At 41.2% G+C, this 72,089-nt stretch overlaps 1 protein-coding gene across 2 annotated transcripts; it reads right to left on the reverse strand.

Moving 5' to 3' along the window:
* Nucleotides 1-2,178: 2,178 nt before the first annotated feature.
* Nucleotides 2,179-46,831, reverse strand: CASTOR1 (cytosolic arginine sensor for mTORC1 subunit 1). 2 transcript variants are annotated; one of them, XM_063454760.1, is made up of 10 exons: nt 46,595-46,831; nt 40,485-40,555; nt 26,909-27,102; nt 24,773-24,902; nt 19,731-19,854; nt 19,457-19,570; nt 14,995-15,077; nt 8,930-9,024; nt 6,211-6,285; nt 2,179-2,277 (listed from the first exon to the last, which is right to left on the reverse strand). In XM_063454760.1, exons 1-9 carry the CDS (start codon nt 46,774-46,776, stop codon nt 6,220-6,222), a joined length of 1,059 nt encoding a protein of 352 aa, XP_063310830.1. In that variant the 5' UTR covers nt 46,777-46,831; the 3' UTR covers nt 2,179-2,277; nt 6,211-6,219. The 2 variants fall into 2 exon arrangements, with proteins under 2 accessions (XP_063310830.1, XP_063310829.1); XM_063454759.1 differs by lacking the exon at nt 2,179-2,277 and having other exon boundaries at nt 6,015-6,285.
* Nucleotides 46,832-72,089: the final 25,258 nt, after the last annotated feature.

Below are 72,089 nucleotides of genomic sequence, written 5' to 3' on the forward strand. Positions count from 1 at the left end.
GCTGGAACAACTAGTCCGATTCCTGGCCATACCTCGCAACTTGCAGGAATTAAAGTATCTGCTGCCAATGTCTTGAGTCCATGCCTCAACGCATCAGAGCAGTTCTGGCAGCACAAGTGGGACCCACATGATGTTTGCCAGGTGGTTTTAAAGGGACACTCCAGGCACCCAGACCACTTCTGCCTATTGGAGTGGTCTGGGTGCCAACACCCACTACCCTTAACCCTGCAAGTGTAATTATTGCAGTTTTTTTTTATAAACTGCAATAATTACCTTGCAGGGGTTAACTCCACCTCTAGTGGCTGAGGGCACTTTCATGTCTCTAGCACAGATTTTTTGTGCTAGAGTGTCGCTGGACGTCCTCATGCTGTGTGAGGACCTCCAGCATTGCTCAATTCCCCATAGGAAAGCATTGACAATGCTTTCCCATTGGGAACTCTACGCGGCATTGCCACGCATGTGCATTAGGTCTCCCCGACTGCTGGGCGGGATCAGTCTCGCCCACCGGCCGACGTAATGCAGAGGAGGAGCGGCGGCCCGAAACCACCGCTGAGGGACAGCGGGGGTTTCAGGTAAGTGACAGAAGGGGTTTTCACCCCTTCAGCAACCAGGGATTGGGAGGTGGGAGGGTGAGGGGACCTGCAGTGCCAGGAAAACAGATTGTTTTCCTGGCACCGGAGAGTCCCTTTAAGGTTGTGTCTGATCAGTTCTCAGTAAAGTGTATGATTTAATAAAAACAATTTAAAAAAAAAATTCTATTTTTTTTTACTATTGCTGTGCAAAAGTTTAACAAACATGCTCGTTTTACCACGACAGCAGATAGAGATTTCAAAAGGCACAATACTGTGGCGTATAAGAACTGCACTTTTTTAAAATTTATTTTTAAGTAAGAAACAGGTTAATAAAAGTTGTTGGATAATGGTAAGGCAATAAATGTGACTGAGACATCATGTATATGCTGACATTAACACTGTCAAAGAAGAGAGTTTATATATCATGCTAAACTATGATTAATTCTGGAGCTTGGTAGCCGCTGGGTACTTGGGTTGAAAATATAGGGAAATAGCATATTTTAAGATGGTGGTTACACTAGCATGCCCATCATGAGCCAGATATTGACAGCAGCGGGAGGAATGCCCGCTAGATTGGTTGATATGGTCTGGGACCTATGCTTCCAAGGGTCTCACGTGGGCCAATCTGGCTGTTTTGCAGCACTCCAGATATAACATTAGCTGTTGTCTTGGAATTACCGGGTCTCTGAAGTTTTACAGAGTGATGCATAGGGACACAGTTCTATAGGTATTGTAATAGGCACATTTAAGCTATCCTCTCATGCTAACTGAAAAGGGCAAAATCTCACAAGAGAAAACTAGAAATGGTATCTAATGCTAATAACATATTAGATTAGCTTGACTGGCATATAAACTTATTGACAATTAAAAAGAAACATTGCAAAACCAGAAAATAAAAAGTAAAATGAAGCCAGATGCAGCTGCATCGCCTTAGAGATACTGCAAAGGTATAAATAAGAAGAATGATCCTGAACTGGTTACATAGCAGGTGCCACTGGTGAGTGATGAAAGTAAAACAAATAAACCTCTGGCCTGTACCTCCACCTCTGATCATACAAAGAGAGAATGGGCCAGTGGGATTATTGCCTGTCACCAAGCAGCAAATCAGTCCCATTAAGCAATGGGGAGAGGCTATTCATTGGGGGAGGGGTTGTTGCCTTTTCCTGGGGCTGCTTAACCAATGCCTATTGATGGCAGACTGTTAACCCTGGGGAATACAAGTCCACCTTTCTGCAGTCCCAAGTGCCCGTGGACTCTTGTTCAGCGCAGACAAGGGCCTCCCAGTCCAGTTACTGGATCATGGTCTCCAGACTGTCTGTACTCTTGATCTGTTGCCAGATCATAAATAACCATCTATACGGATCTCTATCCCATGTGTGAATCATTGTAAGTCAAGACTGCCAATAAATCACATTGTTTTGTTGCCATCTAGTTTGAGTTCCTGTAAGGTAAGCTAGAAATAGGTTATCATTTCTTCTTATGGGCAAAACATAGGATTTGACAAATGCAATAAAATAAGACAAAATACAGATCATTTTATACTTTATTAGTATAATCCAAATGTATATGCAAAATAGGTTTTATTTCTCATAACTATATAAAAAATATACACGTAGTGTGTAGATCAGTGCATCTCAGTCCATAAAGAGCACCAAAAGATTCAGAGTTTCAAGTTATCACCACTGGAACAAGACTTTATCAATCCCTAAACGAAGAACCATCAGTCTAAGAAACTGTCATAGATGCCTCTCCAGTTTTAATAAACACTGTTTGGAGTACACCTTTAACCCCTTAAAGACCAAACTTCTGGAATAAAAGGGAATCATGACATGTCATGTGTCCTTAAGGGGTTAAAGTGGCTGATCCTTTTCAGCTCCATAAAACCCAATGAAAGGATGTAGCTTCTGCTATCATGATTTGTCAATTACAGCTGCTATGGTCAATGCTAGCATATCATTCAGGTACTTCGACAGAGGATTCCACTGTCACACAGGAACCCAATGAAAAAACAAACAAAAAAACAAAAACACATGAATGTCGTCATTTGCGGTATATCTACTCTTGCAAAACCTGAATTTTTCTGGTCTGCAGCTTTTGCAAGCCTTCCCCTTCTAATCCCAACCAGACTTTCTGTGGCTGTCCAGACTACCCAATACAGCTCAATTAGAAGTTTTTGCAAGACAGGTAATTGCTGCTTCTTGAGTTTAGCTCCACTGAACTAACCCAACCAGGAAGTAACTGGATCTGTTGTCTGACAGCCAGGGGAGTGCAACACTTTTTTTTTTTTTTAATAAGTGGAGAAAACAAAAAACTAAAAAAAAAACCACAAACAAAGCTTTTCAGCAGACTAAAGTGCACATTTAAGCTCAAGACCTGGGCCTGAAATCTCCTAACCGATTCTCACAGAAAGATTAAGAATTCCAAATGTATTTAATAAAACACGAGTTAAGCCTCAGATCCCAAATTTACATAAGAGGTAAATGTGTATTCAATGTACATTGGACTCTGCCCTTATATGCAAGTTTAAAACTTAGTAGAAATTCAATGAAAAACATTAAAAAGTTGAACATTTAACACAAGTACTTCTATTGGCCAGCACCCCACACAGAATATAAGTCAAGTAAATCCCCGAACAAGAGCGATCCACATAATTGGGAAGGGGTGTATACACATTGAAAAAAAAAAGAAACTAGTATACAAACAAACAAAAAAAAAAACAAAAAACAAAAAAACGTCCTTATGAAAGTTACTTTACCAGGGAAATGGTCTTTAAAAATGACGGATTAGGTATAGTGAAAATAGAATTGTCAAGCTGATTAGATGTAGATCTGGGCAAATCTTACTCAAAAGACCAGTAGTTTGGATACAAGATTGTTACATTCTGTCCTAGGAATAGATACTAATTACAATGATAATTTTATGGTTTGGCTCTTTAAAAAGCCAAACTAAAGCAGACCTGCCCTTATGAAATATGGCTTTAAATCTCTTGAAATTCCATCTCTATTCTAGACATCTATCTACCCAGACAAAGATGGGGTAACCTTGTACCAGATTTTCTCTTCTGCTTGGTACTGGGAAGAGCCAACGTCATCAAAAAGTGTCAATAGCCCTCTGCCTCACGGGATCCTCCATAGACCTCAATGCTGTACTTTTGCACATATGTAAATACAACAGTGATATCAGCTCCTGGTGCTTAAGCACTAGAAGAGTATCGGCTGGATGATGGCTATTTAAGGGACAGGTTCAGATAAGTTAAACTACCTTTCCGTGCCCCCCACCGGCAAGATCACCATTGGGGGTCGTTGCAAATTATGCCAAGTCCACAGACTATCATCTCGTTAATTCCTGGAAACATGTTTGCAGAGTGTCCCACACCAGGCATTCCTGAAGTTTGTTTTTGATAAAATCTAGGTTTTAACTTTTACATTATGAGCAGAGTACATTGTACCTCTAACATTGTGCTCTTAAATCTGTACACTTACCTTTTGATATGTGGTGTCATTCAGATGCCATACTATTAACATATACATTTGTTTATAAGCAAGCAGCGTGTATACAAATGTGACAAACGCCAACCTTAAAGATTACATTTGTATAGCACAGATTTACAGACATCCTGCAAGATTTTGATAGTAGCAAATTCAGGAAAAAACAAACACACAAACAAAAGCCATGTTTCCCATTTCCCAACCACCCACACCTTAGTGGTCACTAATGTTACCACAGAGTGACCTCAAATAACACTGCAAAATACAAAGAACATCTTTACAAAAATGGACAGCAATGCTCTAACAGATGAATAAGCTTTATAATATAACAACTGCATTAACTGAGCAGACCTCTGATTTGTTCTGTCAGACAATTCTGGAAGAAGTTCCAGCTTAAATGATTGTAACCCAAATAACGTGAACGGCTTAGAGTATTAAGTGGATGAGAGTTGCAAGTAACAGCAGTTTAAAAGAGTAGCCAATGTGAATTTATAAGCCATGCCATTAGCATGCCTCACTGTAAATAGCTTTGTATAGTTTATCACATTTAACTTTACACTACAGGCTATGCAGATGCTGTCAGACAAATAGTGTGCCACTGGCTCAGACCAGTAAAGGGTATTAAAACCCATCAACCGCCTACAAGTAGTTAAAGTACAAGTAGGAAAAAAAAAAAAAAGTTACTTCTTTGGAAGGAGAACAGAACCACGAGTTGCCAGGAAAGCAATAATTTACGATGGAAACAATTGTTTAGAATGTTATAAAAGTAAAATTATTGTAATAAATTGCGAGTTACATTGAATAATCGGAATTAATGATTGCTTCCCCAAAGGCAGGCACTGCAAACAGGAGCTGCGGTATGTGCGATTGCCCCATCCCCAATGACACTAGATTGCATGCTTACATTTGTGGGATAAGTGGAAGATCATTTGTGAGGGGTCTGATGACCGATGTTTGTAGTTTAGCAGGAAAGGCTAAACACACACATTTAATGTATGCAATATACTAGAAATCCATCTATAGAAAAATACATTTATCCTAAACTGGCACAAATAATTTTTATATTACAAACTTACCAAGCACTAATAGCCGATACCACCAAAAGATCTGGTAACATTTGTATTACAAAGTGGAGTAGTTTATTCCTGTGAAATGTCCATATTTGCACTAGGAGTTTGAATCCTGAAAAAGGTGCTCACCCATCAGTATAGTTTAGTTTACTGTAGTATGCAAGTTCTTTTCTACAAAAAGAGTCTCGAGTATTTGGGAGGGGCACACAACCACTGTGCAGCAGGGCCAAGTAATGCTGGGTAAGCCGATGGCTCGTTATTCAGGTCTTCAATTCTAGGTCAGCTTTCAGACTAGGATGGTACAGAAGAAGAAGTGCAGTATTTGCTTAGTTGTGCTCAAAAAGAACATTCAAGGCCAGGGGTAGGCAAAACCTTGGCATGCCAGATGTTGCACTACATCACCCTTAATGCTCTTACTGCCATAATGATGGTAAAGAATCAGAGGAGATTTAGTTCTAAACAACTAAATTGCCAAGGTTGCACTACTTAAGTTTGACAGGTATTGGCATCTTCGTCCTCATATTCATGCTGTATTTTTCCTTTTCCTTTTTCAAACTAAAGTTATACAGCCTTTTGCAACAAAGCCCCATCCCCTCAGCAACAACTAGTCACAAAGCAACTTGGCTCACGCTAGTAAGAGTGTTTATAAGAACAGGGTATTAACTCACTCATTGGTCCAGCCAACATTATTTCAAGGCACAGCCAATCACTGGCCTCTTATTATATGCCCCCCTTTTTCTCTGCAGAGTTTTAAAATACTGCAGAGAGAAAAAAAAAAGGAGGGTAGTGACTGGCTGTGAGGTGGGGGTCAAGAGAGTGGCTCACACCAATTTATGTATCTTACCATTAGACATTTTATAGAAAGGGGAGATGTGGCCAAGAGGGAAGGTTTATGCTGCAAAACGCAAGGGGATTTATTTTTCTTCTTCAAACATTCATGAAATTTGAAAAGGGGAAAAAAATAAAAATATATGTGCATTAATAGGAGGCCAAAATCTGAATTGCACTTGTTATTTTTGTGCTCAGGCTTTCTTTAAACAGCTGCCACGGAACAGTTCACTGGTTGCCACAGGCACAGACATTTTCATCTCATCTATGGCTTTCCTGACGCTTTCTTAATAACTGGATTACATTGTCGATGTCTTCTTCTGGCACCTGTTCACAAAAAGCAAATTATAGGTTTAATACCCACACTTAAAATACAAGCAAAAAAAAAAAAAGTCAAAATAAGCAGTGTTTTCTGTAGTCATATACAACTTTACAGCCTACCAACCCACAAAATAAATTATGGGGACAGGGGTGTTAACTGAAAGCAAGTTGCAGAAGCCAACCAGAAATAACCTTTGTTTGACTCCGTGAACATCGCAGCCATTAAGAAAATACTGTATATATTGCCTGGTGATTGTGCAAGGTTTCGTTTTGCCGACTCTTTTTGTGAACATGAACAGCCATAAACAGTGCCTTGCAAAACTGTATATAAAAATATTTGTACACAGATTGTTCCTGACAAGTCCAATATGGTCATCGTTTGCAATCAGACAGGGATTGGATGGAAAAAATTATAAAAAAAATAAAAAACAGGTTTTTAAAAGGGGCACTCATTTCCCAGTATTTTTTTAATAGGTTGTTTTTTTTGTTTGTTTTTTTTTTATTTTTGCTGTGCATGAAGTTAATACATACAGACCTGAGGTACCCCAACGGCAATCCACAGGCTCGACATTTTGCAGTACAATTGGAGTAGTAGATTATATAAGCACAATTTTATAATAGTATGAACAAGAGTTAACATTTATGAAGGTTCCAGTCTGTTCCATATAGCATATATACAGGCTTTGTGAATTATATGTGGGATGGTTAGATGGCAGGCTAGATGTGATATTAGGAGTTAAACAGTTTGGTCTACAACCAGGCTATGCTACCGATTAGGTTATGGTTGTAAATAAACATGCATTCGATAAGTCAGTAGCTGACTGATAGCTGTATAAACAGGTTGACTAGACTGACAAGATGGTTACCAAGCGTAAAACATGTATAAAGAGCATAAATCATATCTCCGTGGACACAGTATAGAAACGCACACTCTATATGCCTGAAGGGATAGGGGTGGTTGATCAAGCAGTGGTTAAGATGGCGTCGGTTGTTATCGCTAATATGGTATGTTGGGGTTCAAGATTAGGTGATTTGCATAAAGATTATAAAAAATAAAGATAAAAAAAAAAATAGATTAGGTGATTTGCCCAGAATTTCAGCCGTTAACCGGGCCCAAGCTCAGGAGCCCACAAATAGTGTGTCTGCTCAGCTCCACAGCCAGGCTCCGCCCCCAGGTTATATGTTTTACTTGCTTATACCTTATATTAAGATCTGTATTTGTAAGGTGTGAGAAGGTAAATTGAAAAATCCACATATCAATTAAGCTACACAACGCCACTATTATTTTGGCTTCATATAAAAAAATGCTTTAGTTTGCACATGGCAGAGCGCTTAGAATTAGCATTCAGAGGAGAACCCCTTTCTCCCCCAATTAAATTATTTATCAATGTGTCCTGCACTAAAAGTTCCATGAAAGTTGGATGGAAAAGGGTCACTATAATAAATCCAGACCAGTCTTTTTGCATCTAGCGGTCATTTATGAATATACACTAGTATTTGGCCAATGCATAACAGATTTACGAAAATTTGGCATAGTTATTATAGTGGCAGAAGTCAACAAAATTGTCAGTCTTGTGAAATGGAAAAATCGCCAAGAACTGGAGGAATTTAAGGAAGAAAACCGATACTTTTGAACATTTCTATTAAAGTGATCTAAAGAATGATGGAATTTAACGGCTACTTTTCAGAACACTGATAATATCCCCCCCATTATTTATAGTTCTCATTTGAAGAGTGCGCCTTGGCTGTGCCTGGACTGAACCGAGGTTTACCAAATCTAATAAAAAGGTAAAAAAAATTATATGAAGTAGATTTAAAAATAAATGATGGAGTCAAAATCCCATCACATATATTAAATGGCTTATTCGGCATTAAAATTATTGGCGTGCCTATTTTTGTTTTATAAGCTAAAAGGTTCTAACCTCTTATTTATCAATTCAAAAAGGAACTTCAGAACTCATTCGAGTAAGATATACATTTCGCATTAAACTGAGAATTTTGTGTTTTACTTTGATTCATGCTGCAGTTATGGTTATTTGGTGAGAATATAAATGCGTATATCTAATGTAATGCAATTTCCATAAAGTGAATCTAGTATTTGTGTCCTCATTATGCAATGCCATTGCAAAGCAGAGGTTTCATTTCAGGCTATTCAATACTCTCCCAGGATACATACAAATAAAAGTTGTGTTACTAGTAGATGCTAGATAGCATGTGTATTTTATTTGTTATGCATTATCTGCATAATGTACTAAAAAGAATGAAATCAGTTTCTCATTTATGCTCACTGGAAGGTTGGCAATAAAGCAAAGCATTGCTATTGGTGTCTAAAAGGTTTACCTGTAATTTTCTATTTAAAATCAGTTTCAGTTGGATTAATTTAAACCATATTTTGCAAAGCCCATGCAAGTGGTCCTTTAAGGCTCTATACTGTATGAGGCACACAATTCATAATGACCAAGTTAAGTTTACTTTCAGTAGAGGTTAACCAGTAGGAAGTACCTGTAAAAACTCCAGCACCAGAATTTCAACTATGAGAATCTTTTTGACATGCTTATCAAACAGAAATCCCAAACATGAGTTCACTTATGAGACTCTTATTAAGAGTTTCAACAAGAAGCACTATGGTAAGTTTTAAAGTTTTACATACCAAAGCATGATCAAAATTGAAGGTGCTAATGTAATAGGCAGAAATGTCAGAATCGGCAAGAGGTCCAGCTATTTGGGCTACAATTCCACATTCATCTGTGTGAAAGAAATGTGCATCAGTACAGTTAAATACATGGCATAGGTATAAAAAAACAAAACAAAAAACAACAGACCCAACAATATCAGACATACTGTAACAAGTTCTGTAACTGGAAATATTTGTTTCGGTTAGAGGAAACCATGCATTCCAAAAAGAAAGCATTACAATCGCTCTTACTGCCAACCGGGTACAACAATGCTCATCTGTATGTCATTTTTAGCAGTGTGAATGCAGTCTAGTTCAGTGGTCCTCATGGACCACCAACAGTCCAGGATTTATGCATTTCCCGGTTTTATTCCTTGCTCAGTGTTCTTAGTATGCATGGCATAGAATTTCAAGTCTTAAGCCACTGTCAAAAGTTACAGCTCAAATCAGGAGCATACTTTGCAGTCTTTGGAGTGTTATCCCATATAGCTTTGTGCAAACAAATTCTAGGGACTACATAAAGCAGTTCCATTAACCATGAATTAGCAATAGACCTGCTCCATTTATACATAGTTTCATTTAGTGTGGATTAATTAAACAGTGAAGTGGGCTATCAGAACCATGCTCCATGTCTTTTATCCTTGGGAGAAGAGCGTGCACTTAGACCAAATTTAGTACAAAACGAACAGGCATCATGGAACTCTTGTTCTGGGCTGCTTGACTGACAGCTCTGAGGGGCAGGTTTACAGACTAGAGCGGTCTCAGTTTCTGAACAACATTAACTTTGTGCACACAAGCTTTGCATATTTGCAAAGTGACCATTTTATGTGGCAGTGTATTTCGGATTAGTCTTCATGAATGTAGTGATGCATGTTTGGAGTGTATATGTAGGAATGTATTTTTGTGGCGTGAGAGTGCAGGAATATATTTGCATGGAGAGACAGCCTGTTTGAATGTAGTGAGTTTATTGTGATAGCAAACCCCTTTCCTCCAATTTGTAGCCCACCTTGTTTCAACCACACTGCTTTTACACACCCATATTCCTTCAGTCTTAAAGTCACACATACAAATTAAAATAAATAAATAAATAAATAATAATAATAAAAAAGTTCTGAACACAATCCAAATTCATTAACACTGCTAAAAATTAGAGATTTGTGGGCCCTTGAGTAAAATAAGTTTCATTTAAACATTGCAGAAGTGGGAAAATTAAAACTATGTGGAAAACCCCTAATAGTGCCAACAATTTCTTTTTAAAGTGATGAGTAAAACATCCGTGCCACATAGAGGGACACCCATGGATGGAATTGACTCATTTTTAAGCTTTGATGCTTTTTTTTCACCATATATTCGTCATACTTGGCAAGGCCAATTTATGAGGTCATTCACCCAGGTAAAGAAAGATGAAACATTTGCTTTAAGTTTGTTTGCCAAGAAGGAAATGTTCCATAAAGCTTCTCCCCATCAACCAGCTAAACCTTCATTAAAAAAAAAAAGTTTTCCTGGCTGGGATATCCCAAGCTCTTTGAAACGCTCCCACTTAAACAGCCTTTTCAGACTGATGTTCCATAATCTATAAAAGTTGGAGATATGAGTTTAATGTACTGTTTTGAGATTGCTTAACCTGGTGTATTTTAGTGGTAAACCTAAAACAGAACAGATTGTTAGACAGGAACATTCACTTCTTAGGATTTGTATTATATTATATTTACTTTTCAGTATAATTAACAAATATGCATGTTTGGTATGGGGAAAGGTAGTATGAGAAACTCACATCTAGTTCTCTCTGGCTCACCTCCCAGCCAGACATGGTTATAAGCTCTGTCCTATGCAACTTGCCCATGAGCATACCGTAAATTATTTTTCTTAATAAGGTGGCAGTACATATGGGTTGTGCTTCCTAATTGGGACAAGCATCTGCAAGATAGGAATTAAGAAAAGTCCTTCCCCCCCTTTACCCTATAAAAGGGCTTCCCCCGGCAAACACACCTCAGTTGTAGCAAGAATAAACACCCATGCCCTTTACCGCAAGCAAAATTTGTAATTCAGAGGGAGTGAGATTTGTACTGCCACAATATTAAGAAAAAAATAAATAATTTACGGTGAGTAAAAATTTCATTTTTTCTGACATATGGTGGCAGTACCTACGGGATATAGTGAGATCCCAATCGGGTGTGCCTTATGTCTCAACTGCTTGCAGTACTTTATGCCCCAACGCAATTTTAGAGGAAGAAAGTAACTCTAGCCCGAAATGCCTGACAAAAGTGCTAAAAGATGACCAAAAAGCAGCCTTGTCGATTACTTCGGGTGAAGCAAGAGCTTTCTCTGCCCATGACGTGGCCATTGCCTTTGTGTAATGTGCTGTGAGAAGCTGGCGTAGCAAAACTACCGAAGAGCAAGCCATTTTGACAGACCAAACAATGAGAAATAGAATTTCGAAAGGCTTCATTCTCATTAAACTTTCCTTAGAAGATGACAAATGTGTGATCTGGTTTACTGTATTCAGCTGATCTTGATAGATAGACCTGTAATGCCCTTTTAAACCTCTAGAATATGCCATCTTAGTTCCAGCGGGAAGGTGGCATAGTTGTAGAAGGATGTTTGAAAAATAAGCTGATAAGCGGCTCTAAATGATAACTCTGTAAGAATTGAATGTGTATGATGAAACACTACTTTACCCTGACTGAATATTCTAAATTCTACTGAAGATAAAGCCCAAAGCTTGCCTACTCTCTTGGCAGAGGTAATGGCCACTAAGAATGCTTTTGCAGCTTTAGAATCTGAAAAAGGAACCACCTCCAAAGTGCAAGGGATCCTGAAAGATTGAAGAAAGATCCCAGGATGAAAGAAACTTCCTGCGTGGCCTAAGAAGCCTATTGTGTTAAAGAAACCTCCAACTAGCATATACAAAGACCAATCCTTTCCCAGAAAGAACTTCGGGAATACAATTTGGTCTTAGCGTGGAAACGCCCAACTTGTGGAAATCACATGAAGGAAGTGTAAATCTGAACCAACAGACAGATTAACTAGAAGACAGTGATGTCCCTTACAGTAATGTAGAAACTCTACATTACTCTTTATGTAAAAAGTTAGAGGCGGGACGACTAGTAGAGTCCCACCTTCTGTGGGTCCTACACGCAAGGTGTAGACTCACTACTCTTTAAGAGACGTTTTATATACTATAAACTATTTGATTCTCCATAAGAATCCCAAGATCTTGACACCAGGCTAGGAATGATAGCATAATCTTTGCTTAAATTTTCAAATTATATCTCTTCTCCTTGTTTGATCATTTGCTAAATCTTTAAAACAAGTTTAAAAGAAAATTAAGCATGGAGTGATTTAAAAAAAAAATAAAAAATTAACTCAAGTTACGGGTATTTTAAATGTTTTATTCAGGAGAGTAAAGTGAGCCATCACTTCTCTGACGTTTAATAATTACTCCAAAGCAGCCAACATTATATTAATGCCTGTATTGTAAATATAGGCAGATTAAATGTACAGTCTAGATTCCTAAAGTGCTTTGTGATTAGAATGTGTACTCTACTCCCCCCACCCACTTTACAAGAAAGTTTAGAGGTCAATAGAAATTAGCACTTTTCTAAGTTAACCTGGCTGTCAATCAGAAAGCTGGTCTTTTTACTTCCTGAGCTCAATTGCTCAAAGCACCTGCCTTTCAATTCAGCTCCAGGAGACTTCTTTGAAACGTCTGATTGGAGAGCCAAAGAAAGTCTGGGCAGGTTATAAGGGGAGTGCATGTAAAAGCTTCAGACAAAAAAAAAAATCTGCATTTTGCAAGCAGTTTTAGATATATCCTAATGAGAAGAATTTTTTTTTTTTAAAAAAGGCATCCATGTTTTAGTTGAGGGCACATCTATCAAATAAGGATTGATTTTATTTTTGGATTTGGGGAATGGAGCGCCCCTTTAATAGGTAGCAGGCTGTAGAATATAGGTAGTTGCCAAACTCTTGCCCTCTACAACTTTCATAAATTTTATTATCCATTTAATTCAAAGAATTGTATTACATAATTATCTGGCGGAGAGTTTGAGATCCTTGACATCTAAAAAGGATTTCCAAATTAAGAACAAAAAATAAAAAAGTGAATTGTAAATACCAGTTATCCTGGTTACCTGGGGGGGGGGGGGGGAGGGGAAGGGTAACAGCACCCCACCTTTTTGGCTGAAGAGCCTCTTAATATTTTACAAGTAAGGAACATTCTACTCCATGTTTCTTATTGAGCATGCTCTCAAATATTGCATACTACTGACAACAGGAGTTTCTTTCCCCAGAGGTGGGAGGTCTCTTTTATACTGCACACCTATCCAGATCTGTATGAACATTTTGTTATTGCAGTCCTTCTCAGCTCATTAAAAGGAACACTATAGTGCCAGGAAAACAAACTAGTTTTACTGGCACTATAAGGTTATTAGGTCCCCCCCTCCCTCGTGGAGCAGCGCACATTTTAGTTTCTACCTTTGATATTTTATCACTCAGTTAAAAGTTCGTTAAGCAGTTACAGGGATTTTTTTCTTCATTTGGGAGGTATTTACTCATGATGGCACCCTCTACATTGACCTACTTGCATCAGTGGAAGGGGGTGTTGGACCCAGCTGGCAGGACATTTAAAAAGGATGTTAGAACCAGTCTGGTTTAGGTGAATTAGAAGCAATATATTATGGATCTTTTAAAAATTAAAAAAATACATAATAGACCAAATAAATGAGCCTACATCACGCACCAGTCATGCAAGACCCTGTGACAGGTCTCTTCAACCTTCTAATCGGCACTGTGTGATAGAGGAGGACAAGTAGGGACCTCCTCATATGTGTGAATAGTGGAGGGGAGCAGCAGCCTGGTAGTTAAAGAATAACTTTCAGGTACGCTACTTGGGTCAGGAATTTCACTGAAAAATGTGGGTCCGTGGAGAGACATGGCAGTGTGAAAAGGACATTGGTACAGGGAAAAGGTAATTAGAAGAGATGAGGCGGGGTTGATTGTGAAGAGGTTGGGGAAGGACAGGTGGGAGTCATATATAGTCTAACATAGGCAAATCAAAAATAAGTACCATGGACAAAATAAACCCAAAGTACACCACAAAAGTATTGCACCAGGGGTGCTCTGGTCTCTAGCTTTGTCAGTATACCTGTTACACATGGGTTAAGGCATTGAGCACTTTATTTGCCTACAATAAAGGCGTTATGTGTAAGGTGAATTCCCTGCATGTTTTGCACTTTACTATATGTATGCTTATTCTTGATCTGCATTATGCGAATAAAAAAAATAAAAAAATATCCTGCAACACTTTTGTTGTGTGCTATGGGTTTTTGTTAACCTGTTAGGGACACGGGTCTTTACTCATTTAGCACCCTGCACTTTAATCACTGCATGATTCACAAACTAACCCGAACAGTTGAGCGCTTGCCATTTTGTTTTTGTATAAAAATTAAAAATAAGTGCCTATACTGTTGTCATTTTATAACAACCACTTGGATGAAGTCTTCCATCCAGGACAAGCAGGGTGAGCTCTGGACTTAACCATTTCATCTTAATTACCTAGCCAGTTTTCCACAATGCCATTTAAAATCGGACTAAACCTTTATAAAATAAAAACTATAAGAATTGAAGACATATGCAGCATCATCTTTTAGTTCTGGTACAAAGACACTAAGCAAGCACCTTCACTGAGCCAATGGGTGACCTAAATTTTCACTGACACCAAGAACCCAGTCAGTCACTCTCCCCCAAATCAATTTACATATTTGACATTGCTAGTCTGAAGTAACTTCTAAATTCAGTTTTTACATAGTGACCTCTTTCATGTAACATCGGGCTTCGTGCTGTAATAGGTAATAATATTCCAGGGAAAAATAAAGAATACACAGCAATGACTGTTTATGATTATAAAAACACTTTGGGAGACCTGCAATCATCTTCCCAAAAAGCAATGCAATGTATTTACCCCATTTGATTAATAACCAATAGCCTTCATAGAATATGACTGACCTTTAGTAAGACCATTGAGAACCACATAAACTCACCAAAACCCAGTGGCTGCCCACCGATTCTCACCATCCGCCAAAGTTCCCCAGAGGAACTTGTCAAAAGAAGATTTGTGGGAAACCTGAGTGAACAAAGACAAGAGAGACAAATCACCATTTACCCTCAAAATACCATGCTCCAAAGGCTTTCACCAAAGCTTTGACAGGAACATACAAAAAGTGTTTATTAAAATACTCTTATTACAAAATACAGAGAAAGACATTTTCTACTAAAAACTAGGAAACTGAGGAAGTGGGTCTGAGATTTGAATTAACACTTTCAGTGAAAAATCAAATTGAGCAATCAAATTATTCTTGTTCAAAAGTCCTATTTTTGGGTTAGCACGTTCAGGATTAAAAAAAGAAAAAGAAATACAGGCATAAGATAAGAATGGCGTTGGACTGCAATAAGAGGTTGTGAAAGGTCCTGTGAACTTTGCAGATAATGACATGTAGAACACATCTCTATGCATATGGGCCACTGACGCACAACATATTTAACACACAAGCCTATAAAATTTGGGAAGATACTAGCCTGAGTCCTAAAGCATAGATAACCAGCCATGTTGCCATCTCTAAAATAACTGTACGGGTGACAGCATGTTATGACCAACTCCATGGCGTATTGTTTCAAACCTACCAGCACCTTTATAAATCAGCCCCAACCACCAGGAACACAACAAGATAGGATAGATTGCCTTGGTAATAGGGAGATTAGCCCTCTTGGCTATGTGGAAGAGATGCTAGTCAAATCCCATAGGCAAAATTCCAGGCCCACATGGCCCCACTACCTGCTTATACCACACTTTCCTCCCTCACTTGAGTATTACTTATTCACTTTAAATGGCATTTTCCCAGAAGCACCAACAGCGCCACCCACCATGTAAGCGTCTATAACCATCTTCGCAAAGCATGTGGAAGCTATAGACTAGTATTCCTAATTAACACCAACAAAACAATTCACAAAAATGATTGCCCTCTGCTTAAGACATCTCATGCTAGACTTGGTCCACTACAAACAGGCAGGAATTATGGTGGGGAGAGGGCACAGGAAATACAAAAGTTGTCAACATTGTCTATCGTGCTATAGCAGTTGGAACCCCCACCATTCGAGCCATGAACTCCAAAAAGGCTTTCAATAGAGTTGACTGGGTGTATCCCTTCTCCACCCTAGAAACTTCGGGACTAAGCATTGTTGAAGTCCTGGATAGGAGCACTTTACACTAACCCCTCAGCCAACATGAAGGTGAATGGCAGACTATCAACGGTCTCCAATACTGTTTGTGCTGCTATGGAGCCTCTATTGTGGTCAATCAGGCACAATTCCATTAAGGAAACATACACACGGTTACTCAAGCACATTTATTCAGAAATGGACGTAAAGAGTTAGTTTTTAACAGCAGTGGCCTCTTCTGCTGTGATCGAAAGAATATTCTGTTAGTTTTATATTGAAAAATGTGTTGGGGTCTGATAAAGGAGGAAAGCTTGTTTTGCTTTTCCAGATTATGAACAAACAAGAGTGGAATATGAAAGTGAGTGAGATACAGAAGACAATGTTTTAATTTCTCACGTGGACCCAGCTGAAGAACTGTTTAAAGGAACACTTTAGTGTTGGGAATACAGCTTTGTATTCCCAACACGAGAGGAATCCTCTCATGCCCCATGTCATTAAAGGGTTAAATAAACATTTTAAACACTGACCCAATTCCAGTGCCAAGGTCTTGGACAGGCTCCACCTCCCAGGGCAGGTGCAAGGATTCTTGCTGCCCTAGGCAACAATGCATTTTTCTGCACATTAATGAATGCAATTACATTCCCTCAGAAGAAGTTTATTCATTAAACTATTAATTACAGTGAAGAGACATTTAGGGAAAGAGACACCTCGTGGTGCAAAAGGGGTGTATATATAAAAAAAAAAAAAAAAATACCCTCCGTCACTTATCCGGGTCGAGCACTGGCTCTGTTCCACCTTTACTCCTCAATGGCTGCATTAGGATTTCCCCATAGAAAAGTATTATACAATGCTTTCCCATGTGTTTTGCGTGACGCTGACGTCCACATGAATAGCCACTAGAAGTGGAGTTAACCCCGAATGGTAATTATTGCATTTTGCTAAAAACTACAATAATTACTTTTGCAGGGTTAAGGGCCCTGGGACAGTGCACCCAGATAACTTCAATCAGCTGAAGTGGTTTGAGTGCCTATAGCGTCCCTTTAAGTGAAAGCAGACACACAGTGAGAAAGAACGGAAACAGAGACTGGGAGACATTTAGGAGAGAGACATAGTAAGCACACATTTAAAGAAAACAGACACTTTTACTAGCACACACAAGGTCACACACACTCACAGTCTCACAGTCTCACTAAAACACATACACACCATCACGAACATACAGTGTCCCTTTCACCAACACAGTGTCACTTGCACGCTCACTAACAGTCATTCACACACTCACTAACACCAACACAGAAATACAGCAATTTAGCGCACACACACCCCAATTTACAACCATGCACACAATAAACAATCCTCCTTAGCCTACCTGTGTGCTGTGAAGAGAAGAATAGGTCCAGGATGCAGGAAGTTGTTATTTTTGCAGGGGGAGCAGGAGAGCTGTGCAATGTGAGCAGAGGCTGCTTCCTGTTCCCCTCAGAGTGGTTCCGATGTTCACAGGCAGGTGGCAGCCAGGATACCAGGTCATGTCCCGGCTTCCCCTGCCTGCAGGAAGCAGAGTGCTCTGCTTGGCTGCTGGGGATACAGCATACCCGTTCCCTGAGCAGGCAGACGGTGGAGGGAGCATAGCAGGTGAGTGGCTGCGCTGGGGGTTGGCTAAGGAGCCGCTAGCTCAGCACACCAGCCCCAGACAGCAGCAGGGCAGCCCACCGGGAAACCTCCCAATGGGCGCCCCCTGCAGGGCAGCACCCAAGGCAAATGCCTTATGGTAGCGTTGGCCCTGCTCCTCCAACGTCAGCCCATGTGACCCAACACCTGCACGGCTCACACATTAATACTTTCCTCCTAATACTGATCCTCCTCTTTCACTCTCCCTTCAAGTTTGTGGTACCAACATCAGTCCATCCTTGCAAGCGCGCTGTCTTGGCGTCATACTTGACTCTGGTCTCACCTTTGAGCCTCACATCCAGCATGTTGCCAAATCCTGTAGATTCCATCTTAAAAACATAGCCCGCATCCGCCCCTTTCTTGCACCAGATACTACCAAGGAGCTTGTCCATGCTCTGGTAATCTCCCGCATGGATTACTGTAACCCTCTCCTGATTGGTCTTCCCAAAAGCCGTACTGCACCCCTACAGTCCGTAATGAACGCTGCTGCTAGACTGATTTTCCTCTCTAGTCGTTTCTCTCACACCTCACCCCTCTGCCAGTCCTTACATTGGCTTCCTGTATGCTATAGGAGTCAATTCAAGGTACTAACTCACACCTATAAAGCACTGAACAACTCTAGCCCCTCTTATATCTCCTCACAGATCCATAGGTATGTCCCTTCTCGGTCTCTCCGTTCTGCCCGTGACCACCTCCTGTCCGTTGTCCGCACTCGTACGGCCAACTCGCGCTTGCAGGACTTCTCGCGGGCGGCTTCCTTCCTATGGAATAGCCTGCCTACCGCCATCAGACTCTCCCCTAGTCTTGCATCTTTTAAGAAGTGCCTTAAAACTCATCTCTTTAGGAAAGCATATGGCCTCCAAGACTAACCCTTACCTCACATACCTGTCTCTTGCCCTCTCCTAAAGTGCAGTCCACCTTATTTGATTGCAAATTCCTGTCCTAATGTGTTTTACACCCACCTCCTATAGAATGTAAGCTCGATCGAGCAGGGTCCTCTTCAACCTATTGTTCCTGTAAGTTTATTTGTAATTGTCCTATCTATAGTTAAATCCCTTCTCATAATATTGTAAAGCGCTACGGAATCTGTTGGCGCTATATAAATTGCAATAATAATAATAATAATAATAATAATAATAATAATAATAATAATAATAATAATAATTTCCTATGGAAAAGACCTTAGTCGATGCTTTTCTATGGGGATTTCAAAGAAGCTGGCCGTCATCATGCAAAGCATGCAGAGTCACACTCTGAAACTGCACAAAGTGCCTTTAGTGTCAGTCTGGTAGACCGTTCTCAAATCCTCTGGCCGCGCATGAGGCTCCACTCGGGAGCTGGTGGCGGGGAAGGAGAGGTCACCAGCACTGAGGGAGCATGGCGCTGGATTAAAGCAAGTGGCTGAAGGGGTTTTAACCCCTTCAGCGCTGGGGAGGAGAGTACTCCAAGAGCCTATAGTGCTAGGAAAACAAAATGTTTATTAGGGTGATATATATATATATATATATATATATATATATATATATATATATATATATACACACACACACACACACACACACACACACACACACACACATACATATACACACACATACATATACACACACACCTACATACCTTTTCTGTGTCTCAGAATCCATGACTATGGAGATATACCCATCTATCAACGAGAACGCAAAGAAATTGATTGATTCAATTTCTGGTGAACTTGCAGGAGTACGGTTTTGAGACCTATGGAGAATGATACAGCAAAACTGTTATACTGTTATTTTAAAGGACCTTTACAAACTAAACCATGTAACCAGTTGATACTTTAAGAGCATATTTGCAAACAACTCTCTGGCCCCAAATTAAAAACACACACACACACAAACAGCAGATGAAAACTCACGTGTTTGAATAAAACATGACATCAAGTAGAATGGATGAAATTGATGGAAGAGCATTTGGATCAATGGACAGAATACAGAATTTGTTCTGTGGACTCAGTACAGGATGCACAGTTTGACTAAACACTAAAATAAAATAAAAAACAATTTCACAAACAAGACTAAAGTAGGTCTTTTGCGCAAGATTTTAAAGTACCTGCTCATTTTATAATCCAGATCATTACCAGAAGACCGTAAAACTAGCTCATCAAAAAACATCAGGCACACATGGGAACAAACACAGAAGCAGTCTTAGATGAGATTACAGATGAAAAGGAGTCACGAAAATATACAATTCAGATTAGAGAAAAGTAAATATATGAACATACATAGACAAAAAAAAAAAAAAATTAAAACCACAGACACACAAAGCAAATACTGGTCTCCAAACGCCCTCTAAAGGCCATTTCAGAATTTGCAAATGTTGAGAGCAAAAAGGAATACCAAGTCTTATGCATAACAAAGTATTTATGGTATATGCAGTACCATACGTTACACTGCAATGCAAAAGAACGACATAAAAATAAGCTAAAAGCATAATTTTAAGTGTAATATTACATAAGTTAAACCTTACACGTACACTCCAATTTTTCAGCAAGTCAAATTACCCATTTACAAACTCATGTTTTTCTGTATTTTTATAAATTAAAATCCTGCTTTGGAATGAAATTCAAGCATCTAGTTTTAGCCCTAATTTGATTACATACAACGATTAGCCCGGTAAAAAGACTGGCAGATTTTGATCAGGCATCCTTATGCAAATCGTTTTTAAATGGTTAAAATAAATAACATACTGGGGGCGTGGCCGACCAAGAGATCGAACAGACGTGCTTTTGTGGAGCTCTGCTTCACTCCAACAAGTATACCCAAATCCCACTGGCACATTCACCCGGAGAGGAACCTCCACGATCCCAGCCCCCCAGAGACAACATGGGACACAAGCACCATAAATTTCAAGTGCCAGAACCCCCCTACACAAAGACACTTGTTTGAGTGGCCTACCCCGCCAGCGCCTCCTAAAATGGCGCCTGCGGGGAGCCACACAGATGATACTTCGGAGGAATCCTTTGAGGAGGAAGAGGAACCACTCACCTCTCCAAGACGATGACTAGTCTCCTGCAGGCAAGGGGGACATCAAGCAGATGCTCCTGGAAATGCGCCAAATTTGGAAGTCGGATCTCCGTGAGAAATGGAGGCAATACAAAACAAACTCCAGGAGGTAGAGGAGAGAGGCAATGCCCAGGACACTCGGCTGCAAGCCACTGAAACTACCCTGGACGGCTTAACACAGCAGGTACGGAGGCTACACCGCTCTGTGGCGACCCTGGAGGGCAGACACAGACGCCGCAATATACGCCTGGGGGGGGGATACCTGAGGCAGTCAAAGGGGACAAACTACTCCCTTACACCCAAAAGCTGATCACTACCATTGGCCTGAAGGGAGAAGCAGATCCCCAGATCCCCCCCACCCCCACGATGATACTCACAGCATTCAGGGTCAGGAAGGCACGGTCAGCACCAGAGGCTGCCCCACGAGATACTATAATAGTCACCAGAGACATAGCTGTACGATCGGCCATCATGGTACGCTCCAGAGCGATGGGGAGCGCGAAGTTCGAAGGCGCCAATATCCTGTTCTTCAGAGACATCCCCTTTGCCACACTACTAGACAGAACAAGACTGGCCAAGGAACTGAGAGACCACTTGGTGCGGTACCGCTGGGGAGCTGACAGAACCCTGATGGTGTCCCACAGAAACCAAACCCTCACACTTACCTCAGACGAGGACCCAGAGTAACTACGCTTCTGCATGGTACGGAATGAGACAACGGCAAGAGTGGGCACAAGCAACTGCAACGGGAGAGCGGGGAACAGACAGGGAATGCAAATTGAGAACCCAACCTCAGGATCAACAGCCTGGGAGTCCGCATGCTTCGACTATCGGAACATCAGGCAGAGCAGTGTATAACTGAGCCACTACCATAGGCCCAACCCATGGGACTGCCCTGACCCCTATCACCACCCTTGATCCCAAACCTGCACACCTGCCCACCAGGTACCATCACTTTCACGCAGCCTTGTCAACATCCCTAGCACCAGGACTGATACACACCAACAGCAAACAGCATGAGTCGCTGTAGTATGCACAGAGTACCTAATCTGCAATGTCCCATGCACTGTTATGTTACGTAACTTTTCCCAACACCAATACACTGATGTGAATTCTTGCATATGTGCATAAAATTCAATAAAATACAAAATTTGGAACACAACATTCCTTCCTATTGACATGACAGTGATCAGTGAATGGGATGACCTACGTTCAGATAGTTGTTACTGTTCCGTTACCAAACTTTGTATTGAATATCTGTGCCCTTTGACAGAAATCATGCTTCTACAATCCTTTCCATTAAAGAGTAATGGCTATATCTAAATTCAGTCTTCCAATGTCCATATGTGCTATAACGTTTGTTAGCGTCTAAACTTAAGACTGCCATACACAGCAAGAAGTTTTAGAATTAAACAAAAAGCATGCAGTGGAGGACAAGCATGTTTTAGTCCCTTAAAAAACAAACATCCAGTTACACTGCATTCAAGTTAACTATTCTTTGAAGATGGCCCTTCAACAAATGCAGGAAAGAAAAAGGAAATCCTGTCCATGTTAAGAGGAGGCCTGAAAATGATGCATTGTATTCTGTTCAAGTGTATTGGTGTGCAAGAGTCCTACAGGCAAACAGGAACCTTTTAACGTACGATGGTGTAAATCCCTGCTGGACTGGCCCAGAGCAATGCTGGTAGATTTCCTGGAGCATCAGGCTGTTTGATCCCTCTTCAGGCTAGTCTGAAACTTGTTTGCTTCCTCCACCCCTCACTCCGGTCCTTTGCTGCCAGTCACTTGCCTGCATTTCTCTGTTGTACAGCAGCCCCATCATGAAACGTATGATTTAGGCCATAAAAAACAGACTAGGAAAAATGTTCAAACTACTTTTTAGCCCAAGTTTTACAGCTAGGAATATCCACAAAAACTCAGTGTTTAGTAAATGACCCTGCCTTTCTGGTGCCAAACTTATAAATATGTCCACTGAAAAGGAGTGCACTCCCAGGACTCCATCAGAAAATTGCTTTATTTTTTGCAGATTTCAAGCCCGTATACCAGACTTTTTCCAAGAAGCTACAGTGATTCAGCTGAAGTTTACTAAAAATGGTCTTGCACCTAGTCTGCGTAAAAGTAAAATATAAAAAGGTATCGTAGATCTAAGCCCAAAGATAACATGCATGTTTTCTAATAAGGCAACTCAAACTTGGGTTGCAATAACTTCAGATCTAGTATCTGCAATTGTAAGCCCTCCCCTTTTCCCTAGGCAAAATAAACTGCCGTATATACTCGAGTATAAGCCGAGTTTTTCAGCCCATTTTTTGGGCTGAAAAACCCCAATTCGGCTTATACTCGAGTCAAGGTCTGTATTATGGCAATTTGCATTGCCATAATACAGACTGGGGGAGAGGGGGGCTGGCAGAGCTGTAACTTACCTTTCCTGCAGCTCCTGTCAGCTCTCTCCTCCTCTGCGCCGTCCGGTCAGCACCTCGGTCAGCTCCCAGTGTAAATCTTGCGAGAGCCGCGGCTCTCGCGAGACTTACAGTGTAAGCTGACAGAAAAGCAGAACGGACGGCGCAGAGGAGGAGAGAGCTGACAGGAGCTGCAGGAAAGGTAAGTTACAGCTCTGCCAGCCCCCCTCTCCCCCCCACTGAACTGCCACTGGACCACCAGGGAAGGAGAGCCCCCCTCCCTGCCATATATCAAGCAGGGAGGGGGGACGAAAAAAAAAATATATAAATAAAATAAGAAATAATAATAAAAAAAAATTAATAATAACAAAAAAAAGGGGTATAAGGACCACTATGGGAGGGGGTGGGATAAGGACCACTATGGGAGGGATGGGGGGGATAAGGAACACTATGAGAGGGAGGGGGTGGGATAAGGACCACTAGGGGAGGGGAGGGGGAAGTAAGGACCACTAGGGGAGGGGAGGGTAAGGACCACTAGGGGAGGGGTGAGTCAGGACCACTGGGGGGGGGGTGAAGGAACACGGGGGTGGGGAGGTAAGGACCACTGAGGGAGGAGGGGGGGGGGGGGGGGGAGTCAGGACATATGGTGGGGGGAGGGGGCGGCAAAATTATTTTTGCCTACGGCGGCAAATATCCTTGCACCGGCCCTGCACACACTGCATTCACACACACACACACACACTGCATTCACGCACACACACGCTGCACTCATACACACACGCTGCACTCCTAAACACACACATACGCACACACTGCATTCATTATACACACACTGTAAATAAATATTCAATTAATATATTTTTTTTAGGATCTAATTTTATTTAGAAATTTACCAGTAGCTGCTGCATTTCCCACCCTAGTCTTATACTCGAGTCAATAAGTTTTCCCAGTTTTTTTGGATAAAATTAGGGGCCTCGGCTTATATTCGGGTCGGCTTATACTCGAGTATATACGGTAACTTGTGCTGAGGTATGTTCAGTGACTGCTCATTAAGCATTTGCATGGGTGTTCAAATCAGACGTCTCAATGAGCTGTATTGCTGTTAACACCCTGGGCAAGCACCTGCCATTCAGCCTTCTCTCCTGGAAGTCTGACAGCAGGGGATGTGCAAAATGTTAGATTGGTTAAAAAAAATAAAATAAAATAAAAAAATCCCCACTTTTATAAGAAAAATGGAAACACTCTTTAGCAAGCTGAAGTGCTTCAGGTGTTCAAATTTCCTTTAAAAAATAAAAAATAATTTTTTTTTTTTTAAAAACAGCTTTATTTTAAATGGTCTTAGGAGTGCACTCAGAAATGTTACGTTCTCATCTGTGCTTGGCAGATGCAACACATTTTTTCAGGACAGTTTTTTCCCCCCTCAGTCCAGCCCTTAATGTAATGCTCACATCTGCTGACAGTGTACACAGCCGTAGCCCAGTCAGTGTGTAGATACTTACAAATATCTTTCTTCATTTCCTTGCTGGATTCATCCAAGTTAAACGGGACCAGCTCCCCATTCTCGTCTCTGTAGATACTAAGATCTCCAGATAATGTGTTAAAGACCACGGGTAAATCATCTTCTCGGACCTTAAAACAAGTCAAAGAACATTGACACCAAACTCAATAAAAGGTTTCTCTATCTGTAGTGGAAGCCAGCACATTTAGAAATTCACAGCCTGAACAAGCTTGCTGCATTTATTGTAAGACTTACCAAGTCTTTAACCCCTTAAGGACACATGACATGTGTGACATGTCATGATTCCCTTTTATTCCAAAAGTTTGGTCCTTAAGGGGTTAAAGAGAGACACTGTAGTCACCAGAACAACTACAGCTTATGGTTTTAAATATTTTTATTGTCATCGTATCATAAACGCGGATTGCATATTTGTTTTTAGGAAGCAAGTAGTCACCTGCGCAGAGACGTGCATGTCAGTACATGGAGATGCATGTATATTGTCACCTGCGCAAAGGCGGATTTATCAGATCACATGTAATATTACAGACAGACTTATATTTGGTTGCGTGTATTTCGAAACAGTACGACATGTCATGCTCAGTCTTTATGGTTAAATCGGGTGAACAGGTTTTTAAATTTGTATGTATTTTGCAGAGTTAGTTTAGTTCTAGTGGGAAATGTGACATCTCGTTAGGCGTATAGGTCAAAGTAATCAGGTAACGACAGGTGTCAAGTGTGCACAGGTTTCGTCACTTTCACATTTACGTAGCGCAGGTAGTGGTTGCAGCAGGGTCATGCGTGCTTTAGGCCCTATACACGTTATAACTGTATATTAAAGTGAACTTTATGCTATTGAAAGGCCAGCCATAACGTGTGTATTAAGATAGTTGCACATGTATGCCTATACATCCTTGTGAAGTTGAAAGCGTTTGATCGTGGGTGTGTGGCATGGAACTAAGGTTAGAAATTGCAAGTTTAGTATGGATATTCAGTGTGTTGTGCATCGATCATGTGTAAGCTGTAGGTAATTATGCAGTAAGTGAACTAGAATATAGTAGCAAACAAATTATATATGGTACACAAGGCCTTTCTCAATTGAATAGTAGCATGTTTAGTCCCCCAGTTTCACAGGCAGAGCCAGCAGTTTCAGACTTGAATACAAGAAAGATTTTACTATATTTAAGGGGGCTGTAGTGGTTTTAGCACTACAGGGTCAGAAATGCAAGTTTGTGTTCCTGACCCTAAAGTGTTCCTTTAACGTATGTGTGAGTGTATTAGGCATAGAGATATAGTTAGATCTTAAAATATACAGACACTCGCAATTTTCATAATTTGGCTCTGTATGCCACCACAATGGATTTGAAATAAAACCGAGAAGCATCTGAAGTGCAGACTAATTCAAGGTGTTTAACAAAATTATTGCATGAAGCTTTTAGAAAACACAACCATTTTCATAAACCGTTTTTTCCAGGGGCTCAAATGTAATTGGCAAATTAACACAAGCATAAATAAGATGCAAATTTTTTAAATTTTGTAGAGAATCCTTTGCAGGCAATGACCGCTTGAAGTCTGAAATGCATGGACATCAACGAACGTTGGTTTTCCTCTTTTGTATTGCTTTGCCAGGCCTTTACTACAGCAGTCTTCAGTTTGTCCGTCGGTCTTTCTTTTATATTTTTTTTAGTTTTAAATTATTTAAAATGAGAATTTGCGCTTTCCTGTGGCACTTTCAAAAGTGATCGTTACTGACAGTGCTTCTAATTTTTTAAACAAAAAAAAACAAAACATGCACTGCATGAGCACATAGAAAGATTGTGGGGGAGGGCCGCTATGGAATTTGCGGGAGCTATATAAATAAGTCTCTGCAGTAGATTATTTTACCTCCTAGGTGATTGTACAGTTATTTCTCAGTGACATAGCCAAGTGATTTAAACCCCTTTCTTCATGGAGGAGTTCTACATGGCCATACCATTTTGATAGAACAGAATCTACACCTATTCACAGTGGTATGTTGTACATAAGTCCCCGTAAATGCTAGGGTATTCCTCAGTACACATTTGAAATACTAAAGTGGTTTTGTATGGGACAGCCCACATGACCGCGTTGTAAGTCTAACATAATGTGATACAAAGCTCACCAAAATGTAGTCTGTTTGGTATGTAGAAAGCATTAACACAGACACGTTGTGCTCAGCCAGGGGAGCGATGACAGACTTGGCAATCTTCGTAACACCCACATTTGGGACTGCACTGCAAGAAAACCCATTGGCGAGGACGTTCATTACTCTCCACGTGTTTTCAGCCACATGCAGATATTCTGATGGAGGTAGTTCTGTAAAAGTGTAAATTAATAAATTATAACAATAACCAATACATATTTAGTAAAACTCTGAAGAAACGGTTACAGGGGAACAAAAATTCCTATAGTCCAGCAGGAGGCTCAGAGGAAGACCGCCATCGCAGTACTGCTGATTTCGACACAGGTTAATATTACTTTGTAACATACTAGAGTTTAAGAATCAATAGGGAAATCTAAACAAGTGCTCAGTAAAAAAAAAAAATAATTTAAAATGTAAAAAAAAAAAAAAAAAAAAAAAAAAAAAAAGGGTCCAGGAGGAACATTGCATTTTCTAAATACCTTGCGTATCATCGAAAATTCCCAGAATGCTCTGTACTTGGGACAAATTGCACTAGCATGCCAGGTCAGAAAGCATACATATAGCTTGGATGTGGAAGGAAAAAAAAAAAGAAAAAAAAAAAAAAAAGGTAGACATTCTAAAACATCTAAGCATTTGTCATTGCTCAAATCATAGGTTATCCCAAAGTTCAATGGTAACTTGACCCCTTAGGCGTTAATGAATAAGGGGGGGGACAAGCCAATTGTTAGCCAGCAAATTAAAATGTAATGGGATGTGATGGCACACAGGTTGCAAAGTCCAACCTGTTAAAACTGACACTTCCAGCAGGAGGGAGGGGGTGTTAATCTAATTTCTGGGTTGAAGTCACAATGTTAGATTGTTTAACAATAGTTTCAGCAGCATAAAAGCAATAACTGGCTCATACACATTCAGTTTTCTTGATACTAAAAACTACATGACCATTAGAATCCAATAAAACTGTAAGAATGAAGTGTAAAGGATTCAGATACTTTAAATTATCTTCAAATCCACTGACTTGTCCACAGTAGTATGCAATATATAGGGATGGAATTCCAACTCTCTCGTTGACCCTCTTCAATCTGGCTTCCGACCATTCCACTCTACGGAGACTGTTCTTATCAAAGTTACCAACAACCTAATCACAGCTAAATCCAAAGGCCACTACTCCATACCAATTCTTCTTGACCTCTGGCCTTTGACACCGTTGATCATGCTCTCCCCCTTCAAACTCTTTAATCACTAGGCCTCTGTCCTCCCGTGGTTTTCCTCATCTCTTCCAACGCTCACTGTCCTTTTCAAATGATACCTCCTCCCTTCGTCCTATTTCGGTTGGAGTCGCCCAAGGCTCTGTCCTTGGTCCCCATCTATTTTTTCTTTATATGGTCTCTCTTGGCAAAGCCATTACCTCATTTGGCTTCCAATACCATCTGTATGCCGATGACACCCAGATATACACCCTGTTCGAAATTATGCAAATTATATTTTTCTCATTTACCTAAATAATTGATGTAAATAACAGTCAGCATAATTCTCATGTTATCAACTATTAAGAGTACAATTCAAATTTTATTGAACAAACCTCCTGATAACAGTATTTTTTTTTTAAACAAACTTACAATGCACTGTTCCAAATTATTATGCACAGCAAGTTTCAAAACACTTTATAGGTTGTAAAGAACTGAAAATTGTCATTTGTTGTGTTTGCAGCATATTTACTGAAATCAAAAGCTATTTCAATCAAACTTTTAACAACATTTAAACTTTTTAAACATTTTAACAGGTCACGTTACATTTTAACATAGGACCCCTTGTTTGATGGCAGCTTCACAAGTCATCCATTGAACTTGTGAGTTTTTGGACCGTTTCGGCTTGAATTTGTTTGCAAGATGTCAGAATAGCCTCCCAGAGCAGCTGTTTGGATGTAAACTGCTTCCCACTCTCATAGATCTTTTGCTTGAGGATGCTCCAAACGTTCTCAATAGGACTGAGGTCAGGGGAGGATGGAGGCCACACCATTACTTTCATTCCTTTTATCCCCATAGCAGCCATTGATGCAGAGGTATTCTTTGCAGCAGTAGATGGTGCATTGTCATGCATGAAGATGATTTTATTATGGAAAGCATAGTTCTTCCTTCTGTAACAGGGAAGAAAGTGGTCAGTCATAAACTCCACATACTTTGCAGAGGTCATCTTTACACCTTCGGGGACCCTAAAGGGGCCGACCAGCTCTCTTCCGATGATTCCAACCCAAAACATGACTCCACCACTGCCTTGCTGACGTCGCAGCCTTGTTGGAACAGGGTGGCCGCCCACCAACCAGCCCTACTCCATCCATCTGGACCATCCAGGGTCGCACGGCACTCAGTGAACAGGACTGTTTGAAAATTAGTCTTCATGTATTTTTCTGCCCAATGCAGCCGTTTCTGCTTGTGAGAATTGGTTAGTGGTAGCCGAATAGAAGGTTTATGCACAGTTGCAAGACTCTGGAGGACTCTACACCTTGATGTCCATGGGACTCCAGAGGCACCAGCAGCTTCAAATATCTGTTTGCTGCTATGTAATGGTATTTTAGCAGCTGCGCTCTTGATCCGATGCATGGATCTGGCAGAAATCTTCCTAAATGTGCCTTTATCTGCAAACCCGTCTGTGCTCTGAATCAGCCACAAATCTCTTAATAGTGCGATGATCACGCTTAAGTTTTTGTGAAATATCTAATGCTTTCATACCTCGTCCAAGGCATTGAACTATTTCACTCTCTTCGGCAGCAGAGAGATCCTTTTTCTTCCTAATATTGCATGAAAATTGTGCTCTGCTTAATAATGTGGAACACCCTCTTTTAGTAGTTTTTCCTTAAATTGGGCTCACCTGGCAATCTAATTATCACAAGTTTCCAAGATTTTTTTCAGTGATCAAAAGAGCCCTGAGAAACAATGCCATCCATGAGTTGAACTGAAAAGCTAAATATTTAATCTTTGTGACACTTAAATAGAATTTGCATAATAATTTGGAACAGGATGCATCTCTTTCCTCACAAGACATCTCACTTGCTGTTCAACATGTCACTGCTTGCCTTTCTTCCATCTCTGACTGGATGTCCTCTTGCTTTCTGAAACTCAATCTCTCTAAAACTGAGCTCCTTCTCTTTCCTCCACTCTCCCTTTAAGTTAGTGGTATCTACATCAGTCCATCCTTGCAAGCGCGCCGTCTTGGTGTCATACTTTATTCTGGCCGTATTCATGTTGTTTTTATCTTAAAAACATAGCCCACATCTGCCCCTTTCTTATGCAAGATGCCACTAAGGAGCTTGTCCGTGCTCTAGTAATTTCCTGCATGGATTATTGTAATCCTCCAATTGGTTTTCCCAAAAAACGTATTGCCCCGCTACAGTCTGTAATGAATGCCGCCGCCAGACTGATTTTCCTCTGAAACCTCACCCCTCCGTCAGCCCTTACATTGGCTTCCTGTATCCTATATGAGTCAATTCAAAGTGCTAACCCATACCTATAAAACGTTGAACAATTCTGGCCCCTCTTATAGCTCTTCATAGATCCATAGGTATGCCCCTTCACGGTCTATCCGCTCTGCCCCTCTTGTCTGCTGCTCGCACATGTATGGCCAACTCACTCTTGCAGGACTTCTCGTGGGCAGGACCTTCTCTTTTAGTGGTCCCCCTCCCAGTGTTCTCACCCCCCCCCCCTCTACCCCCATCACAAGCACAGTGTTCTTGACTTTTCAGGTTATCATTACCATCTTTCATTGTGATATATAATCATCTGAATTGTTAGTTTGTTAATGCAAGCATTTCAGTTAAACTATGCACTACAAAAAAAAAAAATTTTTTAAATTTCTGCTAATTTGACCCGTTTTCCGATGAAACAGGATAGGCCCGTTTTTGGATGAAAATTTCAGTGCATCCCTATATTGCGCTCTGCTAAAGGGCAGCACTCTACTCCAGATCTTCTTCACTCCCACCTTATTGGATTGCCATAAGGGTTCAAAATCCTTGCCTGGAAATTATAGACCTGTGAGCTTAACTTCTGTGGCTGGTAAAATATTTGAAAGGTTATTAAGGGATAATATTCAAGAATTCCTTGAGAAGAATATGGTTATCAGCAAAAATCAGCACGGTTTTATGAAGCACAGGTCATGTCAAACTAACTTGATTGCGTTCTACGAAGAAGTAAGTAGAAGTATAGATCAGGGTGTTGCAGTGGATGTGATCTATTTGGATTTTGCCAAGGCATTTGATACAGTTCCACACAAAAGATTAGTGTTCAAACTCAAGGAAATCGGTCTCGATGAAAATGCTTGTTCTTGGGTAGAACATTGGCTTAAAAACAGAATACAAAGAGTTGTCGTTAATGGTAAATTTTCAAGCTGGACAGAGGTGGCAAGTGGTGTCCCTCAGGGGTCTGTTCTGGGACCCCTTCTATTTAACATTTTTATAAATGATCTTGAAGACAGCATTGAAAGTCATGTTTCAGTGTTTGCAGATGACACAAAACTTTGTAAAATAATACAATGTGAGCAAGATATTACTTTGCTGCAGAAGGATTTAGATAGACTGGAGGACTGGGCACTCAAATGGCAGATGAAATTTAATGTTGAAAAATGCAAAGTTATGCACTTCGGCGTAAAGAATACACAAGCAACGTATACCCTTAATGGAAGCGAATTAGGGATAACAACACACGAAAAGGACTTGGGAATTGTTATAGACAACAAACTATGCAACAATGTGCAATGTCAATCAGCAGTGGCCAAGGCCAGTAAGGTATTGTCATGCATGAAAAAGGGCATTCATTCTCGGGACGAGAATATCATTTTGCCTCTCTATAAATCACTGGTAAGACCACATATTGAATATGCTGTGCAATTTTGGGCACCTGTTCTAAAGAAGGATATCATGGCACTAGAAAAAGTGCAGAGGCGGGCTACAAAATTAATAAAAGGAATGGAACATATCAGCTATGAAGAAAGGTTAACAAATTTAAACCTATTTAGTTTAGAAAAACGTCGCCTGAGAGGGGATATGATAACATTATACAAATATATTCGGGGCCAATACAAACCATTGTGTGGAAATCTATTCACAAACCGGACTTTACATAGGACACGAGGCCATGCGTTTAGACTGGAAGAAAGAAGATTTCGTCTAAGGCAAAGGAAAGGTTTTTTTACTGTAAGAACAATCAGGATGTGGAATTCTCTGCCTGAAGAAGTGGTTTTATCAGAGTCCATACAGATGTTCAAACAGCTACTAGATGCATACTTGCAAAGACAGAATATTCAAGGATATAATCTTTCAATGTAGGGTAATAACTGCTTGATTCAAGGATAAATCTGACTGCCATTCTGGGGTCAATAAGGAATTTTTTGTCCTAGCTTGTTGCAAAATTGTGCTTCAAACTGGGTTTTTTTTTTTTTTTTTTTTTTTTTTTTTTCTCTCTCTTTTGGATCAACAGCAAAAAACAGGTGTGAGGAAGGCTGAACTTGATGGACGCAAGTCTCTTTTCAGCTATCTAACTATGTAACTATGTAACTATGTAATATCCTGTCCTATTGTGCCCTCCTATAGACTAAGCACGCTTGGGCAGAGTTTTCTTGTAATTGTCCTATTTATTTAGTTAATAATATCGCTTATAATATCTATCTAATCTATCTCTATCGAAATATGTCTAAGTGAAAGAGGCCTACTTTACACATGTAAAGTGTACTATGGATTAGGGTATGATCTGTCTTTAAGATCAGGTATCTCCAGCATTGCAGTGCTCACTTTAGTGGCCCCTGCTGATGGAGGGGACTCCAGGTATCAAAATATACTTGAGGATCCTTGGTAGCAGCAGGGATTTATCCCCTGCTGGTACATTTACTGCATGAGGGTCTATGCAGTAACTGGGCATTAAAGCACTGCACAATGACAGACCATCATGGGGTCCTTAAGTGGTTAATCAGTTTTGAGCTCAAGCTACTAGTGCTCTAAAAAATAAAATTAAAAAAAATAAATAAAAAACACACAGGAAAAGTGTCAAGGCGTGCCCAGGATAACACCTTCACACTAATGTGAAATAAACTATACACTTTGCCCTCTGTATGAGTTTGCAGAATAAAAAAAATAAAATAAAAGTCATTAGACCAGGCAACATTACACATTTACAAAAACCACCACACCACACAAACATAATTTTGCTGCTACTGGAAATTTCCCTCCAAGATGAATTTTTTTTTTTTTAAATTACTTATTGAACCACAATCAGAACATACAGTTACATTAGGTTTTCCTGCTGTAGCATTTTCACACTTTGACATTAGGAGTTCCTTTTGGAGAATTCTAATCTGCATAGTTTGGGTATTAGGAAATGCTGGCCCTCAGAGACCACAGGATAATAGAACAAGAGCTATCTCCTTCCTTCCTGGCTTGATTTCCCTTTCACTACAGCTACAATGGCCTCAGACTGTTCTGGCCAAAATAAAGTTAACTTTAAATAGAGGTTTAGAATGCACTACTGGCTCAAGTGAGCAATAATACATTCATGCTACAACTGAAAATTTCAGCTTTAATAGCAGGTCCATGGCTTTGAGGACAGCAAGAACAGTTACTTAACAGGAGAAAACTAGGAGGCATGTTTATTACTTGTGGCTGGAAAGGATGATTTAAATACCCTTAAAACAGGGTTTACTTGGCATTAGAAAAAAAACACAAAAAAAAAAAAAACCAACAACAACACACAGCTTATCTTCATTTTAGTCTTTCCGTTTAGTTGATTGCCACAAGGATTAAGTTGCCATCTACTAAACCGCTCCCTAATTTGGTACCCTTAAAATATGTCAATCTCCCAAGGGTACCAATGTAGGGTGTTATCTGCAAAACAGCTGCGACTGGATTGTTATTTAATTTGTCCAAATGAAAATGTGCAAAAATAAAATAAAAACATTTTACCCCCGGAGGTTCGCAGCCTACATATGGCTGTGGGGACCTCTAGTATTAAAAACTGAGGCAGAGTGGTTGAGAGCACTCCTACTGGTGTAGCTTATTTGCAGCTTCCTTGAGCGGTTGCAGCATGTCCCAAAAATTGAGCGCAGAGATGGCTGAATGCTTCAATTAGATTAGATTGCTGCAGATCTAGCCCGTTGCAAAATGTCAGCAGTGGCCATCTTAGATACAGGCTCTGAAAAGCTACTAGTGCTTTTTTTGGTATCAAACATCCATTTTATAGGTTCTTCTAAAGAAGAACCAAATAACTCACTCCCTCCCCCACCCCCCCATAAATAAGAATCAAGTATTTAGAAGTAGAATCTGCAGACCAGATTTTAAGCCAAAATCGCTCTCATTGCCAGTGCAGCTGGCAATGTTTTTTGCAGAAAGTTTTCTTTGGACATACTCAAGAGAATAATGGTTATCTAGTTTTGGCTTTAGAAATAAAAATTGATCTTCAGAAGATTCACCAGCCATACAGCAAAGATATTTTAACCAAATATCCTGGGTCTTCCAGAACAGAAGGAAGTAGAAATAAAAGCCTTGGCTTGATAAGATCCCTGGAAAACCCCTTTTACATATTTCAGCTTTCTTGGCAATTTTACTGCAGAGACTGGGAGGCTCTTCAATGGTCTCTCTCTCTCTCTCTCTCGTCATATTATTACCAAAGTTAGTGGAATGTGTAATCTTAACTAGAGTTTCATACAAGAAATCCAGACACCAAATGACAGATAACACAAAGCAATTCATTTTACTTTCTAAAACACCCCTCGAATCTTACAAAGTTGCATTGTAAGAAAAAGGTGAAATTAAGGTTAGGAGGTGTCAAATCTAATTTCACAACCAAAACTGCAGATGCTTTGGCTTGTTGAAAACCAGACACTTTGAAGATGACAGCTTCTGTGATGTATAGTAGCCACAAAAAGATAACTACAAAACACATCACAAAATTCAGTTAACCCATTATACCAAAAAGGTAAATGGACCCCCTGACAAGAAATTTTGGTGATGTAATTGCGCCATCTACGGACCAAAAACTAAACGATAGTCCATAGGGAAGACACACCCACAGTTTCCAACTAACTACAGAACTGAAAACATTTTCATACAATTCTCATCATATTCGCATTCAAAATTCCTGGGACATATCTACACATCTGATAATTGTAGCTGTAAAATTGCAATATAATAGGATATCTTGCCTATGTGGATTGTAGCTAGCAGTGAAAGAGTGATTTGACTGTCAGCCAAAGTTTTTATTGCTTTACGCTGGCTCTGTGAAGTGTCCGGTCATAAATCTGTATCTTGTTGACAACTGTTGCATATAGAACTTGCTTTTAGCGGTCTATATTGTGTTAAACCACTGCTATATTGTATACTTCTGTTATACCTAAATATTCACTGATTATCACACGTTACAAATATTTTTATTATTGTCACAATAAATTATATTTTTATAATTTGTGATTAATGTGCGAGATAAAATCTTCTACTGAAAAGACATACTCCAGGATTTAGGATAATTAAAATGGTAGGTAATTCTCAGCTTTAAATAATTAAAATCGGGGAAAACCGTGCCAAGATATAATTTTGATATAATAAAAGTTACATTGATAATTTTTATGAAAATATTTATATTTATCGACCAATAAATATCCTCACACTATAGAAACTGAAATGGCCTTGTCTTTTATATGGCATTGTAGCTTTACAGAATAGTCCCAAAGGCATCCAATGGGGGTATCGTTAAACTCTGCAGATGTAGCTGAACACAATTTGGGGTTCTGTGCAGGAATAGCACACACCAGCTTTACAAAATACACATTACAAAAACCTTGTTATAGGTGTATATGCCAAAATAAAGAAAACAATTTTACTCCAATATTTAGCAGAGATTGGCAATGAAATGGCTATGTAAAAAGTGTCAAACTAACCTTAGGTAAATGGCCTGTGATATCTACTTTATATAAATCTATACTTGTGTAGCAATTTCTTTTTCTGTGATGGCTACTAAGCCTACAAGACAAACATACCAACTTGTAAAATTGTGGCACATTGAAATTTTATTTTAGTCCTTGTATTTTGTGACCTGTAACTTTCAAAATAGGCTGAAATCTTAAACATATGATGTATTCTATAAATCAAGACATAAATTAATTTATTTTGAATTACTTTTTCTAAGCTGGACATATGCACACGCCATTGCCAAAAAAAATAATTTTAATTACTGAGAATGTATCTATGTATGTGACAAACTGTATATAATATGGGTTGGTGCAATAAATGACAGATGCAAATTACACTTGAACACAAACAGCAAAAAAAAAAAAAAAAATATGCAAAAAATGGCTTGTGTCCTTAAGGGTAAGACAAGCTTCTGAAACGGTCGTTAAGGGGTTAAAAAGGACTGACACATGGGTCTACTTACTAAATGCTGAATCTGCTTGTAGCGGAACCCTATTGTGGCTGCCCCTTCCTGTATTGTTGATTGCCCTCACCTACCCTACCTTGGCCCTAAAGACAAATACTGTTCCTGGCCCTTGGATTACCTCAGGGCAGTGTTGCAACTTTGAATGGGCACTTCGGATACCGTCGAAGTGCCGAAGTAACCGTCGAAGCTGTCGAAGTCGTCGAAGTGCACGGCATCGAACAATGGACCACGTGGCGGCGGCCATTTTAACTTCGAACACCGCCGACCCTTACCATCGACTCCACTTCGACACACGCCAAAGTACCGGCCACACTTTGAACGGGACTTAGCCGTTTTTATGCCCGAAATTGACCGAACGCACAGCTCAAATCTATGGAACTGTTTTGGGCAGGAAAATGTGCTTGCGGTCGGTCATAAAGGGACCTCCAACTAACTATTGATCTACTGGAGGGATTGGGACGATTTTTGAGAGTATTACTAATTGAAGTCTGCTGATTACGAAAATGCAAATGTTTGTAGCACTAATATTGTAGAAGTTATAGATATTGTGTAAAAGTTATGTTTGAAACTGTATAATAAGTGGATTATCTCTGAGGCTAAGGGGAGGGAATCTGTGGGTTGCACCCATGATACTATTGGTTGTTTTATGCCTCCCCCTGGGTGTGGCCTGTATATGTACATTTGTAATAAAAGGCAGGCTGGATGTGCCAGCCAGCAGTTCTGCTCCTGAAACTGTGTGTCGTCCAGTTATTGGGATTGCTGTTGGGATACTGCTGTATTACTTTACCTGCTGGAAACCTTGCCTGTGGATTTATCATCACCTTGTTCCTGAGCCTCACTGGGATCTTTAGTGGAGAATAGCTGTGAGATATCGGCTCTCCGCTACACTGCTTTTGCAATTTTCAGCTGTTTACGTCCAGTTTAACCCCTTAAGGACACATGACATGTGTGACAAGTCATGATCCCCTTTCATTACAGAAGTTTGGCCCTTAAGCGGTTAAAGTCCTGTTTGGTTGACTGTATTCACCAAGAAAAGAAATGGTTGTTAAAGGAACACTATAGTGCCAGGAAAACAAACTAGTTTTCCTGGCACTATAGTGCCCTGAGGGTGCCCCCACCCTCAGGGTCCCACTCCCGTGGCGCTGAAGGGGGAGGAAGGGGTTAATCCCTTACCTTTTTTCCAGCGCTGGGACTCTCCTCCCTCTTTTTCAGTCATCGGCTGAATGCGCTGCAAGAGCCGCATGCAGCCAGCCAGTCTCCTAGGAAAGCACTCAATGCTTTCCTATGGATGCTGGAGTCTTCTCACTGTGAAAATCACAGTGAGAAGCGCCTCTAGCGGCTGTCAATGAGAGCCACTAGAGGCTGGATTAACCCTATTGTAAACATAGCAGTTTCTCTGAAACTATGTTTACAGCAAAAAGGGTTAAACCTAGATGGACCTGGCACCCAGACCACTTCATTAAGCTGAACTGGTCTGGGTGCCTATAGTGGTCCTTTAATTGAGCCAAAATGGATTGCTGCTATTGTCAAATCAAATGCATATTATTGATGCAGTGAGATTAATCTGAAAACAGCTCAACCAAACCAACTAAATGTCCCTGATACTGTGCGTCTTAAGAGTCAGGTTTGAGGAGAGGATTTGCGGATGGCGTATCCATTGAGTGCCATGGTTTGTCTGGGGATAGTTTTGGACGACTCTGAATTAGGAGGCTTCAGGTTTTGGGTGCACTTCCCTTGGTCTGTATCAGGGAAATATGAAACACAGATTGAAGGCAATCAAGTGGTTTGCAAATAGCTGAATCATATACAACGTATGGATATTTGGCAGAGTTCAGACAACCAAACTGCAGTTGAACAGAAATGCAAATTCGTCTGAAATAACTAGATCTGCCTTTTGTGAAAAGACAAATGTGTTAAGACGGTCAAGATGTAACAAAAAATTACATGCTAGCACTGCGAGTCTAGAGGGTCCATTGCATGAGCAGAGAGACTGCAAGGGCATGTTTTGGTGACTAATGTCCATTTAAGAACACTAGGTATTGCCAACTTGGTGCATGAATCACTAAAGCGAGTCAGTACAAGGATAGGTTGTTTGGGGTTTGTATTTTCTTTACAGTGACATATATTAAATACAAAGAAGAATTAAATACAGGTGTCAAATCTACAAGACTTCTTTCAAAACAGAATCAAACTTCAAGGTTGCTATTTCTTTGCAACTTGCAGCAGCCATGCATGAGAGAACACCAAGCAGTGGGAGATCCTGCAAGATGTTTTATGCCTCACACACACTCACACAAAAATCCTAGTAAGTAGCTACCGACTTATGTGACTGACTACTGGGTGACGTAATCCTCACAAAAAAAAGGCTGATTAAACTAGAACGTTTTTTTTTTTATTTGCAACAACGGCTAGGAAATTTCACTCTTTCCATAAGACACGAAAGATGTCCATTTATAATTTTTATAAAAATCGCACAAAAATATATTTTCTTTCCTTATGCTCCAACAATATGAGTTTTAGGAATGTAAATGTAAACTGCATTTTAAGTATAATCATACATGTACAGTGCCTTGCAAAAGTATTCACCCCCTTGGCATTTTTTGTGTTTTGTTGCCTCACAACCTGGAATTAACATGGATTGTTTGAGGATTTGCATCATTTAATTTACAGAACATGCCCACAACTTTGAAGCAAACAACAAATAGGACAAAATAACAGAAAAGGTCAATGTGCATAACTATTCACCCCTCTAAAGTCATTACTTTGTAGAGCCACCTTTTGTGGCAATCACAGCTCCAAGTTGCTTTGGATAAGACTATGAGCTTGCCACATCTTACCACTGGGATTATTGCCCATTCCTCCTTGCAAAACTGCTCCAGCTCCTTCAAGTTGGATGGTTTGCGCTTGTGAACAGCAATCTTCAAGTCTGACCACAGATTTCCTATTGAATTGAGGTCTGGACTTTGACTAGGCCATTCCAACACATTTACATGTTTCCCCTTAAACCACTCAAGTGTTGCTTTAGCAGTGCGTTTGGGGTCATTGTCCTGCTGGAAGGTGAACCTCAGTCCTAGCCTCAAATCACACCCAGAGTGGTACAGGTTTTGTTCAAAAAAAAAAATCTGTATTTAGCACCATCCATCTTTCCCTCAACTCTGACCAGTTTCCCAGTCCCGGCTGCTGAAAAACATCCCCACAGCAGGATGCTGCCACCGCCATGTTTCACTTTGGGATGGTGTTCTTTGGGTGATGGGTCTGCGCCAGACAGTGTTTTCTTTGATGGCCTAATAGTTCAATTTCAGTCTCATCAGACCAGAGCACCTTCCTCCATACATTTTGGGAGTCTACCACATGCCTTTTCACAAATTAAAAACGTACCATTTTGTTTTTTGCTGAAAGTAATGGCTTTCTTCTGGCCACTCTGCCATAAAACCCAACTTTATGGAGCATACGGCTTATTGTCGTCCTATGTACAGATACTCCAGTCTCTGCTGTGGAACTCTGTAGCTCCTCCAGGGTTACCTTAGGTTTCTGTGCTGCCTCTCTGATTAATGCTCTCCTTGCCCGGCCGTCTCTTGGCAGGTTTGCTGTTGGGCCATGTTCTTTCCATTTGGTTATGATAGATTTGATGGTGCTCCTGGGGACCTAACCCTGACTTGTACTTCTCAACAACATTGTCCCTTACTTGTTTGGAGAGTTCCTTGGTCTTCATGACAGTGTTTGGTTAGTGGTGACTCTTGCTTAAGTGTTGCAGCCTCTGGGGCCTTTCAAAAAAGGTGTATATATGTAATGACAGATCATGTATCACTTAGATTGCACACAGGTGATCATTTCACTAATTATGTGACTTATGAAGGTAATTGGTTGCACCAGAGCTTTTTATGGGCTCCATAACAAAGGGGGTGAATACATACGCACATGACAATTTTCTGTTTTCCATTGCTAAAAAAAAATAGTTTTAATGGATATATTTCTCATTTCACTTCACCAACTTAGACTATTGTGTTCTGATCAATCACATAAAATTCAGATTAATAAAACATTGAACTTTAGACTGTAATGTAACAAAATAAGTAAAAAGTCAAAGGGGGTGAATACTTTTGCAAGGCATTGTATAACTGAACATCATTTTCTTTTGGTTTACATACCTTTAAATCCTTCTTCATCCAGCATCACTGTATAGTCTTCTGGGCTTTCTGTCATGCTGAAAAACTTGCATCTGCAGTAAAACAAAACAATATATTATATTTTTATATATATACCAGCAGGCTGCCAGTGATTGACAGGAACTTCTTGATAAGAACTTTGTACACCTGTCGGATTAGAGGTCTCACAGTTCGCAAAATATTTAAAGAAAATATGTCCATGTTACCTCACCATTGGCAGCTTACTTCCGGTTCTCACACAACATTGCTGCAGGTTATCCTATTGTATTAGAGAATGTTCCATGAATTGTTCTTAGTATTTAATTATTTTTATTTTAAGTTATACATACAACAAAGACAAACATTATACAAAAATACAATACAATACAATAGTTAAATACATATATTGTTTAGTATATTTTTCAGCTTAGAAAAATTATATAAAAAAAAACTTACAAATCAGCTATCCGAAATGATATATTAAAGGACCACTATAGTGCCAGGAAAACAAACACTCTTTTTCCTGGCACTATAGTGCCCTGAGGGTGCCCCCACCCTCAGGGACCCCCTCCCGCCTGGCTCTGGGGAGAGGAAAGGGGTTAAAACTTTCTCCAGCGCCGGGCGGGGAGCTCTCCTCCTCTCCTCCCATTCGGCTGAATGCGCACGCACGGCAAGAGCTGCGCGCGCATTCAGCCGGTCTCATAGGAAAGCATTATCAATGCTTTCCTATGGACGCTTGCGTGCTCTCACTGTGATTTTCACAGTGAGAATCACGCAAGCGCCTCTAGCGGCTGTCAGAGCGACAGCCACTAGAGGATTTGAGGGCTGGATTAACCCATTTATAAACATAGCAGATTCTCTGAAACTGCTATGTTTATAAAAAAAAAAAAAAATGGGTTAACCCTAGCTGGACCTGGCACCCAGACCACTTCATTAAGCTGAAGTGGTCTGGGTGCCTAGAGTGGTCCTTTAAAATGTTTCTTTGATCTTTTTGATCCATTGGTCGTAGAAGTGAATATAGTTTAAAATTATTTGAGAATGAAACCCCCTCTCCATTTCAAGTTGAAATATAAGTTGTTTTTTATACGGAGTGAAATCTGGAGTTGATATTTGTTTCCAAGATCTTGGGTTAACTATTTTTGTGGACATAAGACAGTGAAGAATCAATATTTGGTGAGTTTGCCCCATTTAAGGAGAAGCAAGACAGTTTCTGGAGATTTATTTAAATTTATATTAAAAACTAACAGTTGAGTATATCGAGTCCCAAAATTTAATTATTCTTGGACAGTTACACACACACACACACACACACATTAAAGTTAATATGTTAAAAAATAAAATTAAAAATTTAAATATACACACACACACACACACACACGTGTAATTTAGTTCTAACTATTTTAAAATTAAGGTGTAGAACAAAATATATACATACACACAATAATTCTACGTTCAAATTGACAGAGCTGACAGAGCTGGCCGCGGGTCTCGCGAGATTTACACTGGGAAGCTGGAGGAGCTGCACGGAGGTGAGTAAACGCTTGCTGCCCGCCCCTCCAGGACCGCCGGGCTTGTATCGGAGCATATTTATTCGAGTATAACAAGCACCCTAATTTTAGATTTAAAAAAAAAAAAAAAAAAAAAAAAAAAAGTATAAAATTTTATACCGATTTTTAATCGAAAATTAGGGGTGCGCGTTATACACGTGTGCGCGTTATACTCGAATAAATACGGTATGTTCCATACCTAAATATTTGATGTTAAATGAAAGCCCTGTTTCCCCTGAATAAAATTATATATAATAAGTGTGGGTGCATTTAATATGAAAGAGGTGAATTACGGTTGGATAGACATAGCGCATATGCCAGGTTTTGTTTACGTTTTGATCAAAAAAGTTATATATACATTGGAATTTAAAATATAAAGCCAAAATAGCAATTCTATTTGGTCCTAAGATTTTTAAAATCCCTGCAAATCATTGTTTAGTGTATTAACAATGGTGTACAGAAGTAATTTTAAAACTGTACTTAGGCTAGATCGTATTATCAGCATCATTAACAGTTTTAGGAGAGGCAATAGATGACAAGTCAGAGCAAGTCTAAAAAAGATAAATAAATAAAATAAAGTATATGTACAAAATAAGACTACCGACACTCACATTCAATTATTACACATCAGAAGTTCAACCACTTCCTGAATTATTTCTTAATAGAGTTATGCAATTCACGGTAAGTGTTGAACTCACTATACATCTGCCAGTAATAGATCTTGTTTATAGTAGTTATAAATGGCATTAGAAACACTCACTGCTCTCTTGGTAACCACTTCTATAGTGTGCCATTTTTGTTCTCCTTCATAAAATACATCTTCTGTTTATTTTAGGATTCCTCCTCAATAGAAGTTTGATTGCAAAATAAATGGAAATAGAAATCAGAATATGCACACAGACCAACTTGTTTTCTAAATAAAAAAAAATTATACTAAAAACTGAATTTACTTACTGTAAATTCTTTTTTTCTTAATATGGTGGCAGTACCATCATTTTTTTCCCCTTTCCTGTGGACAAGCATCTAGCAAGATTAATTACAATCAAAGAAGACCCTCCCCACTGCCCTATACAACAGCTGTATTGCAAAACCTACCCTAGTAAGTAGTAAGATAAAAACCACAGACCAACTTATACTGCAAAAAAATATTTTAATATGGAGGGAGGGAAGCCGTACTGCCACCATATGAAGAAAAAAATAATTTACGGTAAGTAAAAATTTGTTTCTCTCATATGGTGGCAGTACCATCGGGATATAGCAAGATCCCCATCAGGGCGGGTCTTATGCAACAACAGCTTGTAACACCTTACGCCCAAATGCCGCTTCAGAGGAAGAGAATATGTCTAGCCGATAGTGCTTGATAAAAAGGTGTTATAAGAGGACCAGCATGCTGCTTTACAGATGACCTCTGGAGAAGCAAGTGCCTTTTCTGCCCATGAGGTAACCATAGCTCGGGTGGAATGGGCCATAAGAGCAACTGTAGCCTGGAAACCTCTTGTCGAATATGCCAATTCTATAGCGTGTATGAGCCAACGGGATAAGGAGCTGCGGGAAGCCTCATTCCCTTTGAATTTACCCTGAACATTAATTAACAGGTGGTCCGAAACCCTGAACTCTTGTTCTGGCAAGGTATACAAGTAAAGCTCTTCTGACGTCCAACTTCCGCCATTTAAGTTCTTGGCGAGAGGAGGCCTCACTACAAAATGAAGGCAAAATAATCGGCTGATTAACGGTGTTCGCAGACAAGACCTTGGGCAAAAAGGAAGGCCTTGGATGAAGGACAACCTTGTCTTTGTGAAAAATTGTAAAGTCATCCGAGAAGGACAGAGCTTGAAGTTCTCCGACTCTTATGGCTGATGTGATGGCCACCAGAAATGCAACTTTAAGAGACAATTTTTAAAGGGACCTCTTCCAAAAGGTGGAACACAGAGACCAGGGACAAATCCCAGGATGGAAACACGGATCTCTTAGGAGGGCGTCTAAGTCTGATGGACCAAAAAAAAAAAAAAATCATCTGATTAGAACATGGGAGGCCATATCCTTGATTAGGAAAAAAACTTAAGGCTGATGTCTGAACCTTAAGAGTAGATACACCCAGGCCAGCTGAAAAAATGTCTTGTAAAAAATGATGAATGGTATCCAGAGATGGATGAACACTAAGGCAATGGTGCTCCTTACACCAGTGAAGAAACTTAGCCCAAATTTGGAAGTATATTTTTGACGTAGACTTTCTGGTAGACCGAAGTAGGATAGCAATTCTGTCTTCTTGTAAACCCTGGCTACGAAGGATTAGCCTCGCAGTAGCCAAGCGGCAACCTGAACATTCAGAATTTCTAGAGGTAGATTCCTATTCACAGTCAGGGTGTTCAATACTGGAAGCTCCCAATGTGCCGTGGCCATCTTCTTTAAAGCCGAAAACCAGACCCTGTTTGGCCAATACGGAATTATCGCCAACACCACTGCTCTGTCCTTCCCTCTCGGGACAAGAAAGGAAACTGGGGTAGGTTTTGCAATACAGACGTTATATAGAGCAAGGGGGAGGGTCTTCTTTGATTGTAATTAATCTTGCTAGATGCTTGTCCACAGGAAAGGGGCAAAACCTGATGGTACTGCCACCATATGACAGAAAAAGTTAAGTGTATGATTAAAAGGGACACAATAGTCACCAGAGGTACTACAGCTTATTGTATTATTTCTGGTGAGTAGAATCATTCCCTTCAAGCTTTTTGCATTGAACACTCTTTTTAAAGAAAATGCAATGTTTACATTACAGCCTAGGGATACCTCCACTGGCCATTTGATACCAAGCCTATGGATACCAGCTACTGGCTGCTAGAGGTGCTTCCTGGGGACATTTAGTGTCACCACCCTCTGCATGGAGACACTGAACTTTCCACAGGAGATGCATTGATTCTAAGAGGAGATGTTGATTGGCCAGGGCTGTGTTTTACTTGTGCTGGCTCTGCCCCTCATCTGCCTTTTAACAGTCTCAGCCAATCGTATGTAAAAGCATTGTGTTTAGCGGAGAGAAATCACTTCTGATAGGCATAGCTAGCAGCAACAGACTGGAGTAAAGGTAAGATTTTCCTATATTTATATATGATGCGGGGGGAGGGGTAGGGTACACAAAATCCTATGTGTAACAGAATTGCTGGCAAATGAATGCAACGTATAAAACAGATTCCTCATTGGTCAAAAAAAAATAAAAAATAAAAACGGAGTGACAGGGGAGAGCAGGTGAACTCATCTACAAGTGGTTCCCCTGCTGTGTCACCATAACTACTGAGCATGTGTTTAGTGACTCAATTAGTCCTTTGCTAAATGCATTCTGCACTATTCCAGAGGAATGTAGGAACAGAGTGGCAGATATGTATCCACTGACAAAGATGCCAAGATGTCTGTGGCATGGGGAAGGCCAAATATGTATGAGAGCCGTGAAAAAAGTGAGTAACTGGTGGTAATCTAAATTGGTGTAACCTCCATAAACTTGGCATGATGACACACTCATTGCTAGAAAGGAGGCAGCTTTACCTATAACAAGGATCGATTAGGAAAGAACTGTCCACCAATGTGGAACATTCATCTATTTTAAAAATTGGTATTTATTTTCTTGACAGATGGGATGATGTCCTAATGGCACTGGTTTTGCAATCCCTCCATCAATAAACTGCCAAAAATATCGCATTGGTGCTGTAGACAAAGGAGTACCTACCTCCAAGGTGCTGTGGATCGTATGCTAGTCCTATTGCATACAGCTAGTCCCCGTAACCATAAGTTGTGGCCAATACTAATGTTTTGGATAAACTGCTGTACTTCAAACATCATTGATTTGATTATAATGCAGCCAAAGTGTTCTTGTTTAAGCACCAAAGCAACCAACTTCATGGAGTTGTTTTGGTGCCAAGAGTATCTCTTGAGGATAGGGGAGGTTAATAAACAAGTACAATTTTGCCATAACATGCATGCAATGTATTTAGAGCTTCAAAATCAGGTTATGCTGATTAAGCCATTAATTAATTTATTTTTTAACAGTGCATAGCCTTTGGAAGTCTAAATACATCGTTTTTTTTTTTTTTTTTTCAAGTTTGTAAACTTCTACCACAGCATAGTTCTAGAACATTTATAGAATAAAAACAGTATTAGCACCAAAGAAACATTAAGTTTCTTAAAGTTTACATGGATAAGTTCCACACAAACAGCCCCTTGAATAAGGGATTTTCTGCCACTGAGGTAGTGGCAGCACATGGTTGAGGTAACAAATATTATGAAAGTTTGGGGTGTAGCTGGTGCAAGTAACATGGCTAGAATAGCCACTACCAGAATAAACTGGCTAATTATAGAAATAGAGGATTCCTATGGAGCTGACAGGAAGGCGAAGCCTGTGGTTAAAATAATGAGATAAGTTCGTGCAGCGCTGGGAATAGCGAAGAAAACTAAAATAAGTTAACATATATAAAAAGTTAAACAGTAAAATAAGAGAGAGAGATACATATGGGATGAGACTCTCCAACTCCCAGCACAGTGTGCCCCCTCCCTGGTTACCCTGGCTCTGCTCCCCCCACATACCTGGTATGGTGCGGCAGGAAGATGAGCTTGACCAGCGGGTGGGTGTAGAAGGCCAGGCCGGACTTGTCGATACTGGTTACCCGCACCCGGTGCTCCAGCAGCTGGAGGTCCATGGCGCGGACACTCTGGCACCCAGCGTGCGCTCGAGGGGGCGGGGCCTCAGTCTGGGTGGGCGCGTCCATTGGGCTGTAGGGGCTGGGCTAAGTGACGGGTGGGCGGGGCTTATAGAGGCTGTCAGGAGAGCTTACCTGAGGCTGGAGCAGGGCTATTGATCTTTCCTTTATATATCGTTATATATCTTTATATATCTATGGGAGCCAGATGTCCAGTACACACAGCATAGTAAGACAAGGACTGCTGGGGGATGTCAAGGCAACCAAAGTGCTTTATTTAACTAGAGCTGGTCAATAGTTAATTTACTGATATATCCCCAGTGAAAAAAAGTCTGTGCACCTTAGTTTATCATTTTTATGGAAAACACCTATATATTTGTTTTAATTTCTTTCAATTCACAATAAGGAAAAGCTAAAAAAAAAAAAAAAAAAGTTGAATATAGTAGGAGAGTGTTAATAATTAATATTTATTTTTATTCTATTTGACCCCTTTTAAAACCATAATTTGCAGCTGTAACATAACAAGCTATCTTGAGAGCCTGACAGGCTTAATCATTAAAATCAATAGGATGTTCCTGTTAATTGCTTCACTGCTTCTAGAATTTCACACCAAAGTTGTACTTTTTTAAATAAGTAAGTTTAATGGCTTTTTAAAAACAAAACAAAAAAAAAGTGTATTATTATTATTTTTTATTTATAAGGGACATTTAAATGATTGAGTGTGTATTCAGGGATTACTTCAGTAGACCTGGGATTTCAGAGAATTGGAAATCAGCTGATGCTCTTAGCCAAAAAATTATACAGAGGTTTGGACAATTTTTAATCTTACGCCTCACACATGCAATACAGCCCACTTTTCCCAAGCAATCAAATCCTATCCCCAAACATACCCTTTAGCCAATATTCTCACTACACACCATAAAGCTCTCATCCCCCTAAACACACGCTATAGCTTCTATTCACATACAGTCTCTACTCACATGTCACACATATTACAACTCAAACAGATTCAACCACACAACTTCACAACAGCCTTCTTCCCACATATGCAATTGTATAAACGTCCCCCCCCCCCCCCCCCCCCAACAGGCACAATCCCACACATCCAACCCCACAAGCAATTTCTCCAGAAACATGCAGCACCAGAAATGACCTATCCCAATACACGCAACACCACAAGCAGCCACACTCCCAGCACATGCACACCATACAAGTTGCGTCCCCACTAACATGCAACACTATAAGCAGCCTGCCTTCACATGCGGCCTACACACACACACACACACACCATCCTCTCACACTATGTCCCATCTGTCATTCTATTACCCACTTGCTGTGTTACAAAAATGAAGAAAGGAGCCGCACTCAATCGCAGCAAACACTGGAGTAGGACCAGCAATATGTTGCGGTCACCGGCCCTCCGCGTGGCAGAGCCGTTCCCGACTGGCACCGTCTCGCCGACCTCACGAGCTTACTTGCTCGTCGGCAAGCCGGCAACCGCTCCTCCAAGTTGTAATGCTTACATGAATTTAAATGGAACACAACTGCAGATATCTTCAGGATTTAGATTAATGACTAGGATATTAGAGAATAACACAGGTACTGTATCTTTTATTAAGTGGATGTTTGTTAAACGGAGTAAGCAGCTTTTGGTATGCATGCAGTATAGCAGATAGGTGTTTGCCAGTTCATGGAAACGAAGCAATAAGAAATGAAAGTTGCAGCAGGTATGAATTAGTTTGGAGTTAGAGGTAAGCAGACTTGCAAGCAGGCAGTATCCTATTACGGTTGCAATTATAACTTAGCTTTTCAATGGTGGGAGTCCAGGTTTTCCTTAGTTCTCCTCCGGGGAGGGAAGAGGTTAAGCAGGAAGGAGAAGGTCCTTTTACTATCCGCGGTCGAGGTGAGGAGAAGGTGGGTCAACAGTTTCCAGTCCGGGTTCGATGCACAAAAAGGTTTTAGAGGAATCTTGCTAGCCGGTTTTGATTTCGCGGTAACGCTTTTCAATAATCCAGCGTCTTGAATCTGGCACAGTCTCATTATGTAGCGTGGGGAGACCGCGTCAGAGAAGGGGGTGTGGCCAAGCTCCATCTACCCGGAAGAGTCAATGTAACGGTAATGCCGGCAGTTAAGACATGACAGTACCCTCCCTGTAAGGAGCACCCACAGGGTGCTATCAACATGGTTTAGACGGATAGTGCCTGTGGAATGCGGTAATTAACCTGTTTGCATGGATCACAGAGGAGTTTTCCCAAGTGTCCTCATCGATTCCGTAACCTTTCCACCTAATGAGGTACTGCAGGGAGCCACAATGGATCCGTGAATCCAGAATCTTTTGGATCTCGTATTCCTCTTCACCTTGTACTAAAATAGGATCAGGAGTAGTAATTGCATCTCTATGGAAAGGGTCGGAGAGGTGAGGTTTGAGCAAGGAAACATGGAAGACAGGGTGAAGTTTCAAAGTAGGTGGAAGCTTCAATTTCACAACGTTAGGGTTGATGATTGACAATATTCGAAAAGGACCAAGAAAGAGGGAACTCAGTTTCTTTGAAGGACGGTTGGTGGATATGATTTTTTTTTTTTTTTTTTAATTCTTTATTTTTGGTGCAGATTTTCATGTAACATCCGTATATGCTTTTACACCATGGTTATATACACAGGATAACATCGCATGTAACATTACGTCTTAGTAGTCATGTTGGGTTAGTGTATTGCACATTTTTGTGGTTATGGTGGTCTGTTGGGTTATAACGAGCTGGTCACTATTGGGGGTATTTGACCCCCCCCCTTCGTGTAGTTCTGCGGGGATTGTGTGCCAGTGATGATGTTCAGTCGAGGTCATTGGGTCTAGGTAAGGGGAGAGTTGGCTTTGCAACTGCGTTGCCTTCATCTGGTGGGGAGTCTGTGGGTCCTCCTAGTGTCTATATTATTTTCCGGGTAGGCTCCCCCTTTGAGGAGTGGGACTTCTGTGGGAGATAGTCGCTAGTGTGGGCTTTCGCTTATGGCCCAGTTCTGGAGTTCAGGTCCCATGTCCCCTTACAGTTCCGTCTTCCCTGGCCCTTCTGTGCCCTGTGTGGGAGGGGGGGGGGAGAGTCGCTAAGCGGTGTGCGCTTATTATGTGTGTTGTGTGAGTGTCAAGGCAAAGCATGTGTCGGTGGGTGTGTATGTGTATGTAGTTAAAGTAGTCGGAGCAGTATCACCAAACATAATAAACATTTTAAAAACTATGATAGTCTCTTATGTCTCTGCAGCTTGGTTCTGCTGTTTTCAGGTCGTCGGCCTCCTATCCCCCCTGCGGGCAGATGAATGCGTATCGGTTGCAGAGTTCATTTGAAGCTGTGCGCCTGGCATTTCGTGGGTGGTGGCTTGACCAGGAGGCAAGTTCAGTGTTGCCAGGAGCGCAGGGGCGTCTGCAGGGTCTGTGGCCTTGTAGTGCTTCCCTTCCTTGGTGACCCACATTGTGTGTGGTGTTGCCCATCTGTAGGTCACCCCTGCTTTTTGTAGGGTCTGCGCGAGGGGCTGCATGGCTTTCCGCCACTTCATTGTGGCCCTGTTGAGGTCCTGGAAGAAGGAGATTTTACATTCCTCAAATGTATATGGCGTTTTCCCTTTGATCTCCGCTAGTAGGCTTAGCTTGGTAGACATCGATTGGCATCTAAGGATGACGTCACGTGGTGCAGTTTTGGGGGCCCTTAGGGACTTGGTTATTCTGTATGCCCCATCAAATGTGAGGAATTTGGCCTCTTTTGCTGGCAGTAAGGATGTCACTAACCTTCTCACGAAGTGTGGCAATTCTTCTAGGGGTATTGACTCTGCTATTCCTCGCACCTTTATGTTTTTTCTCCTTCCCCTGTCATCCAGTATGTGTATTTGCCTGTTCGTTTCTGCTTGTGTATCTTGCAGGTTTTGCACCCTGTCGCTGAGGGCTTGCAGTCCCTTTTGTAGGTCTGCCACGTTTCCCTCAGTTGTTTGTGTGCGCCGTTTAACGGCCTGTACCTCTGTTGTGAGGGCTGCCAGGTCTGCCTCCCACATCGCCCTAAGATTGTTTTGGAGGCCTACGAGCATATCTTGGAGTTCCCACTTTGTTGCCGGGGCTTCTGTCACGGGTGGATATGGGGTCCCTCTGTGTGCCGGTGTTGGACTTCGGCTTGCGGTCCCGCCGTCGGCTCCTGAGGTCGAGGGTTCTTGGGAGAGTGAGACCTCTCGCGGTGCCGGTACAGTCGCGGGGGTTGCGTGTTGCAGCATCTGACATATGTCCTGCTGCGTTCCGGTGGTAGTCGCGGGTGTCTTTGGATTCCTCCTGCCCATAGTGCCTGCCAGCAAATTAAGGAGGTCTGGTTCGTCCCAATCCGGGAGGTCTGCGCGTGCGGAGGGCTGTCTACTGGCGTGGTAGGCCTTGGAGCCTCGGCTCTGTCGTTTTTTCCCCGGGGTGTGGAGAAAAGGCATCGGCAGGTTCGGGGTGATGAGCTGCTGCGTTATCTGCCCTTTGTTTGACCGGGTATGCAGTGATGCCGGAGATATTTGGTGGATTCAATATTATTTATACGGAGCTATGTCGAATGGCGTCTAGTCAGTTGCGCTGCTAGGCTCCGCCCCGGTGGATATGTTTTTTGAGGAGAGCCAGACAAGATCACCAATTTTATAAGCTGGAGGAGGTTGCCTCTTAGTATCGAAAAACTTCTTTTGATTAAACAATGCGAGTTTAAGATTTTCATGCAATTTAAGAAACAGGGAAGACATGAAAGAGTTTTGATTTGAAACAGTGGGGTTAGAAGAAGGAATGGTATGAGTAGGAAACGAAGAGGGATGAAACACATAATTTGAGAAGAAGGGAGTCATTTCACTACTGGTATGAACTGAGTTGTTGTATGCAATTTCGGCCATAGGCAACCATGTGCTCCAATCATCTTGTAGGTGGGAACAATAACATCGTAAATATAGCTCTACGCATTGGTTAACTCTTTCAGTTTGCCCATTGGTTTAGGGATGATAAGCTGAAGATAGTTTGCGTTGAATATGGAGAGAAGAACACAGTGCGTTTCAGAATTTGGAGGTGAACTGAGTCCCTCGATCTGATATGATTTAATCAGGAAGTCCATGAAGTTTCACTATATTATCAATGAATACTTTAGAAAGTTCAGATGATGAGGGTAATTTCTTCAAGGGGACAAAATGGGACATTTTCGTGAAGCGGTCCACTACTACTAAAATGGTGGTATGATGTTTAGAAGGAGGGAGTTCTACCAAGAAGTCCATAGAAATGGATTGCCATGGTCTTTCCGGGATCGGTAGATTTAATAATTGACCAAATGGATGATGATGTTCAGACTTGGATCTTTGGCAAGTTGAGCAAGTTTTGACATAGGATTTCGATGGTTTTGTCCTGGCGAGGCCACCAATAATATCTCTTGGATAATTCTAGGGTCTTTTTTATTCCAGGATGACCAGCCAAAGGAGAATCATGAATTAATTCGAGTACTTTATTTCTGAATATGGGAGGAATGTAAATCCTGTTATTGAAATAGTAGAGACCGTTTTTCTTTGATAGTTTGGTTGACTTGGGAAGTTCAAGAGCATCTTCGTTTAGACTTTTATGTCATCTAGAAGGGACGTTATGATTCTGTTATGGTACTTTTTCAGTAAACCAAAATGTTTAAGTGTCTATCTGTTCCTGTCCAAATTAAAGAGAATTGAATTGCGTATATACGCTGAAGTAATTCAGTCTGACACACGGAGTTCAGGTTAAAATAACTTCGAGGAAATTTATTGGCAAGTGAAGAATCAGAGGGCACGCAGGCCCTTTTAAGAGACATTTTCGTCATCATTGATTATCAAGATATCAGTGAATAAACATCATTAATTGGATTAATTGTTAAGTGTCTGGATTAGTGTCCACCTATCAATATAATTAATTGGATGAAAAACGAAGTGGTTAGTTCCGTGTCCACCCACCAGGAGGTGGTATTATTCTAGACACGGGTGGGGACAAGGGGGTCTTGAGCGTCATTTTACTCGGTCGGTGATGTCAGATCTCGTGGTTAGGTGCAAGGTCTCTTATGAATAGAACATTTCATTACTACTGTGTTCTCATGGCCTTTAAATTATACTATGTTGCGAGTTAGGGGAAATTCAGCAGTTCCTGGGTTAGTCATATCTTTATGGAGAATACAGTCTTTGTCTATTGTGTTAGATGTGCTGAGAAATTCTGTCATGTAATGTGGTTTTCATATGGAGAAGTCAGGTTATGAGGACAAAATGGAGGATTTGTCACAGCATCAGGTTAAAATGGAGTTAGTGCAATAATTCAATACAAGTAGAATAAAGATTTTTTAATAATTCTACATCAGTCCCCCCTATGAAATGTTAAATTCTAAGAGATAAAAACTTTATTTGTTAATATCAGAAGACGTGTTAGCCCAAAGGCACAGAAACCCCGTGGCCGCTAGCTAGGTGTTAATGCAAAGTGCAAGTCTGTCCCTAATTCTGACCCTAATAGGCTAACTCATCTGTCAGTATGGCTCTCGAACACTTCACACCCATGGGTGGCCCATGGCGGCTAACCCACCACTTCTCCACACGGGGCCTTTACCATTCACTGACAGATGCTGTCCCTAAGGTGGTCCCTTCCTAGAATTCTCGCACTTTATCATCAAAAGGGATAGATTGCAGCGGCAAACAGGGTGAGTTGAGATCCTGGAAGTCTTGGTCATCAACTTCAAGATGTGTGAAAGTGGGTGCCACTTGGTCAACAGTCTTCGTGAGGGCTTTTCGTAGACAAGGGAAGACACAACAAAAGAGAAGAGCAAAAATAAAAAGGAAAATTAGAATTGCCATACCAATATGCATTAAAGCCTTTTGCCAACCCGTCATCCAACCAAACCATCTGTCCCAGGGATCTTTTATCCCAGAATTTCTTTTTAACTCTTCAGAGAGGTCATTTAATTTTTCTATGGCTAAAGTTACTTTACCATTAGGGCCTGTGTTTTCTGGGATGTAGGTACATGTCATGGTGTCGGGCAAAATTTTACATACCCCTCCTTTTTCGGCTAGGATCATATCTAGGGCTATTCTATTCTGGAAAGCCATTTGGGATGTGGCCTGTAACTGTTCGGCTAATCCTTGGAGGGCGTCTCTGGTGTAATTAACAAAACGCTGTTGGTTGTAATAAATGTAATTTATCCAGTTTAAATTCTTGTTTGCGGTAACTATGGTAAAAATTGATTCAAATCCTGCAGCAACCTCGTCTCTTGCTTTAAACTCATTGGGTACCCCCCTAGGCACTCCAATGGCATCAATGTAAATGTGAGGGTCAAAACTTCCTTTTACTGGGGCTTCACGCTTAACCTTAGTGTGGCTGGGCTCATGGGTGTTGAGGTGTGTGTCAGAGATAATGTGTATAGGCATAATGGCCTTAGTCAAAGTACACTCCCCCCACCACTCTGTGTCCATTCTGGATCTTAACTGTAAATCCCCACACAACCAGTAAATATCTCCTAATGACCTAGTGTGATGCTGCAGTAAACGTACAGGAACAGTTCGATATGTAGCACAATATCCTTCGGGAAAGTTACCCACAAATTTACCAATCCCATCGTGCATGGCATAGCAAGTGTAATTACCTTTATATATTGTAATACCATTAGGAGGTCTGACATTTTTGGCTAGAAGAGGATACTCCGCTGTCCATGCTTGACATATAGACCTGTTGAAATCATATTGGTAGGCAAAAAGACTTAAAACACAATTTTCTGCATCTACTGGCAAGGTTAAAGGTACAGTGCCCAGATGAGGCCGGGCACCACCACACACATAGCATGCAGTTCTGTTATGCTTGTTGGCATTATATTTCATCCATTCTAACCATAGGTTAACATCATTAAAACCTGTTTCAGCGGCCATGGTATCTTCAAAGGTGGGGTTAGCAATGGCCATCATGTCCTTAAAGGACTGAATGTGTGGTTTTAATGGATTTATGACCATGTGAGTAGCTCCTCGCCACTCAGGGGAATTACACATATCTTTAAGGTAGAAATGCCCTAATTTAGTATAGGAACCCTTTTTCCAATACATTCCCAATACATATCGGTCTGCATCTGTTGGGCTTGGATGCTCAATATTAAGAATTAATTTCATTGGTGTGCCTCCTCCAGGCTTTCTCAGAGTCATTCTTTGAAGGAGGGACCTACCATGATCATCTACTTTAGATAAGGCACTTTTTGGCTTGTAACCCCAGGAAGGCCCGGCATTCCATCCCGCCGCCCCCCAACGGCCACAATTGTGCCCCCATTGTTTGTCAACTACACAAACATATGGGTCTTTTGCATGGGGGATATCTCTATAGATATTCTGGATTTGTGCTGTAGAGAATGGGCATTCTACAATGTCACAATAGTCAAAGGTATAGGTAGCCACACGGGTACATGATGAATTATACCAGAAGGTGTACCCACTAACATCTTTAGTGATGGCTACTTGCTGGGCCTTAATTAAACTAATTAAGGAGACAATGTACCAGAGGTACATGGTTGTGCGGTATCTGCTTCCTCTGGGGCAGGAGACTTCTTGCAGTGGGAAGCGTGGATCCAATGTGGCCTGCCGGCCAATTTGACGGAAGTTGCGGTGATCAGGAGAACTTGGAATGGCCCGTCAAATCTTGGTTCCAGGGTACTTTTCCGCACGAACTTCTTAACCAGAACCCAATCTCCGGGAAGCAGGTTATGGGTACCTGTGTCCAAATCAGGATCTGGAATTGAAGAGAAAACTTGGGCATGTATTTTGTTCAAGGCACTTGCAAGTTCAGTTACATAGTCTACTAAAACATCTGATTGAAGCTGTAACTGCTGTGGATAATAACAACCTAGCCTGGGTGCTGTCCCAAATAGAATTTCATATGGGGATAACGAATGTTTCCCTCTAGGTGTGTGCCTAACGCTGAACAAAGCTATTGACAGGCTTTCTGGCCAGGGCATTTTTGTTTCTTGTGACATTTTTAACATTCTGGCTTTTAGAGTGCCATTCATGCGCTCTACTTTACCACTACTTTGTGGGTGGTAAGGGGTGTGGAAGGCTAGGGTCACTCCCAGAGCAGTCCAAATTTCTTTAGTCACTGTTGCTGTAAAGGCTGGGCCTTGATCACTTTCAATGACTTCTGGAAGTCCAAATCTACATACAATGTCTGTAAGTAGGCATCTTGCGGTTGTTTTTGCAGTGATATTGGCCACAGGGTAGGCTTCTGGCCAGCCTGAGAACATGTCCACCATTACTAGTGCATATTCATGAGACCCACTCTTGGGCATTTGGATGTGATCAATTTGAATTCTCTGGAATGGGTACATGGGTTTTGCTAGGTGCTTTGCAGGCACCTTGATTGGTCTTCCTGGATTACATTTTGCACAAATGACACAGGCCTTGCAGAAGCTGTTGATCAGGGTTGTGATTCCAGGTGCTTCATAATATTTTTGAATGAGGGCGGCCATTAGGTCTTTTGACAGATGTGCAGGCCCATGGGCCCATTGGACAACTGCTGGGTATAAGTTTCTTGGAAGGCAAAATTTAGAATTGTTGTAGTAAATTCCGTCCTTTAGGACAGCTCCTTTCTTCTTCCATTTCTGGATTTCTTCAGGGGTAATTGTAGCTTGTTGTTCTCGCAGAATTCTTAGGTCAGTAGGAAGAGTTTGTAAGGTAAAGATAGGAACTTCTTCTTCTTGACCGGACACTTCTTCATCCACTTCCTGCAAATCTCTGGCCGCTTGCTTAGCAGCCTGATCAGCTAAATGGTTGCCCTTTGCTTCATCTGAATCCAATTTCCCATGTGCCTTTACTTTCAAAACGGCCACTTCTTCAGGGAGTAGGAGGGCATCCATTAGTTCCTTGATTGCAGAGCTGTGTTTGACTGGTGTACCGGCAGTGGTAAGAAATCCTCTTGTCTTCCAAATGAGGCCGAAGTCATGTGCCACACCCAGAGCATATCTTGAATCTGTATAGATGTTGGCACGCTTTCCCTTGGAAATCTTGCATGCTGAAGTCAGGGCTTGCAATTCAGCTTCTTGCGCAGACATTGCTGGCGGTAGAGGTGATGACTTGAGAACTTCCTCTGTTGTGGTTACGGCATATCCTGTGTGGTATTTTCCTTCTTCATCAGCATACCTTGAACCATCCACAAACAGAGTAAAATCCGGATCCGGTAATGGATTCTCATGCACAGTTGGTAAGTGCACTGTTTCCATTTTCATCTGTTCGAAACAGTCATGAGGAGTTTCTGGGTCATAGTCATTTGTTATAACTAGGTCTTTAAATTCCTTTTCCAGGAAATGGCGTGGCCATGCTTCAAGAAGGTCAGTTGCTGGGTATTTGGCAATGCCATTTTCCTGTAGTTGTGATTCATCCATGGTGGCCCATAATTTTGCCATGGGCCCAAGGTCATTCCATGATCTTGTCTTCAACTTGGTAACAGGAATATGTGGAATAGCAGTATCCCAATGACGGTATAGGTAATTGAGTTCTGGGGGCAGTTGGATCAGGACCATGCTGTTGCCTTCCGAGTCACAATAGAAATCTTGGGCAGTGAGCTTTACTTCAAACCAGTGGTAGAGCTCATCTTCATAGCAAGGTTCAGGAGTAATGTCTGGCTTGTACCACATGGTACAGAAGGCATAATCTGGACCTTCACAGAGAGGTGTCTTGTCTTTGTGAAAAGTTAAATGTGGATGCATTTTCTTGATACATCCACAGAGAAGGTAGATGTAGGTTTCATCTGTGACAAACCCATAGTAGATACCCCCCTCAGGGAGTGGAAGAAGAGTGGATGGGTTAAGAACTTGACATCTTTGTATAGAAATGTTGTCAGGCAGAAGAAGATGACATTGCAGACGTAGGTGTCTAGCGGGAGACACGTGCTTGAGCTGGACTTGGTTGATAATGGCAGAGATGTCATGAGGGGCCAAAACAACTAACGGGTGGCCAAGGACCAGGTCTGAGGTTCTTTCAATGAGTTCTCTTGCAGCAAAAACAGCCCTAAGGCAGGAAGGGGTCCCTCTAGCCACAATGTCCAGTTGGCATGAAAAGTATCCAATAGGCCTCTGGCGGCCTTTTAAGTCATTAGTTTGGGTAAGAACTCCTGTAGCATGGCCTAGTCTTTCAGAGACAAATAATTTGAAAGGCTTGGTATAGTCTGGTAGGCCCAAGGCAGGAGCAGAGACAATGGCACGTTTAAGAGATTTGAAATTGTCCAGAGCTTCGTTGGTCAGGCCGAATGGATCTGACTTGAGTGCATCGTAGAGAGGTTGCATAAGCAGAGAGGCCTCTGGGATCCATGCTCTGCAATAGGAAATGAGGCCTAAGAAGGCATGAAGAGATTTTGAAGTCCTTGGGGGTGGAATGTCCAGAATTGCTCTGACTCGGTCCCGAGTGAGATGTCTGGTACCTTGAGATAGGCAATGTCCAAGGAAAATCACTGAAGGTTGACAGAACTGCAGTTTGAGAAGTGAAGCTTTGCATCCTTGTTCTGCCAAATAGCAAAGCAGACTAATTGAACTCTTTTCAGTAGTGGGTATATCATCTCCACAGAGCAGCAAATCATCCACATACTGGAGTAAAACAACTTCTGGGTGGTCAGCTTGCCATGGGTCAAGGATAGTACACATGGCTTTGGCAAATTGACTTGGAGAATTTTGAGCCCCTTGGGGCATGACAGTCCATGTATACTGTTGCATTTCATGGGTGAAAGCAAACAGGTATTGACAGGATGGATCCAGTGGAACACTGAAGAAAGCATTAGCTAGGTCAATGACTGTAAAATACTTTGCAGAAGGTGGGACGCCAGAGAGCAGAGTGTGGGGGTTTGGTACAAGAGGGGTGTCCAGGACAGTGGCTTCATTGACAGCACGGAGATCCTGAACCATCCTGTATTTCACTGGCTCTCCTTTTAGAGTCTTCTTCTTCACAGGAAATAATGGAGTGTTACATTCTGATTTACACTTCACTAGGGCACCCTTCTCCAGGAGTGCTTTGATGTGAATAGAAATGGCTGCAGCCTGTGCTGGTTTTAGAGGATATTGTGGTTTCCTTGGTAACTTAGCTCCTGGAATAAGCTTAACCACCACAGGTGGGACATTTAGGTGACCTATATCCTCTGGGCCCAAGGACCATAACTTAGCAGGCACCTGTGTTTTTAATTCATCTGGGAAATTGGACCTAGGCTCTGCTGCTTCCCTATGGGGTTCTTCTAATTGCAGCATCAGAGGTAAGGAGCACAGGGCTGAAGTGTCTGAAACAGATAGAGGTGTAAACATTTCTACCTGTCCATCTGGAGTGAAGGTTATAGATGCCTGCAGGCGTGAGAGGACATCAGCGCCTAACAGGTTAATTGGGCATGTGGAGGAAACTACAAAACGAGCAAGTAAGCTTGTGCCAACCCGCAGAGGGGTTGTTAGAGGACTGTGTCTCGGTTGGCCATCCACTCCAACACAGGAGACATCAATACTTGACAAGAAAGATGGGTCTGGCAGGTCTTGTTCTCTGAGAACACTTCGGGCTGCGCCTGTGTCAATAAGAAATGTGGTAGGTTGGCCTTCAATGGGTAAAGTCACTGTGGCAAGTGCCCCCCCCCCCTTTATCCCCTGTAGACACTGCCATGACAGGGGTTAATGACACAGGTTTGCCAATATCCTAATCATCTGGTTCCTCAACAATTGGAACCGTTTTCTCGGCCTTAGGGGCCGGGGCAGGCTTGGGAAACTTTTTGGGCTCCCCTGGTTCCCTTTTGGGTTCTGGACAGTCACTTCTGTAGTGTCCCTTAGCCCCACAATTAAAACAAGTGACATCCTCTAACTTGACACCCTTGGTGCCAGGGGTGATGGGGGTGGCGCGGGCCACCATGAGGGGAGCTGGCTTGGGTCTTCTGGGGGTCTGGGCAGATTCCAAACCTCTAGCAACTAGGAGTAACGTATCCAGAGGAACAACCTTGTATTCAGGGCGTGCAGCAATGATTCCCTTACGTATGGAATCTTTAACACCTTGGACAAACGCACCTGATAGCATTTGTGAATGAATTTTGTCAGTGAGATCAAATCCCAAATCTGTAAACATTTGATATAGTCTTGCATGAAACCTTTCCACTGATTCTCCTTTGTCTTGCACAACATCAGTGAGGCCAGCAGCTTGATCTGCAAGTTTATCCTTAGCCCAATCTCTTAATTGATTGCAAAAGGTTACTCCGGAGGGGTAATCAACATCACTTGTAAGCAGATCTGTACTGAGGTGGCGGGCCATGCTGGGCCAATATGCATCCCCTGCTTTAATAGCACAAATGCTCAGTAGGTCACGCCAGGCGGCGGAATAAGTCTTTTGTATCTGAACTATCCCTCGGTAAAAAGGCATAGGCTGCTTCTCTGGGTCAGGGAGAGATTTCATTAAAGCACTAGCTTGTGTGGGATTAAAAGCAACATATTTAGGAGGGGCCCGCTCTCCCCGACCCTTATGGCCGAAGGGATCTTCAATAGAACGGTGGGTCGAGACTCTTGCAGCCTCTAATGAATCCTGGGACAGCCTGTCATCCCTGTCATCCTCGTCCTCATCTAATTCTATGATCTGGGCCCTTCTGCGTGAGGGGATCACCTGAGGTGACAGGGCCGGGGGATGAGAGGGAGTCCCGGAGGCGGGAGTCGCCATTGGGTCATAATCATGGGATCGGTAATCACCGGGAAGCACCGGCATCAGGGGTGCTGAATGACTGGGGGCCGCCATATTGGAGGCGGGGAAGGAAGTTGCATTGGGGTTAAGGGAAGAAGTGGCGGCCATGTTGGATGTGGGCACATCCGGGGCAGACTGTATCGGACTGGGCATGACCGGAACCTGGGGAGTGGCTTGGGGAAAGGGGTATGGATAATTAGGATAGGGCATGGACATGGGGTATGGGTAGGGGTATGGCCAAGCCATCTGGGTGGGTGCTGGGGCGGAACCTGGAGTGGGCAGGAAGGTTGGGTAGGGGTTGGCAAAGGGGGTGGGAACCTGGGCCGTGGTAGGGACGGACAAGGGAGAGGATGGAGATGAATCAGTAGAGGCGGGTGAAGAAGGAGGAGCCGGAGTGGGATCAGCAAGATTGACAGTGGCAGGGGAGGAGGGGTTAGTGAACTGGGCAGATGCAGATGGGAGGGTAGGATTATCAACGGAGACAAAGTGTGGGGAAGGAATAGCAGATGAGATGTTAGCATTAGACATAGAGGGTGGTTTAGGGATGGATGAGGATGATGGGAGTGTTAGGGAAGGAGAAGGGGAAAAGTAAGATCCATCAGAATTCAGGACCGGGCAAACGGGAGAGGTAACGGGATGGGGGTTGGGAGGATTGGGAGTGGGATACATAGTCAGCTGGCAATCTCTCATTGCTGACTGAACCTTGGGGATAGACATTCCCTGGGGGCCATTTTGGGGCGCTGGCTGAGGACAAGCCCCAGCGACACAATCATTATGGTACACAAACATTTTCACACCCTTGTGAATTATTTCTTCCTCAACCCAACCTTCTTGCTGAATAGCCTTTGCTACTCTGTACCATGCTTCAGCTGTTTTTAATAAATCATTATTTGCAAGCTTGCCTCTCTTCTCCATCAACAATCTACGCCAACTTTCTGGTTGTAATCTGCCACATGTTGGCACAGCAATTTTACATACTTTTGCAATCTTTTCAACACCTTTAACCATCTCCTCACCCTCTCTGTCATCAACTAAATCACATGCTAACCAGCCCTTGCTGGGCTTACTTAAATCCTGCCCCATAATCCCTTTTCCCCTACACCAGCGTCCTAGATATAGGGAAAGATAAGGAAAAATTGAACAGAACGTCTACAATGCTCGACTGCCACCTGAGAATTGTGGGCCTTTCTCAAGTGCGTCTTCCCAAACCGTAGACTAGTCACTGAATCCGCCTACCCGGGGTGGTAGACACGGATTGGAGCGAGGTGAGAAGTGTGTGACCAATCACTTCTCTTGTAAGAGGAATGGGAGTGGATAGTATAATAGTATAGGAAGTGTAGAAAAGATGAAAGGTAAGGAAAAATCCTTAGAGACAGACACAGGAGTTTGGATGACTCCTAATTAAACAAACAAGACAACAATACAAATGAAATACAGTGCATGCATCACAGTTCAAATGAAATCAACAGTAATCCCTTTCCTTCTACATGTGCTTACTCCAAAGTCACCTTTCTCAACCTCGTAGTGTCCCCGCTCGGAGAATGACTTCCTCAAGTCTCACTACCAGCGGCCACAGGAAACAGCAACCATACCTGAATCCTGTCTGGCCTCCCTCGTTACAGCAGTCCACATAAAAGTGGCCGCGCTACCCTCACCCTCGTAGTGCCCCTATAAAACCCACTTTATAAGTCTCACTACCACGTGATGCGGAAAACAAGCAATGCCTGCCTGAATCCCCCCAGGAAACTGAGTCCCCTGCCACAAGGCTAAGTCTCCTACCACAATTAAATAATCAGTGGACCTTCAACTCAACTAGAGCCGAAGGGTCCGGGTCAGGACGTCCCCAACTCAACTAGAGCTGGAGGGTCCGGGTCAGGATGCCCCCAACTCAACTAGAGCTGGAGGGTCCGGGTCAGGATGCCCCCAACTCAACTAGAGCTGGAGGGTCCGAAAGCGCACAGTGAAGCTAGCTAGGCTATCAGAGTGACACAAAATTGGATCACAGGAAACTATGATTCTACACAGATCCCACAGTTCCACAAACTTCTTTTTCCATACAGCCACAGCCACGAGGCTCCTAAAAGAAGTAAACAGGCAAAGAAGACCCCCAGGAAACTTCCACAGGTCAACCCCCCTTTTCCCTTACAGCCACAAACACGTGGCTCCTAAAAGGAGTAAAACAGGCAACAGGACTCCAGGCAAATCCCCCGGGTCCACCCCCCCTTTATCCCAAAAAGGGGAAACAGACAAACACAGGACCCCCAGGCAAACTACCACGGGTCCACCCCCCCTTTATCCCAAAAAGGGGAAACAAATAAACATTCAGCCCGGGCAAACAAACTAGACACACCCAGGCAACAGATAGACTAAATGCAGGTAACAAATGGGTAATAAGACTCCGGGCAAGATATTACCTGTCTTTGATGTCCTCCCGGGAAGCAGTCACAGACACGTGGACGGGTCAATCAAAGGGGCCGGAACATACCGGTGGCTCTACAGAAGTCTCTACTGTGTACCTGGAGGTGATCAATCTCCTTTCCTTCCCCCTGGATTCCTCCGTCCACCCTTGTCTTCCTTAGGACGGCTCACCGGCCAGACATAGCCCGGAGCCCCTGTTCGGGCGCCAAAGTTGTTATGGTACTTTTTCAGTAAACCAAAATGTTTAAGTGTCTATCTGTTCCTGTCCAAATTAAAGAGAATTGAATTGCGTATATACGCTGAAGTAATTCAGTCTGACACACGGAGTTCAGGTTAAAATAACTTCGAGGAAATTTATTGGCAAGTGAAGAATCAGAGGGCGCGCAGGCCCTTTTAAGAGACATTTTCGTCATCATTGATTATCAAGATATCAGTGAATAAACATTATTAATTGGATTAATTGTTAAGTGTCTGGATTAGTGTCCACCTATCAATATAATTAATTGGATGAAAAACGAAGTGGTTAGTTCCGTGTCCACCCACCAGGAGGTGGTATTATTCTAGACACGGGTGGGGACAAGGGGGTCTTGAGCGTCATTTTACTCGGTCGGTGATGTCAGATCTCGTGGTTAGGTGCAAGGTCTCTTATGAATAGAACATTTCATTACTACTGTGTTCTCATGGCCTTTAAATTATACTATGTTGCGAGTTAGGGGAAATTCAGCAGTTCCTGGGTTAGTCATATCTTTATGGAGAATACAGTCTTTGTCTATTGTGTTAGATGTGCTGAGAAATTCTGTCATGTAATGTGGTTTTCATATGGAGAAGTCAGGTTATGAGGACAAAATGGAGGATTTGTCACAGCATCAGGTTAAAATGGAGTTAGTGCAATAATTCAATACAAGTACAATAAAGATTTTTTAATAATTCTACATCAATTCCAATGACTGTATAAGGAGGAGTTCCAATTACAGGAGGACCTCTCAAGTCAAGATCTTGGTGAATTCTGGAAAGGGCATCCGCCTTTTTGTTTCTGGATCCGGGTCTAAAAATAATTTGAAAATTGAACCAAGAGAAGAAAAGATTCCATCTTACTTGCCTAGCAGAGAGAGTCTTGTTGGATTGAAGATATTCAAGGTTTTTGTGGTCAGTATATACCATTATAGGAGTTTGTGTTCCTTCAAGAAGATGTCGCCAGGTTTCGAAGGCTGCTTTTATACTCAGTAATTCTTTTTCACCAATAGGGTAGTTTTTTTCAGCAGGAGACATGGATCATGAGAAGAAGGCAACTGGATGAAGAGGATCTTGAGGTGTTTTGTGTTGAGAAAGGACAGCTCCGACGGCTGTCTCTGAAGCATCTGTTTCCAGGACATAAAGAAATGCGGGGTTTGGAAGTTGAAGAATAGAAGCAGTTGTAAATGCTTTTTGCTGTTAAGTAGATTAAGTGAATGAGCTACGTCGGAGTAATTTTTAATGAATTTTCTATAGAAGTTGGCAAACCCCAGAAAACGTTGTAAATCTTTTACATTAGAAGGAATGGGCCAGTTGAGGATACAGTTGATTTTGGAACTATCCATGCTTATCGAATGAGGTGAAATAACATACCCTAAAAAGGTAATTTCATTAACATTGAAAAGACATTTTTCTTGTTTAGCGTATAACTTGTGAGTTCTGACTCTGGTTCAAGTATTGCTGTTTCGTGTTCCAGTGTGCTCCTGACCTTGGATTGTTATTTTGTTGTACCCTGACTTCTGGCATCCTCTGACCTTGGCTCTCTACTCGCTTATCCTGATTTCTGGCACCCACTGACCTCTGGCTTACCCACGACTATTCTCCTGGTTTATCCGTTTCTGTACTGCGACTTGGAGCATTTACCTGCACAGCCCCCGTGCACAGACTCACAGGCCAGGTGAGTTCTTACCTGACCACCTTGGCCTGTGTTTAATTGCAAGGGTGAGCATATATCTGCGCTACAGACTCCCAACCAAGGTAAGCCGTTACACAAGTCTTCTGGGCGTCGCGCCCAAATCAAAGATGGCGCTGACCACGTGGTCGTGTCCATCTCTAGCTCCGCCCCCGAAAATTATACTAACGTGCGCGTGACGTCACAACGTCAACGCACGTTCTGGGGTCAGAGGTTGCCCTCTGACCAATCAGAGCATAGAGAGGGATATTTAAATCCCTAATTCACCCCAGTACCTTGCCCTGTCGTAGTTTCCTGTTCCTGGTTTCCTGAGAGTGCGTTTATCTTTGTGAATCTGATTTCCTGGCATACTGATCTTGGCTTTTCCCTGGTTATTCCGAATTCTGGTTTCCCTGACTTGGCTTGTGGTATTGTGTATTTCTGGCTTCCTTGACCTCGGCTTTCCCTTTGACCATTCTCTGTCTCTAGTGTATTAGTCCGGCCATTCTAAGGTCCGGTTTACGCTCTGTCCTTTTATTTCCTTTCCTTTCTTTTTTTTTAAAGATTCTTTATTTTTCATTTTTCAGTTTTCATGAACAAAAGTTAATGAACGTTTTTACAGAAAAAAGAGGTTGGTTAGTTAGGGGGTTACAATAGGATACAAAATATTTTAGTAGAACATGTTACTGGCATTGTGGTTTGGTATCTCTCATAACCTTTTCTTTTGAGGACCTTGAGTCAGGAGAGCTACGTGTGTGACCGTTCAGATCGTGTTATCTGTGGTCAGGTGGAATTACAGGGTTCTAGGGGTGGTTATGAAGCGTCCATCGAGGTACCTGTTCCGGGATATTCCGGTTACTAGAGATAGTTGAGGTCGTAGGGCCATTAGCCAGAAGCTTTCAGTGGTGGTCGTCCCATTGTTGGGGGGATGGGGATAACTGTCTGGGGGAGTGTGGCCTTCGAGTCGGACAGAGATTGTGGTTGTGTCAGTAGGGCCAGGAAGTTAGGGTGGGTGTTACAGGGAGGGTAGTGTTAGGTGGGGGGGTAGTTAAGGGGAAGGAGGAGGAACTGTGGAGGGGTGAATAGAGTGCTGCCGTCCTTCTGGGTATTCCCTCCGAGCCCAGGGCGGTGGGGTTGGGTTAGGGGTGGGTTGAAGCTGTGCGCTTCACCCTAGTCGTGGTTAGCGTCGGTGGTGTAGGTCGTCGGGTCTGATATGTCACCATGGGAGGGCATTCCTTTCCTTTCTTATGTATATGTTTACATAGTTTCTGCGTGCTGGACCACATTAGCAGCCGTGACACAATCCCACATTAATCAGGCAGACAAAATGAAAATCTCCAGGCACTCAAGGTGTTCAAACCGCAGGTAGATTTAATGGTTCAAAAGTGAAAGAGCAGCAACATTTCAACCTGCTAAGAGGTCTTTTGTCAAGAGCCCCCCTGCCCCCTTCTAAGCCCTCCTAGACTCTCTAAAGCTGTCCAATCACAGACTTTCCATTGCAGCTTAACGAGAAATCTTTGCAAGTCAAGTGCTCTGAGCTATTGCCTGACTCTTGAGTTCAGCTCCACTGAGTTAACCAAACCAGGAAGTAACAGAACAGGATGTCTGATTGCCAGCCAGGGGAGGTGTAACAAGGTTAATGTAAAAAAGGTGATTCTATTGATATCTGCACTATTTGTAAAATGAAAAAAAAGAGGACATGCTCTTCAAACATAAAGCTACAGTGCTTTAGCGGTCTGGACAGGGCCTGTTTAAGAGCCCTTTAGGTGCTGACAATTATAATGGGCCTAATTACAGAATCATACTTACAGAAAACACCCAAGTGCCTTGTATCTGGTGGAGGTGATGCCAGAGGGAACTCACATGATGTGACGTGCACAACGGTCAGGAGTAATTCTTGACCATTCCTCTTTACAGAACTGTTTCAGTTCAGCAATATTCTTGGGATGTCTGGTGTGAATCGCTTATTTGAGGTCATGCCACAGGATCTCAATCGGGTTGAGGTCAGGACTCTGACTGGGCCACTTCAGAAGCCGTATTTTCTTCTGTTTAAGCCATTCTGTTGTTGACTTACTTCTATGCTTTGGATCATTGTCCTGTTGCAACACCCATCTTCTGTTGAGCTTCAGCTGGTAGACAGATGGCCTTAAGTTCTCCTGCAAAATGTCTTGATAAACTTGGGAATTCATTTTTCCTTCGATGATAGCAATCCGTCCAGGCCCTGATGCAGCAAAGCAGCCCCAAACCATGATGCCCCCACCACCATACTTCACAGTTGGGATGAGGTTTTGATGTTGGTGTGCTGTGCCTCTTTTTCGCCACACATAGTGTTGTGTGTTTCTTCCAAACAACTCAACTTTGGTTTCATCTGTCCACAGAATATTTTGCCAGTACTGCTGTGGAACATCCAGGTGCTCTTGTGCAAACTGAAAACGTGCACTGAAAACGTGCAGCAATGTTTTGTTTGGACAGCAGTGGCTTCCTCTGTGGTATCCTCCCATGAAATCCATTCTTGTTTAGTGTTTTACATATTGTAGATTCGCTCACATGGATTTTAGCATTTGCCAGTGACTTTTGTAAGTCTTTAGCTGACACTCTAGGATTCTTCTTCACCTCATTGAGCAGTCTGCGCAGTGTTCTTGCAGTTATCTTTACAGGACGGCCACTCCTAGGGAGAGTAGCAGCAGTGCTGAACTTTCTCCATTTCTAGACAATTGGTCTTACCGTGGACTAATGAACAGCAAGGCTTTTGGAGATACTTTTATAACCCTTTCCAGCTTTATGCAAGTCAACAATTCTTAATCGTAGGTCTTCTGAGAGCTCTTTTGTGCGAGGCATCATTCACATCAGGCAATGCTTCTTGTGAAAAGCAAACCCAGAACTGGTGTGTGTTTTTTATAGGGCAGGGCAGCTGTAACCAACACCTCCAATCTCATCTCATTGATTGGACTCCAGTTGGCTGACATCTCACTCCAATTAGCTCTTGGAGATGTCATTAGTCTAGGGGTCCACATACTTTTTTCACCTGCACTGTAAATGTTTACATGGTGTGTTCAATAAAAACATGGCAACATTTCATTCTTTGTGTGTTATTAGTTTAAGCAGACTGTGATTGTCTATTGTTGTGATTTAGATGATGATCAGATCACATTTTATAAGTAGTTATGGTAGGGTGTGGAACTGCACTCTATCCCTTTAAGCAGTATGTAGCTGGGTGCAACTCAGACAGTCTCAGTACCAGAGACCAAAATGCTGAATAACAAAATAGAAGGAAAGTCGAGGCACTCCAAGGTACAAATCAGGCAATTTTATTGAACCCACTCCATCGCAACGTTTCGACCTACACGGTCTTTGTCAAGCTACTAAGTGCATGTATACATTCATTTTTATAGGAATACAAGTGATTAACAATTAACAAGATCCCATCAAACAATTAGTTAAAATTACATCCATATGCAACCCCCAGAATGGCCACATTGATAGTAAAGGCTAACAGCTGTGTCACGAGTGCCAATTAACTCAATTGGAAGCTTTCTCAACAAGTACCATCCCTGGGATATGGAGACAAAATTAGAAAAAATTAAAATTAAAAGGTAAATATCACAGTAATAAACAATAAAATTAATCAAAGCCAGATCGAGTCCAATTTCTATTCAAGCATTACTATTAATAACTTTAGTATAATAATATTTGATTCTCTGACATATATAATATAGAACATATACGTATGTAAAAAAAGAAAAGAACATATATAAAAGTGATAAAGATAAACAATCAGTATATGTGTTCCAAAAGTTATATGTACACATAAAGAAACGTGTTGTATATAAGAAAGGTCTACAGAATTTGGATAGACAGTGTACATGTTAATAGACAGATTCCAAAGCTGTGAGTAGTTCTAGTTCATAATTATATTTTAAGTGTTGAAGTGTATTATATGAAATATCACAATAAAAAGTAACTATATAACCAAATATAAAAAGCAGGTGTGAAACCCATTATTCTAAGATAAAGTGCATAAAGTGAAAAACGATCATATTATAGAATTTATTCAATAAATCTATCAGAGATCTATATTAAATAATCAAAGTCATTACATTTTCTATGATTAAATTATAAGAGATAAAGACTTGACTGGTCCAGAATTCATTTATGTGCATTTAGTAGATATGTCCCCAGCACCAGTATCACAGACTAAGAATAATCAGCAAAAACAAAAAAATAGTTAAAATCCAAAAGTTAAAACCAATATGACAATGTCTATAATAACGGATTGAGATCATAATAATTAGGGCCTATTGAAGTCAGGGTTTTAAATTCCCTAATTTCCAGTGAGCTTCTCTGAATAATAGCCTTATGTGTGTCCCCATTAATTGACTGTTTAACTCTATGATGTAATCACTTTTGGAACACATATACTGATTGTTTATCTTTATCACTTTTATATATGTTCTTTTCTTTTTTTGCATACGTATATATTCTATATTATATATGTCAGAGAATCAAATATTATCATACTAAAGTTATTAATAGTAATGCTTGAAGAGAAATTGGACTCGATCTGGCTTTGATTCATTTTATTGTTTATTACTGTGATATTTACCTTTTAACCCCTTAACGCCGTTACGGCGTTCTATGCCGTCGCGGCTTTAATGGGCTTTAAAGCCGTTGCGGCGGCATAGAACGCCGTAACGGCTTAAGCCCCCAGAAGATCGCAGCTACTTACCTCCACCGCGATCCTCTTCTGGGGGGCTGCCTGACAGCCCAGGCAGCCCCCCTCCGGCAAATGAGGCCCCCGGGGGCCATGTGATCGCTCTCAAAGAGCGATCACATGGCCCCCTATAGCTGGCTATGGATCTGCCAGCAGGGGGACTGTCTAAAATATTAGACAGTCCCCCTGCTGGTAGGAAGAGTAAAAAAAAATTATTAAACATGTGTAAAATTAAATTAAAAGTATTTATATATATATATATAATATGTATATATATTATATATATATAATATATATACATATTATATATATGTAACGTCATACAAAGTGTATTTTAATACTAATATAAGTATATATATTAATATTAAAATACACTTAGAATGACGTTACATATATATAATATGTATATATATTATATATATAATAGATATATACACATATATTATATATAAATACGTCTAATTACAATAATAAATAAATAAAATAATAAAATAAATAAATAAAATATTGAAACAAAATTTAAAATAAATTATATATGCATATGTAATTTCATTCTAACTGTATTTTGCTATTAATATATATATATTGGTAACATAATACACTTAGAATGACATTCTATATATATCTATCTATATATAAAATGCAAATAACCGCAAATATATATATAGAGATAAATACATATAATTACATAAAAGATTACATTAGTATGCACGTAGAATTTAAATACCTATAAATGCATATATATTAAAATTCTACGTATATATTTAAGTCATTTTTTAACATAATTATGTCATTTGATTAATTAAAATTTGATTGACATGCCTGACAACACAGGGAGAAAGTGCAGCGAATTTAATTCGCAAGCACTATATTTGACCCTGTAACTCTCCAAGACACCATAAAACCTGTACATAGGGGGTACTGTTTTACTCGGGAGACTTCGCTGAACTCAAATATTAGTGTTTAAAACTGGTAAATTTTATTAAAACAATGATATTTTAAGTAAAAGTGAAGTTTTTTGCATTGTTTTCAAACAAATGGCACTTTTATGGACTATATTATTGTTGTAATATGTTTTACTGTTTTAAAACACTAATATTTGTGTTTAGTGAAGTCTCCCGAGAATAACAGTACCCCCCATGTACAGGTTTTATGGTGTTTTGGAAAGTTAGAGAGTCACATATAAGGCTTGCATTTCATTTTTTTGACATTGAAATTTGCCAGATTAGTTATGTTGCCTTTGAGATCGTATGGTAGCCCAGGAATAAGAATTACCCCCATGATGGCATACCATTTGCAAAAGTAGACAACCCAAGGTATTGCAAATGGGGTATGCCCAGTCATTTTTAGTAGCCACTTAGTCACAAACACTGGCCAAATATTAGTTTTTTGCTTTTTTCACACAAAAACAAATATGAACGCTAACTTTGGCCAGTGTTTGTGACTAAGTGGCTACTAAAAAAAGACTAAACATACCCCACTTGCAATACCTTGGGTTGTCTACTTTTTCAAATGGTATGCCATTATGGGGGTAATTCTCATTCCTGGGCTACCACACTGTCTCAAAGGTAACATTACTAATCTGGCAAATTTCAATTTGAAAATGGAACGTTCTATATTTGACCCTGTAACTTTCCAAAACACCATAAAACCTGTTAATAGGGGGTACTGTTGTACTCGTGAGACATCGCTGATTACAAATATGTGCTTTTTGTTGCAGTAAAACCTAACAGTATTATGACATGTACAGCTAAAATGTGAGGCGGAACTACAAATTAAAAAAAAAAAAAAAAAATTCTCACAGTTTTTTAAATTTTATTCATAATAAATTATGTTTCATATATAAATATTTGATATAAAATGAAAGCCCTGTTTCTCCTGAACAAAATGATATATAATAAGTGTGGGTGCATATAATATGAAAGAGGGGAACTACGGGTGAACAGACATATAGCGCAAATTCCAGTTTTTGTTTACGTTTTGTTTTGATCAGAACGTGTACTATTGACTCCGTCCTGAAGGGGTTAATTCCCAGATTTTACTAATAACATGACGTAAAGTCATGATTTTATTAAAGACACGGAGGCGAGTATTATGCATAACTCTTTCTTTATTTCCTCAGCAGCAAAGATAGAGGAATATAAATATTATCAAAATGAAAGAAAAAACTGTACAGGCACAACAGGCAGCCAATCACATAATAGAGGAAGTAGCTATATAAGTCCTGTGTCTCCCACAATCCCCCTCTTTCTTGCGAAACCGAAGACCAGGTAAGATGAACGATGTCCCACTTGATCCAAACAGGAAACGGGAAACAATGCGAAAACTTCAAGCTAAAAAAGATAGAAAAATATGGTAATTTCCAAACTCAAAACTGTAGACTTACCAAACTTAACCGTGAGGAGTCATACATAAAGAACTGGATTCTGAAATAGAAAATATATAAAAAATTAGAAACCAGCATAAAAACGTTCAAAATCATCCACAACATGATAAAATACATGATATAAATACACGATCCAAATACAGACCTAATTGAAAACATACCTGAATAGTATCGAAGCATCTCTTATCCCAAATCCACACCGGGAGGGTGGGAGGGAATAATACTCGCCTCCGTGTCTTTAATAAAATCATGACTTTACGTCATGTTATTAGTAA

Source organism: Pelobates fuscus, chromosome 5 (assembly GCF_036172605.1).
Source record: "Pelobates fuscus isolate aPelFus1 chromosome 5, aPelFus1.pri, whole genome shotgun sequence".
NCBI classification, from domain to species: domain Eukaryota; kingdom Metazoa; phylum Chordata; class Amphibia; order Anura; family Pelobatidae; genus Pelobates; species Pelobates fuscus.

What these genes read in the sequence shown, in the direction of transcription:
- CASTOR1 (XM_063454760.1), bottom strand. Translation starts at nt 46,776, where the DNA reads ATGGACGCGCCCACCCAGACTGAGGCCCCGCCCCCTCGAGCGCACGCT. An exon ending in TGGGCAGCCACTGGGTTTTG is followed by an intron (nt 9,025 to 14,994) that starts GTGAGTTTATGT and finishes TCTTTCACACAG; the next exon opens with ATGAATGTGGAATTGTAGCC. An exon ending in TCAATTTTGATCATGCTTTG is followed by an intron (nt 6,286 to 8,929) that starts GTATGTAAAACT and finishes TTTTGTGAACAG; the next exon opens with GTGCCAGAAGAAGACATCGA.